General features: G+C 46.4%; 1 long non-coding RNA gene and 1 pseudogene across 1 annotated transcript; both read left to right on the top strand.

Annotated features, from left to right (window-relative positions):
* Positions 1 to 3,634: 3,634 nt before the first annotated feature.
* Positions 3,635 to 32,283, top strand: LOC148106680 (uncharacterized). Its single transcript, XR_015723624.1, has 3 exons — positions 3,635 to 3,999; positions 29,898 to 29,990; positions 31,866 to 32,283. It is a non-coding gene; the product is annotated as an uncharacterized LOC148106680 (long non-coding RNA).
* Positions 32,284 to 33,869: 1,586 nt separating this feature from the next.
* LOC148106679 (thyroid receptor-interacting protein 11 pseudogene) lies at positions 33,870 to 48,904 on the top strand (annotated as a pseudogene).
* Positions 48,905 to 60,348: the final 11,444 nt, after the last annotated feature.

Raw genomic sequence — 60,348 nt, 5'->3', positions numbered from 1 at the left:
GTTTGTGATGCCACCTGTTTTATTCACCTTCTCCTCAGTTCCCTGGTGAGAGAGAGCTTCCTGTTGCAAACCTGTGGGGATCACCTGACACCCGACAGCTGTGATTGACAGCAGTTCACTAGTCACATATGCTCACAGTGCAGGGGTAGGATCCCCCACACTGTGCAGGGCTGCACAGGGATTGCTCTTGGGAACACAGAGAATAAGCAGGGGCTTGGAAGGCAAGACTTTGTCCTAAAGGTGGAGGGGGGCTGCAAGTCCTGGTTCCGATGGGAGGGTATATGAGTGGCTTGCTTGAAGAACTTAGTGGGCTTCTAGGGAACTGAATGCTGCTCCTCAAAAATCAACAGGCACCATGTCTGGTCCCTGTGGTGAGAAGGGTTTTTGTTTAGGAGACCTTACTTTGCATTTGGCCATTTGAGCCCCTCCTTGATTTTCCCAGGCATCAAGACAGCCCTTAGTATGGAATCTTAATTTCAGGCTTATGCCACAAGAGGGTATGAAAAACGAATTCTTCTTAGAACTAATAACAGAGTTTCACGGTGAAACAGTACACAGAATAAACACATACAGTAAGTTGTACTGCTATATACTAGATATGAACATGTGGGCACCACAATCAAACACACTCACAATTAGTAATAAAACTATACTTGGGGATAAATCTAACAAGGCATGTCCAGGAGTCACATGCTGAAAGGTATTTAGCACTGATAAAGGAAATCAAAGATACAAATACATGGAGAGATACACAATACTCATGAATTGTAAGATTAAGCATAGTAAAGATGTTAACTCTCTCCAGATTTTTTTTTTAAGATTTTATTTATTTATTTGACAGAGATAGAGACAGCCGGCGAGAGAGGGAACACAAGCAGGGGGAGTTGGAGAGGAAGAAGCAGGCTCGTAGCGGAGGAGCCTGATGTGGGGCTCGATCCCAGAACGCCGGGATCACGCCCTGAGCCGAAGGCAGACGCTTAACCGCTGTGCCACCCAGGCGCCCCTCTCTCCAGATTTATAGAGAGATTTAATGCAATTGCTGTAAAATCCAGTAAGGTTTTCTTTTTTTTTCCTTTTTTGTCGTGATAGATAAGATTATTCAAAAATGTAATGTGGAAAGACAAAGGAATTAGAGTAGTTTCAAAAGCAATTTAATAAAAGAATCATAAAATGGGAACATACAGTGTACCAAGTTTCAAAACTTATTAGATACTTATAATTAGGAAGACAGTGTGTCATCTGCAGGGCACACACACAGATCAATAGAACAGAACAAAGAGCCCAGAAATCGTCCCCACAAATACATCCAACTGATTTTGAAAAAGGTGCTAAAGCAATTCAACTGAGGAAAGATAGCCTTTCAACGGACTGTAGGCATTTAAAGCTGTGATGAGCTCATAGGCCCCAGACTGAGAAAAGAGCACCAGCAGGGAAGGAAGATGGTAGTTTGAGGTCCTACCAGGTGCTGTTGGGAAAGGAGGGATCGTTTGTGCCCAGCTCAGGATGCAAGCTCCAAGCGCTGGGTGTCAGTTTCTTTCATCATTCTGAGTCGAGATCCTCCTGATCCATCAATTCCACAGGCTCCTGGGATTGTCCCATCAGCTCCCACACTGCAAACCGGGGTCACCCCTAACTGAGCATCCAGTGCTCCAGACTCCATTAGCCTTCCCATTAGCATCATTGTCAGCCTATATGAGGTGGCAAGATGGTTCTCAGTAACTCTGTAAGTACATCCTTCCAGTCCAGCAAAAAAGAGAGCTCTTCTAGCCTAGCTACTCCCTCCCGTTCGACCCTGGCATTCATTCTGATTGGACAAACCCACCACCACCCTCCCCAGCTCTAAAGTATGGTGAGGGTGTTTGTGTGTGTGACCGGCCAGGCCTTGGTAAGTTTCACCATGTTTCAGGCGAGGAGCCTCATCTAATCCACACGGATTGAAAGGAGGGTTTAGTTCTTCATCATTAACTCAGGCTGTTGTAGAAGAAAGAATGCTGGATAGACAGAACACCAAATGCCTACTTTAGCCTCTTGCGGAGAAGTTTCATGGTTAATGCCTGCTTTTTGCTCCAATATGAATGTCCACAGGGGTTTTACATTTCAGATTCTCTTTCCTTGACTTTGTCAGAGGATGCAGATGAGCTGGCAGTGAACGTTCTCTGACATTGTCTCATGACGTAGTTGAGGACTACCCCAGTATAGTCTCCTCTTTGGAGGCATCGCACAGCCTGAGTGAGACGCCTGAACTAGCCAGTAACAAACTCCACTCCCGTGTCATAAAGGTCTAGCTCCTTCATCAGCAACTTCTAAAGGAGTTGGGCCTGCCTGCAGGAAGCCTTTGGCGTGGCCCTCAGTGAAAAACGGACCAGTGTCCTCTGAATCAGATTTTTTTTCTGCAGAACAGAGGTGTCCTTTGCTTAGAAAACGACAAGAGGCACATCAATATATCTGCCTCCACCTTCTTCCAATTACTCTCAGCCTCACCATCCACACCTATGGGATTGACACTTTATACTACTTGCCCTTCACACTTACTACTTACTCACACCCATGGAATGTGTCCACTGCCAAGGTAGGAGACTGTGCTCATTCAGTGGTTTGCATTACCCTCTTGGCAGAGGACCACTCAACGAAAGTGGTGTATTTGATCTCACCACTCCCCCTGGCAAGCCTCCCTAAGCTCAGCCTTCTCCACTGTCATTTCTACTTTGGGTATCAATGAGTTCTTCTCCCTCCATTAAATACTAAGTAAGCTTTTGATATCTGATCTTGCCCTAAGATATGTACCCTGACATTTTATTGTTAGTGTGTGTGTGTGTGTGTGAGTTCTTAAAGTTTGAGTAGCTCCATTCAGTGCTCCTGACAGAGAAATGGAACATACAAATGCACTTCTTTATTTTTCTAGGAAATGTTTTCTAAGAAGTCCAGTACAAAATATATATATAAGGAACGTCTTAAATATGCATGAAACACATGTGAACCACCCGAACGTGAGAAATGATTGAAGGGCCTATATAATCCTTCTCCTCCAGTGTTCTACCCTCCCCATTCCCTAAATGTCACAGATGTGGTGATTGTTTCCCCTCCCCTCATTCCTTTCTTCTTCTGTATAGTATTTTATCATTTATGTGCATTTACTCTAAACATTCGTTTTGCTTGGTTTGAACTTTTAAAAAATGTTCTATTCCCTTCTTTCACTGAATATTGTTTCTTAACTTCAGCCATTGATGCTTGTAACTGGCAGCTCTAGTTCGCTTTCACTACGACATAGTTTCCTATTGTAGCAGTTTTCCGCACATTCCTTCCTCCACATTTGAAAGGCGATTATGTGCGCAAAGCCCTTACTTAGCACAACTCTTGGCGCAGAGTCAGCGCTCCATGAACATTTGTTCAGTGGTTGAGACTGAGCCCCGACTCAATGTAACACTAACACTTGTTTCCTCAGGCTGGATTCTCTGCGCCTCGCCCCAATGCTGAGGATCTTGCAGCTCTTCCCCCTCCTGTGAATGACAGAAAATGTTCTGGTGCTCTCCCCGTGCATCCATGACTACAATTCCCGGAATGCATTGCGGTGCCTCTTTACGTCCGTTTCCCTTTACGTCCCGCCCCCAGAGCGATTCTGCACTTAGTGGGCGGGGCTATATTTTTTTAATCCAATGAACCCTTCCTGAGGGGGCGGAGAAATTGTCCAATCAGCGTCTGGGCAGAGTCGCCAATGAGCGGGAAGGTTGTCAGGGCAGCCGACGTATGCGGCGTCCCTAAGCCGCCTCAGCTGAGCCCGGTGGAACCAACCCCTCCTACCTTCTCCGAGGCTGGCTGGTTCCCCTGGCGCCTGCGGAACGCTCTTCCGTGTTCCCGGTGGGCGCAGCATCCCGGAACCTCCACGGACATGGCCAGTAGCCTGAGGACGCCCTCTTTCACCTCCTGTTCTTCCTCCTCGACAGACACAAGACGACGACGACGGTGTGCGCGGCACTTGCAAAGATGCTTCTATGTGCAGAGGTGCCTGCGGGGCGCGGGGTCCCCGGGGGCGTCCCCGGGGGACTGGGGTTTGTGTGGGGGGAGGCGGGCCTGTGTCTCAGGAACTCGCTTGTGCACTAGAAGGTAGCCGTCAAGTCGTGCGCCCCGGGTTTCACACGTGTGAAGTGCCCAGAGCGGGGCTTCATTCGTGGAGGTGATAATTACCTCACCTGTGCTGTGCGCCGGGCCTGGGGATGGCGTGAGTGGGACTCCGGCGCTGAACCAGGTAGACGGGGGCTTGGCCTTCTTGGGGCTAAAGTCTGTCTGCAAGACCGAGGAGAAGCAAATAAGTGTGGTGTTGATGGGGGAGGAGGAGTTCAGGTTCTCCCTCTTGAATAGGTTACTTTCCATTGGGGGTTGTCAGGATCCCCACTGCACCTGAGGTCGGGCCAGTCAAGGGGTGTGTGTGTGTGCGTGTGTGTGTAGGGGGGACATGGTCTGCCTAGGAGCACGTAATATTGGTGTGCAGAGCCAGTACTTTTCAGAGCTCTTGCATGTTTGCCGCAAGAGTCTACATTCTTAGGGGTCTTGTGGGGCAGCGTTGTGAGCACAGATAAGTGTGACAAGTCGGAAAGCACGAGGCTGGAGTGTACTTCATTCATTGGTTCACTCAACAGAAATTGTTGAGAGTGTACTTTGTGGTTGACCCTTTCTTTTGGGTGGGTGGTGGGTATTCAGTGACTGGGAACACATGATAAATAGGACTGGCATGGTGCATGATGTAGTTACCACCTGGCTGGAAAAGACAGGAAGCAAATAATTACCCATGATATACATAATTACCGCTTTGCTTTGAGTGCTGAGAAATACAGTGTGCATTAGAGGTTGTAATTTAGGCAATATCATATAAGCTGAGAACAGAAGGCTAAGAATAAACAGGGATGTGGGGGGGGGAGTGTTCCCTTAGAATAGGAGAGGAGTGTGAACTGTTAAAGGAATTGAGAGAATGTCCTTGAAGCTGGGGCCATGTAGGGACTGTAGGTTGGGGAAAGCCAATGTTTGGGGTTAAGACTTGCACTTTTTGTAGGTTCTTGGACACTAAGCGTAGTGATTGAAACATGGAGTCCAGAGCCAAGCTGATCCTAGCTCTGCCACTTATGAGCTGTGTTACTAAACCACTCTGCATCTCAGTTTCCTGATTTGAGAAATGGGGATGATGATAATCCCTCTTCACACATGACTGTGAAGATTAAATGATAGTTAACATTAATAAAACACTTAGAGCCATGTCTGGCATGTAGTAGGTGTTAGTGGTGGTTGATTCAAGAAATAGATGAATACATCTCTAAGTATTGAAGACTTGGAGGCAGTGTGTGGTGAAATTTGTGAAGGCTAATGGCTTCCACCCAACTTCATTTCTTCTCCAGCATTCAGGTGCTGTTGACCACGTGTGTCACACTGTTGAATTAGAAATAATTTTTCTCATATTGACTGTTATTTGCTAAGAGAATCTGAAGTGCCATCGATGTGATCAGAGAGAGAGAATACTTTTCAGTACGATGTTACGATTAGGTTTATTTAAAATTTATTGGTACTATTGATTATTTAATATTTGTTGGTAACTGTTTTTGCAAAGTTGCTTACTTAAAAAAAAGTAAATTGACCGTAGAGTAATTCAGACACAGAATAAGGACAGAGAAGTAGTATAACTAGAGCTTGCCTTTTCTTGACTCTCCATGGGATAGTTTTGATAATTTCTCTGTTCTTCTCTTAGATTCCAGTGCCCCCCTGTGTCTGCAGACATGTCAACATTGTAAGGGAGGTTTGGGTTTGGAATTGCAGAGATTCTAGGCAGTTGTACCCAGCCCAGAGGGCAGATCAGCAGAGCCTGTGGGGCTTTTTAAAGAAAACACAAATGCTTAGGTCCTCCTCTAGACTCACTGAGTCAGAATCTTCTGGGATAGGTCTCAGGCTCTAAAGACCAGGCATGTGTGCCATCGGGATGCAATCCTTCAAGGTTTTTTTTTTTTTGCACTGGGCTTTCCTTCATCGGAACAACATGCAACATGATTGGGAGATTACATAAATTAATGTTTGAGGACATTTTCCAGGGCTCTGTCCTTCAAGTTTTGTGATCTGCATCTTCACTGTAGTGTGTTAAACCCTTAAGCCTTGTCAGAAAGTCATGTTATTAATAACGTAGGGATTCCTTGCATTACCTGGGGAAATCACTTTCTGCCTCAGTCCATTCTTTGGAATGGGGATTAGAATGGTAACCCACCTTTGGGATGTAAGGATGAAATGAGAAATAGGTCCAAGGCAGTTAGTACAGGATCCGGCACAGAGTGAAGCCTTCCTTAAATTATTATTACTACTTCTCATTTCCCTCCACTATTTATTTATTTTACAGATTTTATTCATTTATTTTAGAGAGAGAGCGTGCATGGGCGGGGGCAGAAGAGGATGGAAGGGGGGGGAAGATCTTGAGCAGAATCCCCACTGAGTGTGGAACCCAACTTGGGGCTCAATCTCAGGACTTTCATATGATGACCTGAGCCGAAATCAGAAGTTGGACACTGAACCGACTGGGCCACCTAGGCACCTCTTGATTTCCCTCTGTTCTGAATATTATTTGGTTGCAGTTATGGAGTCCTAGTTATGTCCTAGCTGTGGGTCAGGCTGGTGCCTGCCGCCCTAGGTTACAGTCATAAAACCCTTAAAAAATAACGTTAAGAAAGCCAGTTGGCCTCCCAGGACACCTAGGAGTCCCTCTAAAAAAGGGAACCATCCTTTCCTACTGTGACAGTGGTCAGCATCCTCCAGAAAAGCCACTGGAAGCACACCTGTCCTTAAACACAGTGGGTTCGTTACTCATCCTGAGGCAAAACCCACATCATGGGGAACTGTGGGGCTGGTGAATAAGAAAGAGGGTGTTAGAAAGAACTTACAGGATTTGGACTTTGGGTGGATGTTTTGGGGAGTGTTCAAAGAAGCAGGTGTGCTTCAAAGAAGCACACAAAGGTGTGCTCTAGACTGCGTGCCGACTGGAGGTGAGACAGTTCTGGGATTGGGTAGCTCCATCAGTCTTTTCTAGAAGGAGGTATGAGTAGTGTGACAACTGGTGTCGTTCAGAAGGAAGGCACTTGCTGGTATCAGCTGGGAGAGAGGAATGATTGGTATTTTCCACCTGGCACGACAACCTGGTTTTTGTCTGTTTGGACAAGAGGAAGTGGTCCTTTTTTGTCTCCCTTCATCACCTTGGCTATGTCACGTTGTGCTGCTATTCTGCGAGATGGTTTGTGTCCAACAGGAGAACCACATGGCCTCCCTGTGAGCCCCAGGCCCGCTTCTACCAGCAGTGCAGCCTGGCTCAAGGTGCCAGGCGACCTCCTCGATGTCACCGCTGCTTTTCCTTCCTTCACAGTAGAGGAGGGAAGTCTTCAAAAGGCAAATAGGTGTTTTCCAGGTAGAAGAAACTAGCCTGGACATTGAAGCACAGGGCTGTGTCAGGGGCACAAGACACTGGGTCGAGGAGTGAGTAGCAACAAGAATTCTGGAGAAGTTGTCAGATAACGAAATGCGGGAGGTAGAAGGGTTTCAAGTGGGGGAGCTGACATGCTCTGCGTTTGCTTTAGACGGATCCCCGGCAGCCTTGTGGGAGATGCATTGGTGACCAAGGGAAAGTCAAGGGAAAGTCTGTTCCCCTTTCCTTTTCTGGCTCAGGGCCCTTCTCCTACCTGCTCTGTTGCAACAAGTCCTTCACGTCCAGCTCCCTGTCCCATCCACGTGCTCCTGCTCTGGCCAGGGTGATTCTTTTGGAATCCCAGATCTTCTGTTACGTGTTCCTGGAAACCTTTTGATTCCCCATGAGCCGCAAGGTGAGAATCTGCACTGTGTGGCATGACTCACTTTGCTTTTCATGATCTTCTCACGGAACCCTGGGTCTCCCGCTGCCAACTGGAAATCTGCATTCCGATGTCTCATAATTATCTCAAACCCATTCTTTCCAAAAGTGTGCTTGAGATCCCCTTCCTGTATTTTCCTCATTGCCACTGCTACTCCCCAACTCCGTGAATGGGGCCACTGTGTCCTCCAGCTCCCATGTGCAAAAGGGAGGAGTCATCTTGGAACTCTGCTTTTACTTCCTCACCCCCTTATGCGATCATTCACCCAGACCTGTGACTTTATCTGCTAAAATATTTCTGGAATTTTGGGGCGCCTGGGTGGCGCAGTCGTTAAGCGTCTGCCTTCGGCTCAGGGTGTGATCCCAGAGTCCTGGGATCGAGCCCCACATCGGGCTCCCTGCTCTGCTGGGAGCCTTCTTCTTCCTCTCCCACTCCCCTGCTTGTGTTCCCTCTCTTCACTGGCTGTCTGTCTCTCTGTCAAATAAATAAAGTAAAATAAAATCTTTAAAAAAAATATTTCTGGAATCTACGTCCTTTTCTCCACCTCTGCTTTTTCCCTCTCAGTCCCAGTTACAGTCGTTTGTGGTCTGAGCCATGCTGCCAGTCTGCTCGCTGAGCTTCCAGGTGCTCCTGCCTCCCCCAAATCCCTGTCTCCCCCTGAAGCCAGAGGTTTGTGGAAGGCCCGTTCGATCATGTCACTGCCTAGTTTCCTGGCTTCTTGTTGCTGTTTGAGATAGACCCAGATGTTCCTTCTGTGTCTGCAAGGCTGCTCCGTCCTCCTTCTCCAGTCTTGCTTCCCCCTCGCCTTCCCTGCCCTACACGATCTGGTCAGTCCTTCCAGTGTGCCCGCCGGCCTTGGGGCGGCTTGGCTGCTCCCGCTGCCCAAGATGCTTTTACCCCCACCCCCCTTGCCTCATGAGCTCTCATCTTCCCTTAGATGAATGCAGTCACTCCACATTCTTTATTGAATGCCTACTCAGTTGCCGGAGGCTCGGTTCTCATGTGGTTCCAGATGTGACCCAGACAGACCATGGTGGAGCTGTTAGCGAGCCTTTCTTCCAGAGACAGAAGCGCCAGGGAACACAGAGGCAAGCAGTCCGGCGTGTCAGGGGTGCTGGATGCTGTAGGAGGGCTGGAAGGGTTTATCATCTGAGCTGGGATGGCCGGAGAAGCACCCTGAGGACAGCGTTGGGGAAAGCCTTGCAGGAGGTGAGGGAGTGAGCCCTGTGCATGTCTGTGGGAACAGTGTCCCAGGCAGAGAAGGGGGAGTAGGAAGGCCTCCGTGGAGAGAGCTGGCCTGACTTGTTCCAGGAATGACGAGGCCAGAGTGAGGGAGAAGGAGGAGATAGCAGATGGGGTCTTAGGGACCTGGGGTGGTGGCCACTGGGGGATTTTGAAGTGAAGAGTGAGGTGACCTGACTTGGGTTTTATGGGATCACTTCAGCTTCTCTGTTGAGAACAGTGAGGGTGGAAGCAGGGAGATCAATTAGTAGGCTACTGGAATATTCCAAGACATGATGCTGCCGGCTTGGATCAGGATGGTAGGGGTGGAAGTGATGAACACAGACCAGGTTCTGGGTACATGTTGAAGAAAAAGCTGATGGGATGTGCTGACAGATTGGATGTGGGTGAGGCCGATGAGTGAAAGAAGGTCCCCAGCCTTCTGGCTCATGTTGGATGCGGCTCCCTCCGGCGGCCCCTGACACCTGCAGACAAGGTCCAGCCCATTATCTGTTCTCTATGTATCTTCTTCGTGGCAGTCAGCCCCATCGCAATGGAGACATCTTGTTTAATGTTTGTCTCCCCCGTGAGAATCATGGTGCCAAGAGGGACCGTGTGTGTCTCAGGGCCACGTGCCTTGTAGACCCCTAGGAAGTATTCCTCAGCCAGCAGAGTGACGAGGAACTGAATGTAGATGCTCAAGGTTCTATTTCCTGATGAGGACTCAAAATTGCCATGTTCTGTTTCCCTGGTTTTGAGTGGTCTGTGTGTTTTAGAAACCAGGCCAGGGGCTGGAAGACTGAGATTCTATTGTGAGAATTCCAGAAGTTAACCTGATTTCAACTGCATCAAAAAAAGTCACTCTTGAGGTGCAAGTGGGTCAGAGGATCACCTCTTGGGAGAGGTAGCATTTTCTGGAAGGCTTAGCTAGGCCTTTCCAGCTCACTGATGGCATCTTCCTGGCTCTGCCCAGAGAGCAGGGCTGAACTTTTGATCTGAAATATTCTGATGGTGGGGATTGGTGCTTTCCCTCCCCAGAGAAGACATGTCAGTTTAGAATGAAAATATTCTGGTGAGGACAAATTGGCAGCCAAACGTGCTCATCAGGAAAGTCAAATAAATCATGGATTTTCTGGGTTTTTTGTCCCCTCACCCCATTTTTCCCATAAGGAACAGATTAAATTTTGGCAAATATTTGTGAAAAACAGTGGTCTGAGATCTAGAATACTAATTTTTTTTCTTTTAATGGTTAAGTTTTTTTTTAAGATTTAATGTTTTTGTTTTTGTTTTTTTTTTATTTAAAGATTTTATTTATTTATTTGGCAGAGATAGAGACAGCCAGCGAGAGAGGGAATACAGGCAGGGGGAGTGGGAGAGGAAGAAGCAGGCTCCCAGTAGAGGAGCCCGATGTGGGACTTGATCCCGGAACGCCGGGATCAGGCCCTGAGCCGAAGGCAGACGCTTCAACGACTGCGCCACCCAGGCGCCCCATAAGATTTAATGTTTAAGTAATCTCTACACACAGCATGGGGCTGGAAATCACAATTTTTTTTTAAAGATTTTATTTATTTATTTGACAGATAGCCAGCGAGAGAGGGAACACAAGCAGGGGGAGTGGGAGAGGAAGAAGCAGGCTTCCAGAGGAAGAGCCTGATGTGGGGCTCGATCCCACAAGGGAGGGATCAGGCCCTGAGCCGAAGGCAGACGCTTAAGGACTGAGCCACCCAGGCGCCCCTGGAAATCACAATCCTGTCAAGAGTCACATGCTCTCCTGACTGAGCAACCTGGCCTTCCTTAAGGATTAACTTTTTAAATGACAAAAGTAAATACATTTCTCCCACTCAGCCTAATTTGAATATACTGTGCATACAGTGTTTTTTGTGTTTTTTAATGGCTGAATTGTATTCCACAGTGCGGTTGTACTTTACGTGATGATTCTTCTGTTTGTCATTTGGGTGGCTATGATTTTGCTATTAAGATCGGGCTGTGATGAACATATTTTTGCATGTGTGTTTGAGTTTTCCAGTGAGATGGATTTCAGGGTAAGAGCTTCTGCAAAATGATCCTCAAGAGTGATTATGTCAGTTTCTGTTTTGACCTATGGTAAATAAGATGCTAATCACAGAGTATTTCTCAGTCTCTTAAATTTTTTGTCAACATGCGGGGGTGGGGGGGAAGATAATGCCTGTTTTAAATTTATCTATATATATATATATATATATATGTTTATGTTTTATATTTAAATCTAAATATATATTTATTATATATACATATTTATTTTGTATATGTGTTTAAATTTATATATATAAATATATATTTATACATATACAAATATATATTTTAAAGAGTTACTTGTTCACGAGTGAACACAGGGGAGGGCCAGAGGGAGAGGGAGAGAGACAATCTCAAGCAGATTCCACACTGAGCACAGAACCTGACTGGGGCTGGATCCCACAATCCCGAGATCATGACCTGAGTCAAAATCAAGAGTCAGATGCTTAACCGATTGAGCCACCCAAGTGCCCCTTAAATTTATATTTTTATAATCAGTAGTAAGACTGAGCATTTTTAGTTGGTCACTGTCAGTGATACTTTTTTCACATGAGCCTTCTCTCCTTATCATTTTCCTACTGAGTTGTTGTCTTTTTGTTTGGGTATTTATATTTTTATTATTGATTTGTAAGAACTTTTTATATGTAGGATAGTAGTCCTTTGCCTCTGTATTTGTTGCAGTATTTTCTCTCAAACTGTTGCCTTTCAGTTTAGCTTGTACCATACATTTCATGATACATTTCATTCTGAATCTTTATGGTGCCAAATCTCACAGTCTAACTTTATGGCTTGTGGCTTTGGATAATGCTTTAAAAGACCATTTTCAATCACTACATTTTCTTTTAGCACTTTTATGGTTTGGGCTCCTACTGCTTAGACCATTCATCTATTTTTATTATTCTGTATGTTATAAGGTAGCAGTTTTGGTCCCTACAACATCTAGTGATGGTCTATATCCCCCATGGATTTGAAACATCACTTAGATACTAAATTGTTATATATATTTTAACACAGCCATGTGTCTGTCTTCTTCACTTCCAGTTGGAATTTGTTTTTTTCATTTTGATGCATGAACATTTTGACTTGCAAAGTTACTTAGTTGTGAATTGATTGAGAGCTCCCACAGCTTGCTTCTCAGAATAAGAAGAGGTTTGTACTAGGGAATAACACCCTTTTCTTAGTTCATTTGAGCAGCTATACTGCAGGAAGGAAGAAAAGAAAGGGACACTGACCAAAGGTATGTGTGTAAGTCTGTGAAAGCAATAGCTTTTCAGGAAGCCTGTGGTGTAGACTTCAACATACATGTCATTGGCCAGAACTAAGCATGTGGCCCTACCTCTAGGTGCAGGAACATGTGAGAGGGGAGAATTTCTCACAGGGCAGATTGATACCTTGAACAAAATTGGGGTCCTCTTAGTAAGGAAGAAGGGGTAGGTGGATATTGAAAGGGGAATTTGGAGGGTCAGCTACATCTCTCTTGGCTCTTTTTTTTTTTTTTTTCCTTTATAATTTCCCTAGGTCGGGGTGCCTGGGTGGTTCAGTCGGATTGAATGGCTTAATCTCAGGGTTTGAGTTCAAGCCCCACGTTGGTCTCCATGCTGGGTGTGTAGCCTATTAAAAAAAAAGAGGGAAAAGAAAAAAAAAAATTACCTCAAGTATTCTTAAGAGACAGAGGTGAAAGGGAAGAAAGCAAATGGAGGTGGGAGGGCAGGGGAGAAAAGGAGATAATTTGTAAAATGAAATGCTCAGGTCTTATTATTCAGTTTGATGAGCATTTTAAGAAATGTATACAGTTGACTCTTGAACAACATGGGTTTGAATTGCATGGGTCCACTTATATGCAGATTTTTTGATAAATATAGTACAGTACTGTAAACATATTTTCTTTATGATTTTCACAATATTTTCTTTAATGTAGTTTGTTGAAGGAATACAATATATAATACATCTAACATACAAAATATATGTGAATGGACTGTTTATGTTATCAGTAAGGCTTCTGGTCAACAGTAGGCAATTAGTAGTGAAGTTTTTGGGGAGTTGAAAGTTAAATGAAAATTTTTGACTGCACAGGTGTCAGCACCCTTAACCCCTGTGTTGTTCAAGTGTCAACTGTATATCTGTGCCCCACCACCAAAACCAAATATGAACTGTATATGAAACTCCAGAAGTTTCCTTTGTATCTCTTTCTAGTTAGGCTCCTTACCTCCACTGGTCATTTTCTGATTTCAGAATCTGTGGTAGATTAGATTTGCCTTATCTTGTAGGTCGTGTAAATGGAATCGAATGGTATGTATTCTTTTGTCTTCTTCCACTCAGTGTGTTCTTTGAGATTTATCCATGTTGTGTTCACTTATCAAAGATAAAGCCAGATCCTAGTTTAAGTGGTGAGGACAGATTTTAATCAGCAATAACTCCTGCAATCAGGAAAAGAGTCCAGCATGAATTCAACTCAAACTCAGTTTGTACAGAGGGCATTTTAAAGAGAGAATGAGGGAGTAAGGCCAGGTATGAATAAAGTCAGAGAAGTAAAAGATTACAAAAAGTGAGAAAGGCGTTGTTCCATGTGAAACCACCTGCATTTACTCACTGGGAGACAGGAGCCAGACTTTTCAGTGTTGGCTGAGCAAACAGTAGATGCCTTGAGTTTTCTCAGTCATGGACTAAGGGGGACTGGCGTTGTCCTAGGGCTGGGGTCTTGAGCTGTTAGAAACTATGTTAGTGTTTGGCCCAGTCTGCATATGATAAGCCAAGGTTGAGGCCTTGTCGAGAAGGGGGTTCAGAGGAATCTGGCTAGAGTTTGGTCAAGGAGAGAGTCTTTGTCAGTGTAAAATAGTTTGTTCCTTTGTATGTAGTGTGCCTATACCACAATTTGTTCATCTGTTCAACTGATGATTAGACATTTTGTTGTTTCCAATAATTTGGTCATTATGAATAGGCTATAATAAACATTCTTATAGAAGTCTTAGATTTCTCTCAAAATTGCTTCCTGGGATTGCTTAGTCACAGGGTGGGGATATATTGAACTGCTAGACTAATTTCCAAAGTGGTTTATCAGTTTACACTTCCCACCAGCAATATAGTAACACCCCAGTTGCTCAGCATCCTCGTTGACATTCTGTGCTGTCAGTGAGGGTGAGATAGCATCTCATTATGGTTTCACATTACATTTCCCTGGTGACAAATGATCTTAGGCACCTTTTTGTGTGTTTATTGGGCATTCGTACATCTTTTGTGAACTGTCAGTTCAAGTCTTTTGCCCATTTTTGCTGTTCCTGTTGTTTTTGGTTTTGACTTATTGGAATTTATGATATATTCTGAATAGGAATTCTTTGTCACGTAGATGTATTGTAAATATACATGTATAAGAAAATGAAAATTTAAAATATTTACAGTAGCATCAAAAAATGTAAAGTGGGGGTGCCTGGGTGGCACAGCGGTTAAGCGTCTGCCTTCGGCTCGGGGCGTGATCCCGGCATCTGAGATCGAGCCCCACATCAGGCTCCTCCGCTATGAGCCTGCTTCTTCCTCTCCCACTCCCCCTGCTTGTGTTCCCTCTCTCGCTAGCTGTCTCTGTCTCTGTCGAATAAATAAATAAAATCTTTAAAAAAAAAAAGTAAAGTTTTTGGGGTGACTGGGTGGCTCAGTCGATGAATCATCTGACTTTTGATCTCAGCTCAGGTCTTGAACTCAGAGTTGTGAGTTCAAGGCCTGCATTGGTCTCCATGCTGGGTGTGGAACCTACGTAGAAAACAAAAACAACAGCAGAAAACCAAACTGGCTAGGAATAAGTCTCAAGAAAGACATGAAACACCTTTACACAGAAAAAATAAAACATTGTTGGGAAGAATTCAAGAAGACTGAAATAAATGGGAGATATGCTTTGTTTATGCATCGGAAGATTTGCTGTCATCAGGATTTCTGTTCTCCACCACTTGATTCATGCAAACAATGCAATCCCAGTCAGACTTGTAGCCATCTTTTTTAGAAGAAATGACCAGATTGATTCTAAAATGTATATGGAAAGGCAAAGGGTCTGGAATAGCCAAAATAGTCTTCAAAAGAACACAGTTGAAGAATGCTTATTCCTGCTGAATTTTAAGACTTATAGCAAAGCCACAGTAATCAAAGTCTTCGGCATAAAGATAGATCAATGAACAGAATAGAGAGTCCAAAAATAGACCAAACACAAGTACTGTTGATTGATTTTTGCCCAGAGTGTCAAGTCAGTTCAGTGAGGGAAAGGAAGTCTTTTTAATGAATTATTCTGTTTGAACTGGATATTCAGGTGGAAAGAAAATGGAGCTTGACCCGTACCTCGTTCTGACACACACACATTAATTTGGAATGGATCCTAAACCTAAATATAAAAGCTGAACCAGGGGGCGCCTGGGTGGCTCAGTCACTTGAGTCCAACTCTTGATTTTGGCTCAGGTCATGATCTCAGGGTCATGAGATCAAGCCCCGTGTCGAATCAAGCCCTGTGTCAGCCTCCACGCTCAGTGAGGAGTCTGCTTGAGATTCTTTACTTTTGGCCCTTCCCCTGTGCACACTCTCTCTATCAAATAAATCTTGAAAAAGAGAAAAGCTAGAACCATAAAACTTTTGTATGAAAACATGGGAGAGTATCTTGATGACCTTGGGGTAGGCAAATGTTTTGTATACAGAACATAAAAAGCACTAATTACAAAGGAAAAATAGATACACTAAGAACATGAGCAGGCAAGACAGGCTGGGAGAAAATATTCAGAATACATGTTCTTAAGTGTTTTATTTTTTCCAAAAGTATGTTAGCATTATTCAGGTCCATGGCATCCTATTATTCTATTCTGTATTAACTGGTTTTTTTTATTGTTTGTTTGTTTAAGTCAGGTATGAGACATTGTACCGCGGAACTTTCTGATTGACTTCTCCTTATTTCACCCTCTTGTGAATGTTGGTTCATTTTCCATTAACGTCTTGCCCACTATTCAGGGACTCCTTACAACAGAGAGAGTAGATTTTATATCCTGTTAATCCTTGTGAAGTAATTGGCTGTTAGATGAAGCCAGAAGGCAATCCCAGTAGCTTCCATTGGGAGGAAACGTTAGCCTATGAGTCTTAGTTAATTGAGGCACAGCGTTGTTTTTTCTTTTCAATATTTTATTTATTTATTTATTTGAGAGAGACACAGAGACAGAAAGACAGAGTGGGCGGGAAGGAGAGAGGGAGAGGGACAAGCAGAGTCTGCACTGAGCTTGGAGCCTGAACACTGAGATCATGACCTGAGCTGAAATCAAGAGTCGGACACTCAATTGACTGAGCCATCCAGGCGCCCGTTTTCGTTTTTTTCTTAATTTTTTTTATTATGTTATGTTAGTCACCATACAGTACATCCCTGGTTTCTGATGTAAAGTTCGATGATTCATTAGTTGCGTATAACACCCAGTGCACCATGCTATACGTGCCCTCCTTACTACCCATCACCAGTCTATCCCATTCCCCCACCCCTTCCCCTCTGAAGCCCTCAGTTTGTTTCTCATAGTCCATAGTCTCTCATGCTTCATTCCCCCTTCTGATTACCCCTCTTTTTTTATCCCTTTCTTCCCCTACCGATCTTCCTAGTTCTTCTATTCCATAGATGAGAGAAATCATGATAATTGTCTTTCTCTGCTTGACTTATTTCACTTAGCATTATCTCCTCCAGTGCCGTCCATGTTGCAGCAAATGTTGAGAACTCGTTCTTTCTGATAGCTGAGTAATATTCCATTGTATATATGGACCACAACTTCTTAATCCAGTCATCTGTTGAAGGACATCTCGTTTCCTTCCATGATTTAGCTCTTGTGGACACTGTTGCTGTGAACATTGGGGTGCATATGGCCCTTCTCTTCACTACTTCTGTATCTTTGTGGTAAATACCCAGTAGTGCAATGGCTGGGTCATAGGGTAGCTCAATTTTTAACTTTCTAAGGGACCTCCACACTGTTTTCCAGAGTGGCTGTACCAACTTGCATTCCCACCAACAATGTAGGAGGGATCCCCTTTCTCCACATCCTCTCCAGCAATTGTTGTTTCTTGCCTTGTCAATTTTTGCTATTCTAACTGGCATAAGGTGGTATCTTAGTGTGGTTTTGATTTGAATTTCCCTGATGGCTAATGATTTTGATCATTTTTTCATGTGTCTGTTGGCCATTTGTATGTCATCATTGGAAAAGTGTCTGTTCATATCTTCTGCCCATTTTGTGATTTGTTTATTTGTTTCTCGCGTATTGAGTTTGAGAAGTTCTTTGTAGATCTTGGATACCAGTCTTTTATCTGTAGCGTCATTTGCAAATATATTCTCCCATTCCGTGGGCTGCCTCTTAGTTTTTTGACTGTTTCCTTGGCTGTGCAGAAGCTTTTTATCTTGATGAAGCCCCACAAGTTCATTTTATCTTTTGTTTCTCTTGTCTTCCGAGGTGTGTCATGAAAAAGGTTGCTTTGGCCGATGTCGTAGAGGTTGCTGCCTATGTTCTCCTCTAGGATTTTGATGGATTCCTGTCTCACATCGAGGTCTTTCATCCATTTGGAGTTTATCTTTGTGTATGGTGTGAGAGAGTGGTCAAGTTTCATTCTTTTGCATGTAGCTGTCCAATTTTCCCAGCACCATTTGTTGAAGAGACTGTCTTTTTTCCACCGGATGTTTTAAACAGGCCAATTAATTATGAAGAGATTGAGTCAGTGATAAACTCTGACAAAACTCTTTGCTTTTGTTTTGTATTTTCCTTAGGTGATTAACACTTTAGGCCTTGCGGATCCGCTGAGGAAAGCAACGGCGCTCACAAGAAGGAAAACAGACTCAAAGTCTGTGTAGGTACAAAGTTTATTGCCCTTAAGACTTTGCTTCCTGCCTTCCATTTATAACCAAGAACGAAACCAACAAGAAATAGAAACCAAAAACTGAGACTAGTCCATGCAAAAGAACAACGATAAAAATGAGAGGTAGAGCAATATCTTACAGGCCAGTATGCAGCCTGCAGTTAACATTCCAAACTTGAAAACCGATGCTAAGAGTATCGGATTGATTTTTGCAATTGCATAAATATACATTGTAGGTACGTATATATGTACGTACCCTGCGTATAAATACACACACACATCCACACAGACACCGTTTGCGCAACTGAAGTGTTGGGGGAGGGATGGCAGTCCAAGTGGGTAAGTAGGTTTGAAAAGCAATAGAATGAAGTTTCCTGCAAGGTTGCACAGCTTGAGGAAACAGCCTTGACCTCTGTCTGTAAAGCGGTGCCTTCCACACAGGCTGCTTCCGAGGGTTGTACGTGTTCCTGTTTGTCCAGCATGCGGAGTAATGCCTGGCACTGGAGTCAGCACTCAGCACTGTTGATTAGAAGTGAAATGAAGCAGCCCCAGCCTCGACCCTCACTGGCTGGGAGAGCGGGGAGGGCGCCTTCCCATTCCCTCAGACGAAGAACTGCCCGCTGGCGGGCATGTCACACCTCTCCTGGCAAGTTCCCACTGTTGCAGGTGACACTCCTGCCAATAGGGCAAAGTCAGTCAGTGCTTTTTGAATGAACAGGTGGCTGGACCAGATCCACGTTTCCCACGGACGGAATGTGAGATGACTTTAGGTGGCACCCAGGTAGATGTGTTACATTTTCAAAGGTATTGATTACAGGGTGTGTTAGAAGAAAATATTAGGTAGCATGTCACACCTGGGTGCTAAAAAAAGTGAGTTGATCTAAAGGACTGTTGAGGGGCCCCTGTGTGGCACAGTGGGTTGAGCATCTGCCTTTGGCTTGGGTCATGATCTCGGGGTCCTGGGATTGAGCTGCATGTCGGGTTCCCCGCACGCTTCTCCCTTTTCCTCTCCCTCTGCCACTCCCCCTGCTTGTGCTGTCGTTCTTGCTTGTTCTCAGTCTCTCAAATAAATAAATAAAATATTTAAAAAATGTAAAATAAAGGAATATTAAATGGAGCAGGTGCATGGTGAGTGTCATGAAAATTTCAGGGCAATCGTGGATTGAATGAACACTGTTAAAAGGTCTTTCTAAATCTGAGATTTTTCATTCTTGGCATTTTATTTCAATATCTATTTATTTATTTAACTTTTTGAGAGAGAGAGAGAGAGAGAGAGAGAGAGAGAGAGAGAACACATGTGAGCAGTGGTGGGGAGGGCAGGGGAGAGAGAAAGATCCCAAGCAGGCTCCACGCCCATTGCAGAGCCAGATATGGGCCTCAATCTCAAGAGTCTGAGATCACAATTTGAGCCACAACCAGGGGTCGGCTGCCCAACAGACTGTGCCACCCAGGCGCCCCTGATTTCTTCCTGGTGTGTCCTGCAGTCACTGGAGCATCGTGTTAGAGTTGTCATTATGTGTGCACATGGACGTGCTCAGTCTTCCTGGTGGAGTGGTTGGACCGCTGCACTCACAGCCCCTGGCTGCTTCAGTCCACATACCATCTAGGGGCCATTTGAAGAAGGGGCACAAATTCTAATTGCTGTTCGAGAACCATCCATCGATACCTTCTGATCAGACCAAGAAAGACTCAGTAACACAGCCTACACCTGGAGGGTCAGGAGCTTGGAAAGAAATCTCAGAGCCGATGATGGCGATCTCTTCAGAAGCGCAGCCTCGCCAGTGTGCTTGGCTGCACGAAGGTCAATGCTGGGTGGAAACTCCCAGATATCCTGAAAGGGAAGACCTAACCAACCCATGTCACTCATCTTTTTCCTTTCATTCTGTTCAAATAAGTCTAAAAGGGCTTTTTCATAAACACAAAATTAGAATTCTAAGCAATAAGAAAAACACTGACTAACTGGCAGTGTTTCTTCTTTTTTCTGTCTTACAATTGATGGTGTCTTAGAATGAAATACGCATATGGTTAGTGTAGAAACATTTTAAAACAAAGAGAAGTTAAAACACACACATACACATACACACCCATGCACCCCAGAAATCTCTGATGTTTCTCCTGTTTCTCTGCTGTTCTTCAGCCTCCCTGCCTGCCTTCTGCTACTGGAACATTCCAAGGCGCTTCCTGCCCCAGAGCATTTCTATCTGTTGTGTGTCCTGTCTGGAATGCCTTTTGCACAGCTCTCTCCGAATTCTGTGGGGCTCCACGTGGCCTTCCCTTTTCAGGGAGGCCTCCCTTTTACCTTCTCTAGTGCAGGTCCTTCCATCCCCCATGCAGTTGTCCTACATCTGGCATAAGCTGTTATGTCTCTCTGTGTCTGCTCTTCCCGGGCTCCCCACGGTATCCCCAATGCCTGGCACTTAGCAGATACTCAACAGGTATTGCTTGAACTGGATCCATAGTGTTAAACTGAGGGCTAATGCAGCAGCTGCTCCTTGTCATCCAGGAGAGGGCAGTAGGAAGTACAGGGAGGAGCTCCTAGAGGAAGGCAGCTTGGTCAGCTTTTCAGCAGGTAGAGCTGCTGAGTGGTGGAGCGAGTGCCTTCTTTGTGGGGCGTGCTCAGGGAGTGGCTTGGTGTTGTTGAAGGGTTCTGGCACCGGATGTCAGGGTTGGCCAGTCATTTGGAATGTTCCTTCCAACCAGACATCCATGTTTGAGGACTGTTCTCATCACTGGTCTGTGGTTCTTGCTTCAACTGCAGATGTGGCTTTTACCACTAGATGGCACTAGATGATGCCTTTGAGGACAGTGCTCCTCAAACCACCAACAGAGAGCAATTGTCTCTGTTTTAATTATTGAAGTAATCGATCTATACAATGTTATATCAGTTTCAGGTGTGCAGCATAGTGATTTGACAAGTCTGTATACATTACTCAGCGCTCACCACGATTAAGTATAGTCACTATATGTCACACAGTAGGGCATTGTTACAATTTTATTTGACCATATTCCAGACATTGTACTTTTCATCTTTGTGAGTTATTTATATAAGTGGAATATTGTAACTCTTAATCCCCTTCACCAATTTCGCCCCCCCCTTTACTTCTGGCAACCATCAGTTTGCTTTCTTTCTTGAAGAGTTTGTTTTGTTTTGTTTGTTTGGAGAACAGATTTTTCATGACACTTATACCCAGAACACATACTTCGACCAAAGCTTCCTGAAACAGTCTTTAACTCTTACAGTATGTAGTCCATACTGATTTTTTCTAGTTTACTTATTTGACTGTATTTTCTAAGACGGTGATTTGCAAACTATTACATTGATTTTATGACATGGATGGGTCACAATTCATTGTTTGAAAAGCACCATTTTAGACAACTGAGCCTGTTCACCCTTGTAAAACTCTATAGGTCAGCTTTCCTTGACAATCTGGGCTTGCAGGTAATTGTGTCCCTTAGTGCGTACTTTGTGTGTTTCTGTGTTGAGTTGCTGCCTTGAGTAGCCGAAGGTATGTGCTTCCTTATGGGTGTCTGTGGATGTGGGAACATGGACGTGGGAGACTGGGGGGGACATGTTGGTACAGGATTTGCACCGACTGTAGTCAAGAGAGCAGTAAGCCTTGTCAGTGGATATAAAGAGAAAATAGAATATCTATCTGCTTCTGGGAGCTCAGAACCCAGCTGGGTGACATCATACACACACACACCCACACACACACCCTACCCCTTTCAGCTTACTCCTCAAGCAAGTGGAAATGAGCTGATGCGCTCAGGATATCATTTAGGATGTTTCAGGGTGTAAATAACAGAAAACCAACTCCATTTGGTTTATTTATTACTTTTTTTAAAATGTAAATTCAATTAGCCAACTTACAGTACATCCATAGATTCAGATGTAGTGTTCAGTAGTTTGTCAGTTTTGTGTAACACCCAGTGCTCATCATATCACGTGCCCTCCTTTATGCCCATCACCGAATTACGTCACCCCCACACCCACCTCCCCTCCAGCAACCCTCAGTTTCTTTGCTAGAGTTAAGAGTCTCCTATGGTTTTTCTCCATCTCTGATGTCTTCCCAGTCTGTTTTCCCTCCCTTCCCCTAGGTCCTCTGGCCTGTTTCTTATATTCCACATATGAGTGAAACCATATGATAATTGACTTTGTCTTACTGACTGGTTAGTGTACTTCGCTCAGCATAATACCCTCCAGTTCTATCCACGTGGATGTAAATGGTAAATTTTCATCCTTTCTGTTGGCTGGGTAATATTCCACATGGTATAGATGTGGTATAGATGGTAATACCACATCTTTTTCCATTCATCTATCGATGGCCATCTTGGCTCTTTCCACAGTTTGGCTGTTGTGGACATTGCTGATGTGAACATTGGGGTGCACGTGCCCCTTCGGGTCACTACATTTGTATCTTTGGGGTAAATACCTAGTAGTACAATTGCTGGGTTGTAGGGTAGCTCTTTTTTTTTTTTTAAGATTTTATTTGTTTGTCAGAGAGAGAGAGCACAAGCAGGGGGAATGGGAGGCAGAGGGAGAAGGTGGCTCCCCGCTGAGCAAGGAGCCCGACGCGGGACGTGATCCCAGGAGTCTGGGATCGTGACCCGAGCCAAAGGCAGATGCTCAACTGACTGAGCCACCCAGGCATCCCAAGGTAGCTCTATCTTTAACTTCTTGAGGAACCTCCATACTGTTTTCCAGAGTGGCTGCACCAGTTTGCCTTCCCACCAACAGTGTAAAAGTGTTCACCTTTATCCTCATCCTTGCCAACATTTGTTTCCTGTCTTGTGAATTTTAGCCATTCTTACTGGTATGAAGTTTTATCTCATTGTGGTTTTGATTTGTATTTCCCTGATGCCAAATGATATGGAGCAGGTTTTCATGTGTCTGTTGGTCATTTGTGTGTCTTCTTTGGAGAAATATCTGTACATGTCTTCTGCCCGTTTCTGGATTATTTTTTGAGTTTTGAGTTTGATAAGTTCTTTATAGATCTTGGATACTAGCCCTTTATCTGATAAGACATTTGCAAATATCTTTTCCCGTTCTGTGGGTTGCCTTTTAGTTTTGTTGACTGATTCCTTTGCTGTGTGGAAGCTTTTTATCTTGATGAAGTCCCAATAGTTCATTTTTGCTTTTGCTTGCCTTGCCTTTGGAGATGTGTCTAGCAAGAAGTTGCTGCGGCTGAGGTGGAAGAGCTTGCTGCCTATGTTCTCTAGGATTTTGTGGGATTCCTGTCTCACATTAAGGTCTTTCATCCATTTTGAGTTTATCTTTGTGTATGGTGTGAGAGAGTGGTCAAGTTTCATTCTTTTTCATGTAGCTGTCCAATTTTCCCAGCACCATTTATTGAAGAGGCTCTCCTTTTTCCATTGGATTTCTTTCCTGCTTTGTCGAGGATCAGTTGACCATAGAGTTGAGGGTCCATGTCTGGGTTCTCTGTTCTGTTCCATTGATCCATGTGTCTGTTTTTGTGCCAGTACCATGCTGTCTTGATGATTACAGCTTTGTAATGGAGCTTGAAGTCTGACATTGTGATGCCCCCAGCTTTGGTTTTCTTTTTCAACATTCCTTTGGCTCTTTGGGGTCTTTTCTGGTTCCATACAAATCTTAGGATTATTTGTTACAGCTTTGTGAAAAAGTTGATGGTTTTTTCATAGGGATTGCATTGAATGTATAGATTACTCTGTGTAGCATAGACATTTTAACAATATTCTTCCAATCCATGAGCATAGAACATTTTTCCGTTTCTTTGTGTCTTCCTCAATTTCTTTCATAAGTGTTCTGTAGATTTTGGAGTACAGATCCTTGACCTCTCTGGTTAGGTATATTCTTAGGTATCTTATGGGTTTTGGTGCAATTGTAAATGGGATCGATTCCTTCATTTCTCTTTCTTCTGTCTCATTGTCAGTGTATAGAAATGCAACTGATTTCTGTGCGGTGATTTTATATCCTGCCGTGTTGCTGAATTCTTGTATGAGTCCTAGCTATTTTGGGGTGGAGTCGTTTGGGTTTTCCACATAAAGTATTGTGTCATCTGCAAAGAGTGATTGTTTGACTTCTTTGCCCATTTGGAGGCCTTTTATTTCTTTTTGTTGTCTGATTGCTGAGGCTAGGACTTCTATTTGAACAACTGTGGTGAGAGTGGGCATCCCTGTCGTGTTCCTGACCTTAGGGGAAAAGCTCTCAGTTTTTCCCCATGGAGAGTGATACTCGCTGTGGGCTTTTCGTAGATGTCTTTTATGTTACTGAGGTATGTTCCCTCTACCCCAACACTGTGGAGAATTTTAATCAAGAAAGGATGATGCATTTCGTCCAATGCTTTTTCTGCATCAATTGAGAGGACTGTATGCATCTTGTCCTTTCTTTTATTAATGTGATGTATCATGTTGATTTGATTTGCGAATGTTGAGCCACCCTTGCAGCACAGGAATAAATCCCACTTGGTCATGGTGAATCCTTCTTTTAACGTACTGTTGTATCCTACGGGATAGTATGTTGGTGAGAATTTTTAAACCCATGGGGTCTTTGTCTGGTTTTGGGATCAAGGTAATGCTGGCCTTGTAGAACAAGTTTGGAAGTTTCCCTTCCATTTCTATTTTTTGAAACAGCCTCAGAAGAATAGGTATGAGTTTTTCTTTAAATGTTTGGTAGAATTCCCTTGGGAAACCATCTGGCCCTGGACTCTTGTGTGTTGGGAGATTTCGATCACTGCTTCTATTGCCTTGCTGGTTATGGGTCTGTTCAGATTTTCTGTTTCTTCCTGATTTAGTTTTGGTAGTTTGTAAGTTTCCAGGAACGCATCCGTTTCTTCCAGATTGCCTCATTTGTTGTCATATAGCTGCTCATAATATGTTCTTAAGATTGTTTGTATTTCCTTGGTGTTGGTTGTGATCTGTCCTCTTTCATTCATGATATTATTATTTTGGGTCCTTTCCCCTTTCTTTTGGATAAGTCTGGCTAGAGGTTCATCAGTCTTATTAATAATTTCAAAGAACCAGCTCTAGGTTCATTGATCTGTTCTACTGTTCTTCTGGTTTCGATTTCATTGATTTCTGCTCTGCTTTTTATAATTTCCATTCTCCTGCTTGGTCTAGGCTTTATTTGCTGTCCTTTCTCTAGCTTCTTTAGGTGTAAGGTTAGCTTGTGTATTTGATACTTTTCTAATTTTTTTTTTTGAGAAAGGCTTGTATTGCTATGTACTTTCCTCTTAGGACTGCTTTTGCTGTATCTCAAAGGTTTTGAGTAGCTGCGTTTTCATTTGCATTCGGTAAGAATTTTTTTAATTCTTTTTTTTTTTTTAAGATTTTATTTATTTATTTGACAGAGAGAGAGACAGCCAGCGAGAGAGGGAACACACGCAGGGGGAGTGGGAGAGGAAGAAGCAGGCTCTCAGAGAAGCAGGGAGCCCAATGTGGGGCTTGATCCCAGGACCCTGGAATCATGCCCTGAGCCGAAGGCAGACAGTTAACGACTGAGTCACCCAGTTGCCTGGAATTTTTTAAAATTCTTCTTTAATTTCCTGGTTGACCCATTCATTCTTTAGTAGGATGCTCTTTAGCTTCTGAGTGTTGGTGTTCCTTCTAAATTTCCTCTTGTGCTTGAGTTCCAGTTTCAAAGCATTGTGGTCTGAAAATATGCAGGGAATAATCCCAGTCTTTTGGTATTGGTTGGGACCTGATTTGTGACCCAGTGTGATCTGTTTTCGAGAATGTTCCATGTGCACTGGAGAAGAATGTGTGTTCTTTTGCTTTAGGATGGAATGCTCTGTATATATCCATGAAGTCCATCTGGTACAGCGTGTCATTCAGAGCCCTTGTTTCCTTGTTGATCATCTGCTTAGATGATCTGTCCATTGCTGTGAGTGGGGTGTTGAAGTCCCCTATGATTATTGTATTATCATCAATGTGTTTCTTTAATTTGGTTTTCAATTGACTTATATAATTGGCTGCTCCCATGTTAGGAGCATAAATATTTATAATTGTTAGATCTTCTTATTGGGTGGACCCTGTAAGTATGATATAACATCCCTCTTCCTGCCTTACTATAGTCTTTGGTTTAAAATCTAATTTGTCTGATGTGAGGATTGCTACCCCAGCTTTCTTTTGAAGTCCATTAGCATCATAAATGGATCTGTACCCTCCTCACTTTCAATCTGGAGGTGTCGGAGTCTCTTGTAGATAGCATATGAATGGGTCTTGCTTTTTTATCCAATCTGATACCCTGTGTCTTTTGATTGGAGCATTTAGCCCATTTACATTCAGAGTAACTATTGAGAGATATGAATTTAGTGCCTTTGTAGTACCTGTAGAGTCCCAGTTTCTGTAGATCGTTTCTGTTTCTTTCTGGTTTACATTACTTTTGGGCTCAGTCTTCGCTTAGAGGATCCCTTTTAATATTTCTTGCAAGGCTGGTTTAGTGGTCATGTGTTCTTTCAGTTTCTGTTTGTCCAGGAAGCCCTTTATTCCTCCTTCCATTCTGAATGACAGCCTTGCTGGATAAAGTATTCTTGGCTGTATGTTTTTCTCATTTAGTACCCTGAATATATCATGCCAGCCCTTTCTGGCTTCCCAGGGCTCTGTGGATAGGTCTGCTGCCAGCCTACTGTTGCTACCCCTTTAGGTTAGGAACCTCTTGTCTCGAGATGCTTTCAGGATTTTCTCTTTATGTCTGAAATCCGCAAGCTTCGCTCTTGTATGTTGGAGTGTTGATCTCTTTTTATTGATTTTGAGGGGGGTCCTCTCTATATCTTGGACTTGTATGCCTGTATCCATCCTGGGATAGGGAAATGCTCAGCTATGATTTGCTCAAATATACCTTCTGTCTCCCCTCTCTCTCTTTCTTTGTTCTCGGGGACCCCAGTAATTCTATTGTTTTGCATTATGGTATTGCTGATTTCTTGAAGCCCCCCTTCATGGTCCATTAATTGTTTTTCTCTCTTTCCCTCGGCTTCCTTCCTTTCCATCAACTTGTCTTCTATGTCACTTACTCTCTCTTCTGCCTCACTTACCCTAGGTGTTAGAGCATCCCATTTAGACTGCATCTCAGTTAAAGCATTTTAAATTTCAGCCCGATTAGATTTTATTTCTGCACGAATATTCTCTACTCTCTTTTATGCTTTTTTCAAGCCCAGCTAATAACTTTATAATAGTTATCCGGAATTCCAGCTCTGATATTTTACTTATATCCATATCAATTAGATCTGTGGCCGAGAGTATTGCCTCTGGTTCTTTCTTTTGTTGTGAATTCCTCCTTCTAGTTATTTTGCTCACAGAAGAATGGATGAACAGGAGAGCAAAATCAAAAATATTAACCACGACCCAAGCAAAATCCACACTAGACAAATCTAAAGAGGTCAGAAACCAAAAAAGAAAAAAAAAGAGGGTAGGGGAGAAGAGAGAATATAATCTCCCAGGTGTTCAAAACAGGTGATCCACTTGGTTTCGGGTATATTTTAGTCTGTTTGTTAAAAGACACTAAATCCCAATAATGTAAAATCACCAATGTGTGTGTGTATGTATATATACATATACAGAAACATAAAATTGAATAAAGTGAAAAGAAGCCAAAAAGGAAGAATATATCTAATGTAAATGTAAAAAAAATGAAAGTTAAAAAAAGACTTAAAAGCAAAGAGTTGATAATATAAGAAACTAGTTGAAAAGGAAAAAAGAAAAGGAAAATTTTAAACTGAAAGATAAACAAATCACGAGAAAACCTTTGAATTTTATTTACTGTTTTCCCCTAGTGCTTGCTTCTAAACTTGGTGTTCACCTGTTTTTCCACATGGTTTTCTGGGGGAGGGGCCCGCTGTGCTGATTCTCAGGTGTCTTTGCCTGGGGGGAGTTGTACCCTCCATTTCCAGGGGGCCAGGCTCAGGGTAAACTGCCTCTAGTTGGTCTGTATGGCTTTTGTTCCCTGAAGGCTTTCTGGGCCTCTTTAGAGGATGAAAACGAAAGTGGTCATGCCCTGATCTCCAGTCCCTGTGCTGAAAGATCATGGTTCCCTCTCTTCAGTAAACCCTCAGGGATAAGGGGTCTTCACTTTTGTGTATACCAAACTCTGCAGTCTCCTGCAGTGCATGCCTGCACTGATCCTCCCAGGAGAAGGCGGAGGGTCGCGGCTTTTCTGTCCTTTGCAGGGCCCCCACATGATAGCTTTTGCCTGACCAAGCCGCGGTTTGAGGTTTATGGCAATCCCCCTCCTCTGCTCCCTGACCCTAACAGATTTCCCGGCTCCAGTGCCTGGGAACTCTGCTGGCTCAGGTACCCCTGTTTTTCCTGTGACCCTAGGGATCCTGAGACCACACTGCCCCACCTGGGATTCTGCCCCACCTCGCCACCTGAGCACCTTTCAGGCAGGGACGTCTCTCACTTGGAGCAGATTTCTAAAGGTCTGATTTTGCACTCTGGGGTTATGTCACTTTCCTGTGGACAGCTCACACAGGCTCCCTCTCCCTGCAGATGATCTTCCCATATATCCCCACAGATTCATTTCTCCGCACCTTCTACTTTGCAAAAAGTGGTCACATTTCTCTTTGTAGAATTCCAGCAATTCTTTCTGTACATCTCAGATTGAATTCATACGTGTCCGGAAAGACGTAATAGTTATCTAGCTAAATTACAGGAACCACATGAATTGAGGTCCCCTGCTGTTCCATCATCTTGCCTCCCTCCCTCTATGTATTACTTTTTAAAAAATATTTATTTATTTTAGAGAGTGAGCAGGGGGATGGGCAAAGGGAGGGAGAATCCTGAAGCAGACTCCCTGCTGAGCACAGAGTCCAACACGGGGCTCAATCCCAGGACCCTGAGATCATGATGTGAGCCTAAACCCAAGGTAGCCACTGAATTGACGGAGCCACCCAGGTACACCTCCATTTGGTTGAAATGTTAAACACAGGGGTGCATGGGTGGCTCAGTCAGTTAAGCGGCTACCTTGGGCTCAGGTCATGATCTCAGGGTCCTGAGATCGAGCCCCCCATCAGGGTCCCTGCTCAGTGGGAAGTCTGCTTCTCCCTCTCCCTCTGCTACTTCCCCTGTTTGTGTTCTCTCAGTTATTCTCTCTCTCTCTCTCAAATAAATAAATAAAACCTTAAAAAATAAATAAATGGTAAACATATATATTAATTCACAAGATAACTGATGAGGGGCAGAGCAGACTCCAGGCCCACAGTGACTTGGCATGGCCTTAGCGTTCCAGGCTCCTTCCCCTACGTCTTGTTGTCCTAAGGCTAGTTCCACTCAGGTTTGACAGAAGACCTTCAGGGATATTTGGACTTCAGCTCCCCGGCTTAGAACACCAAAACTTTGCTTCCTTGTAGCGTAGACCAGGGAGAGTTTAGGCTACCATAGCATTTTCCGGTTGTATAGACCAGAGAGTACAGGCTACTCTAGCATTTTCTAGGTTGTAGCAGTTGTGTTTATTTGTTCCTGGTTTTCCCACTATGACCTGCTTAAGGGATGTGGAAGGACTGGTACCTAATACAGAGCCGGGGGAAATACTTAGGTAGTCATTCGCAAGTTTCACAAAACAATCCTGGATCTCCTTTCCTATGGACACAGAACTTCTGGTTGAGCAGAGTTGTCTGATTGGCTCTGGCCAGTGAGTTTGCTGAGGGAATAGGTGGTGGCAGGTCTTCTAGGTGAGGTATGAGGTGAGGTTATGTGCTTTCTAGGGTCCTGGAAAAAGAGTTAGCCGCATGAGTAAAGAGAGGAAAGAAATGGCCACTGTGGGAGGTTGAGGGGCCGTGTATGTGAGCACCAAGAGCGATGGCCGAGTCTGTTGACATTGGTAAGGGAGCACCAAACGTGCCTCTGTTGGCCTTTTGAGGTAGATGATTTTCCTCCTCGACCTGGGTCCTGAGAACTGGGCCAGAACCTAATGACCTCTATTCACCTGCCTCCTTTCCTCTGTTCCAGGTTTGCAGTAAGCCTTGGCTACTGGCATGACCCTTACATCCAGCATTTTGATACGACTGTCTAAGGAGAGGAGGTCCTCTGAAATTAACAGAGGCAAGTGACCCCCTCCCTCCCAACGTCCCCTCATCAGCCCAGAGGCCTGAGGTTTTAGGAATTCATTCTTAAAAAGAGAGAGTTCCAGTGTTCACTCTCTCCAGGCATATGAATGTGCTCCTATCCCAACATCCTCATGAACACAGTGTATTATGAACCTTTTCATTGTGGTTAATCTGATATGGGAAAATGTTATCTTACAGTAATTTTGTTTTATAATCCTCTGATTTTGGGGGTGAAGTTGAAAATCATTTTTGTATGTTTAAGAGCCATTTATATGATCTTTTACTGTGAATTGTCTGTTCAAGGAAGGAATTACTTTTTTGGCTTTATTAAAGCGGTAATAACACTGTTAGGCTCTGCAAGTCCTTTCTATCAAGGCAGAGAAAGGATTTGAGGTGGGAGGGTGACTCAGTCTCAGCCAGACTGAGAAATTAACCAGGTGACCACAGTCCTTGTGTGTGCCAGGAATCCTGGCCCTAAAGATGGAGCCTATGGGTAGATTCTATAAGAAATGCAAAGAACGTTAAACGTGGTGGTCCCTGAGAAAAAGGACGTGGATCTTACTTGGAGCTCAGGATGAACCCAGGCATTAGGAAGATGGGGCCAGTGCTGGCTCAGAGGCCTGAAGCCTCCCTCCTGGGCTTCTGAGGAAGCTTTCTGTACCACTTCTGCAGAGGCAGGGACCCACCTCGGGGCCTTGGGAGCTGGGTGCCCGAGGCAGCATGTCAGCCAGCCTGCCTCTTCCTCTGCCTGGGCTGGCATCTCCAGACTGGGGCCCACTAGGAGAGTGCTTCCCAAACAGCGTGTGGTGAGCATTTTTAAAGTTTTTTCCCAATAATCAGCCTGTTGTGGATGATACTCTATAACATACAATAAAAATGATTTCCTTGAAAAATAAGAAGCCAGAGACACGTAAAATACAAGCTCAAATTGTGTAGTAGCAGAATCAATAGGACTGCAGTAAGTTTCTAAATGCTACTCCAATTTTGTTCTTAAAATAGTTAAGCGCAAGGCTTTAGAACACAGATTTTATCTTCCTTTCCCCCTCTTTTATTTCCCATCCCCTTTGCTCCAGCTCCCCACTCCGGAGCTAAACAAGTCCGTTTATTGGGCAACGTTTACTCCTGGCTTCCCCTCCCACCGATGCTCTGTGAGGCCTTTTTATAAACATAGAGGCTCTTACCCACACAGAATGGAGATGAAGGGAACACGGTAAGAAATACTTTTTTTGTTTGTTTTGACATTTATCTGCCCCATTCCCTGACCCCAAAATATTATTTTTGTCATGATCTCGCAATTCTGAGTTTGAGCCGAGTCCTGAGTAGCTTTCACCTAGCTATGAAAAAGCGCATTTCCAAAAGGAACATTTAGATCTGACATTTTGATGTAAAACACTTGTCTTTCCCATGTAAAATAATGGGACATTTTATTTTAATTTTTAAAGATTTTATTTCTTTATTGGAAAGAGAGACCATGAGCAGGAGGGGCAGAGGCAGAGGGAGAAGCAGGCTCCCAGCTGAGCGGGGAGCCCGATGCAGGGCTTGATCCCAGGACCCTGAGATCCTGACCTGAGCCAAAGGCAGACGCTTAACCAACAGCCACCCGGGTGCCCCAAGGGGCAATTTATTTGTAAGATCGTTAATTCCATTAAATCATTAAATAGATTGTACTTACTTTGCTGGTAGCAGCTTTAAATTAAATTTAAAAAAGGAAGAGAATGTGAAAGTCACTCTTTCTCCCATGAAGTCCACAAAAACCCGCTGACCCGGAGGAAGAGCAGAAGTGTCCTGATTTGCTTTTCTCCTGGCGTGTGCTCTGCAGGGATGATATCCCACCTCACTGAGCAATAGCTTGTCTCTGTCTCTCTCTCAGGATATTTCGCTCACGTCCATGGCGTCAGTCCGCTTATAAAGGCATTTCTACGGAAGACAGAATGTCATTGTCAAATTCTAAATCTTGGGACTGGGGTGGATACCACCTCTGGAGATTAAAGGTAAATGAAAATTCTGCCTCTTCTTTCCCAAATTGTTTCACCTGTGAAGGTGCCCGCCTGGTTCAGAAATGTTAAAATATATTCAGAGGGAATGCAGTGACGGTCTGTCTCGCGCCCCCATCCCCAGATGCTTGCACCTGCTGCCCCCGTCAGCCACATATTTAGTGTCCCCAGAGCCCTGGTGAAGGATGGGTGCCTTTCATCTCATCCTTTGCTGTTACAAACAGGGCTTAGGATAAAAATCCTAGTAGACATTTCCTCTGCATGGGTGGAAGAACCCTGCCCATGGAATTATGAGAGCCAGAGCCCCTGCATCTGCCATATTGGCAATAACGAAGATTTTATTGTCATCCTGCTAGTGTCTTTGATACAGGCTGGAGGTGCACACGGCTGGGTGATTGTGCGATGACACAAAGGCCTTTTGCAGCTATTCCCTGATTTGGTCCCTCACCTGCTCTGTTAGGGAGCAAGAACAGGTGTAACTATGCTCACTCACAGGAAAGGAGACGAGTCTGGTTAGTGGCAGAACTGGGACCAAATGGGCTGCAGCTCCTCCAAATCCAGGTTCCTTCCCTGTTCTCTACACAGAGCCTGTGCTTGTTCAGGGGGGTCTCTGCGGTCTGTTGGGCTGTGGTGCGTCTGTACCTCAGTGACCATGGTGTGGTGGAAGGAACGGGAGCAGAAGGCAGTGGCAGAACGTGTGCAGTGTGAGTGGAAGGCATTGGAGAAATGCCTCCTCTCAGCCCGACACCGTTTCGACTTGGTCCCGACATTTGGATTCTCTCCGCTGTCATGTAGGTGGGTTAATAATGAACAAATCTGACATTTTTATTCCTGGGAACAAGGTACATTGAGACTTAGGTACCCCTTCCAAGAAAAAGGTTCTCTCTCAGGAGTGAGGAAGGCGAAGAGCACAGGGTCAGTAAGATATTGTGGAGGTGTCTTGTTTTGTTTGATAATTATATTGGTCCAAAGGGTTTTTTTAAATATATATGTTTCTTAAATAATAAAAAATAAACAATGCTTCTTTGCTTCTTGGAGCCTGGGCCTGTCGGGCCAAATTTAGCCCACTCAGCTATCGTCGTAAATAAAGTTTTATTGCAACACAGCCACTCCCATTTAGCTGCATCTTCTCTATGGCTGCTTTACCAGCATGACAGCGGAGTTGAGTAGTTCCAAGAGAGGCTGTCTGGCCTGCAAAGACTGAAATACTTTCTGGCCATTTACAGCAAGTTTGCTAATCCCTGTATTGAGAGGTATGTGCTTGTAGAACGGGGCAGGGAAAATCTTGGCTGCCAGTCTCGTTGTCTCATGCACCTTCCCCCGGGATGTTCCCCCAGCTGCACCAGCAGAGGCAGCGGGTCACAGGCTTTTTGCTGCCGCCATCGTGGGAGCTCGTTCTGTATGACCTCCGGGGCCCAAGACTTTGGGCAGTTGAAGGCTCCCCACTTCGGGCAGCGGGCACCAGGAGGGCCCAGGAAAGCCAGTACCATCACAGAAACAGAATAAAGGGGCAGTGAACCCCTTTAAGGGACCTCAGCTGATCGGTGTCTCCCGACTTCTGTTTTCACACAACCCAAGGATCAAGGACGCAGAGGGTGGGTCTCACCTCGGGCAGCCCGTGCTGCGGTTGGCCCTGCGGGATCCCTTCCAGTCCAAGGGCTGTGCTTCCTCACGGCGGTCCCCAGCTGCCATCCAGGAGCCGGTCCTGTCTTCGGTGTCTTTCTTGCCTCCTGTGACTCGCCAGCTTTCAGTGAGTGGCGTGTCAGACGGGCTCAGGGAATCCCAGAGTCGAAAGTGGAAACATGTGCTGCAGCCATTTTGCTCCTTTTCGAAAGCCCAGAAAGAAGCTGTCTGTTCCTTAGAGGCTCGAGGTCTGCCTTTTGGTAGCTTTCCCTCCCCAGTGACCCCTTAGTCAGTTCTTCTGAGGGTCAAGTAGCTGATGCATGGGGAGCGCTTTTTTTTTTTTTTTTAAAGATTTGACTTTTATTGGGGGGGGAGGGGCAGAGGCAGAGGAAGAATCTTAAGCAGACTCCCCTCTAAGCACAGAGCCCAATGCTGCGCTGGATCCCAGGACCCTGAGATCGTGGCCTGAACCGAAATCATCGTCGGCCGCTCACCCGACTGAGCCAGCCAGGCGCCCCAAGGGGAAGCTCTTTATACTAAAGTAAGAAGTCCTACAGAAGATGTGGGAGTGTATGCTGTCCTTCATCTGCTTTTAATTGTTCTCATTGTCTTTGGGAATTTTAGACTCTCCTTACCCTTTCCTGTCGTGGGAGTAATGTTCTGGAAGGGTGCTGTGGAGTTTCCTAGCAGAAGTTAGTTCTCGTCTGCCCTAAGCCTTTCCTCCCAGTAGCCTCAGCTAGCTCGTCCATCGCCGCGCTCTGCAGACGGGCAGGCATGTGTGGCAGCTCTGAGAGTGAACGGTTGAGATGGGTGAGCCTGTCTTTTCTGATACATCACGAAGCGGTCCTTTACTCTCTCCTCCTGTGTCCCTCTGTCACCCTCCCTCTCCCCCAAACCAGACCCTCTGATTTTTCCACTAGGTTGGGGGTAGCTGGACCTATAGTTCTGACACTTAACCCATAGGGATCACCTCCTACTAGAAAATGCTTGCTTGTGATTTCTGACCCCATCATGCCAACCCCTAAGACAGCGACCCTCCCCCATCCCTGCTTCCCATCGCTCCTGACTGTCTACATAGGTGAGTTAATATCATACTACATACTACCGTCTACATACACGGTGCTCTTCCCTGCACAGTTGTTCACATCAGAAACAGGGGTATCATCCTGACCCCCGCTTTTCCTTTGGCCCAGCCTGCACCGGCGACACCACCACCGGATTCTGGACACCGGCATCTGTGTTTCTCTTTGTCTTTCCCCTTTGACCAACTGGTTCTGTATTTCTGGAATAGAAGTAAGGTGGACACGAGGGTGTTAAAAGCATGCATGGCGGGGGGGATGCCGAACAGTCAGCAGGTTGTGGAGCGCCTTGTTTCTTGCCAGGCCTCAGGGGTGTGAGGAGCTGTTGCAGGAGACATGCAGTGTGTGGTTGAAACAGGCCAGAAAGGGGTGTCCTTGCAGTTGGTGAGCTGAGGAGAGAATGCGTTCGAGAATCCTCCTCAGGGCTGAGTGAGTGAGTGGACACGACAGAGATGGGGGGAATGTGCTAGGAGCCCAGGGGGTGACCAGGCTGGGGAGGCAGGTGGTGGAGCAGGGCCGTTAGTGTGTGTCTCTATGTGTGTGTGTGTGTGTGTGTGTCGGTCTCTGTGAGTCTCTGCGTGTGTGTGTCTGTGTCTCTGTGTTTGTGTCTTTGTGTCTCTGCCTCTCTGTGTGTCTGTGTGTAGGGGTCTGTGTGTCTACATGTCTGTATTTTGTACCTCTGTTTCTCTGTGTCTGTCTCTTCTGTCTGTGTGCCGCTGTGTGTGGGTCTTTGCGTCTCTGTGCGTATGACTGTCTTTGTCTAACTCAGTGTGTATGTTTGTGTGTGTGTGTCTCTGTGTGTGGCTTTCACACTTTCTCTACTGCAGCCCACAGTAAAAATACATGTACAGCCCAGGCCAGGCCCCACATCTGTGTACCTGTGTCAGTAAATCAAAGGCACACCCTTGGCGCTTACTAGCGCAGGTCCTGCTGTGCGTGTGGCTTGTATATTTATTTCCTCATGAGTCCTCACAACCCCGTGAGGTGCAGTCAATTTCTCTACTGTGCACACGAGGAAAGCTTGGCCCAGGGAGTTTAGTGACTTGCAGCGCCTCACAGCAGACACGTGGTGGATGGGATCTGACCCCCATTCCCTGGCTGCAGACGCCTGCCCTTTCCCACCCACCGTACGCGCCTCTCACAGAAAAACGTAAATGTACCACAAGACAGTGCTCGCCCTCACTGACGGGGATGCTTTGTGATGTTTGCTGTTGTATCCTATTTGATCCCGCACATGCTGGCCCCGACCCCTCCCCCCCAAACACACAATTGTTTCCTGACCCTCTCTAATCTGTCTCAGTCTGCTTTTTGGAAAATCTGTTAGCTCCTACTTCCCCAGCGCCTCTCAGTGCCTCCCCACCTCCATGCCAGTGGCTGCTCCCCCAGTTCAGGCTCCCTGTGACTTCTTCCCTGGACCTTCTTCCTGGACGGCTCTGAGAATCTCCTCACATTTGTCCTCTATCCATTCTCCACACAGAGACCAAAGTCACCTGAAAAGTACCTTTCTGACCATATCGTTCCTGATTTAAATCCCTGAAATAGCCCGTTGCTGTTTGGGGCTTAGTACTCGGTACATGACGATGGTCAGTAAATGTATGCGGGAATACAGAATTAGCAAACTTGCTGTGTATTTTTCCTCAGGATGAAGATCTCCCATGAAAATATTTTTGAGGTCGACTTTGCAGTGATTGTCACGAGAAAGCTGCCCAGCATCCAGTAAGTGTGGCTTGGACCAGAGGACAGAGCCGGGCAGAGTCAGAGGCAGCGGTCAGGAGGGGGCCGGATGCATGCTGGAGACCTCATTTTAGGGGGCCCTCCCCTTGGACCCCCTCCCCGCTTTCTTGCTGGCCCCGGGACCTCATTCCAACCTGTCGAGCAGTCTTCCACATGCAATACACTCTCCCTTGTGACTGTTCTGTCCATGAACGTCATTTCTCTGAACCTTGAAATGACCTACACTAGTTTCATGATCTGAATTGTTCTGTGTATTTGGTCTACTTCGTTATCTCCAGGGCATAGAGAGGTGCCCAGCCCAGAGCAGATGCGTCGTCAATATTGTTTGAGCGAATGAATGGGAGGCTGAACTTAGTCATTTACGGTCTGTGAGATATTCCGGGGGCCACGCTGACCAGGTTTTAAGGAGTTTGCAGAGTTGTAGAGGGCGAGTTTGTGAATCTCTGCTGGGAGCTTTTGTAGCACCGTGTGCAATGCTTCCCTTGCATCCCCTCACTCAGTGCTCAGAGCAGCCTCGTGAATTCTGGTGGGGAAACCGAGGCTCAAAGCAGTGAAGCGAATTTCCATCACGGCACCTGTGAAGGAAGGGGCGGAGCTGAGATTTAAGCCCTGGCCTCAAGCCCGAGGGTTTGGAAGGGAACTCCCTTCCTTCTTTTTAAATGAGTGATTTCAATAAAATGCCAAGAATTGCCTTTAAAAAAAATTTTGGTGAGCATAAAAGTTTCAGCTTGTCCTTCAAGGATTTCTAATTCTCATCATCTGGAAATAGTTTTCAAGTATGAGGTTGATCTAGTTTACCCTATGAAAACAAGGTTTTCACCCTTTCCAAATACAGGATTCCGTTACAGAAAATACGCTGTTCGGTTGCCATCTGGCATCTGAGGCTGTGCCTCTGCAGACGATGTCCTAGCCTGTTGGGACCCTGAGTGAACTAAGAGGAAGCGGGCTCTCACTCAAGCCCAGAGGTGCTTCTGGGCTGAAAGACGCATTGGCCTTTGTGTATGGTTGTTGTGATGGAGGATTCGGCTCTCTGAGGTCTGATTTTTTGCATATCCTGTAGGAGGGAGTCATCGCATCAACATTACTGACTTCAAGTCTGAATAGGAGTCCTTTTTTCAGTGAACTGTGAGCGGTGAGCAGTGTGTTAAAGATTTTGTTTGAGAAGAGGCAGAAAACTGGAGACGACTTGGAAAACCTGGAACATCGGGAAAATCCTTGTTGACGTATCCTGAGCGATTTCTGAGTGTTCAGTATTTCATGATGAGATTGTGAGTGGGCATCCGATTCGGAGTGTCCTGCTTAGTGACCTCGCCAGAGCCCCGATCCACTGAAGTGTGAGTGCGTGTGCCGAGGGCCAGACGTCAGGAAGCAGACGGCCCTGTGGAGTGAGTGGCCCTTGCTTTGAACAGGAGCAGGATGTATTTGCCGTTCCTGGAGTGGGTGTTTGCGGTTCTGCTGAAACTGAGCTCCTTGACTCATTTCTCTCTTTCCCATCTTCCCACAGAGTCAAGCCTTTCTTATCACAACCCATTACAGAACTACATTCGGAGGACCCACTTCAAATCGGCAAGTACCCTTAACCTACGTGGTACGATGTGCACTACAGAACGCTCTTTGCTTTTTTCCCCTTTTCCTTTTAAAAGGGGTGTGTGTTTGTGTGTGTGTGTGTGTGTCTGTCTGTCTGTCTGTCTGCACCTGCGGGTGAGCACTTGCGATGTCACGCAGAGTGTACTTCTGCTGATACGTTTACACTGCATCGCATTTACCGTGAAGGAATTTAAAACAGATGTCCATAGGACCCCGTTCTTCAATCTTTACAAAATGGGTTTCAGTGATTTACAACCAGTGCAAAATAGATTTTTTCCTGAAAATCTCTGTTTCCAGCTTTCCTTGGGAACATCCAATCTGGCAGCATCAGACCCTAAGTCCTAGGTGGCTGCTTCATGGAGGGGGGCTGTCATCCTCCAGTCCCCCCGCACTGCTCCCCGCTGTCTTGTACCTGACCTGCTCCACCTGTTAAATCACCTCCTCGGCCCCTGTGCTCCGGGTTTCCCCTCACGTTTTAAGTATGAGTGTTTCCAGCAACTCCCTGCTCACCTCTAAGCCTTTCAGTCCAAGGTAAACCTCTTCCAGAATGTTCCATCGTTTTCAGTCTGTGTCTGGCAGAGTATTCAGGGGGCTTACTAATAATTCAGGTCAGAGGACATGCCCAGAGAGGATGGCCTTCTGGGATGGTGGACACAGATAACACAGGAAACATGAGACAGCGAGACAGGCCTCTGTGCAACCACAGTGCCACAGTCATGCTCCTGGTGAAGAGACTCCCAGAAAGAACATCTCCCCCATCCTTCGTTTCCCTCCTACAGATTATAAGTAGAACCTGTGCAGGCTGTGCCATGTGCTGGCCTGGCTGTTTTCTCCACACTGTCGCTATCATAACTTTCTGTATATGTGGTGAATACTTGTGTCGGAATGATTACCTATAATGAAGGAGCTAACGCTTTGCATTATCTTTGATCCATCGATGCAGAAATGTATGAAGTAGAAAGTAAAGACCCGGCATAATCTCTCCCCCCACCAAGATAACCAGTGTACAGAGTGTTTTCTCCTATGGATGAACAGTACACCTAGAGACGGATAAATATCACACATGAAAACACAAATACAGTCCAGTGCCTGGCACCTAGAACGGTCAGTAAGTTTTTGCTGAAAGACTGTACATATACACTGAATAAATACATAGGTTGTAGTTCAATATATATCTGTTGAATGAGTGAATCTACATTTCTCAAAATAAATAGATTTATGTATAATTTTAATAAAGCGAATAATTGACACATCCTGTTTTGTAACTATTCTGGATCCTAGTAACTCATGGCTGTGCTTCTATTGTCATTTATAGCTCTGCCTCATTATTTCTGATGGCTTTCTAGTTCTCCTTTGCATGGAAATTCCTTTTTACTTAATGTATTCAGTACTGATGGTCCTTTAGATAGCTGCATTTTATATGCTTTTCTATTAAACAGTGTTGTAGAAAGCACAGGTACACGTGCGTATGTGCAGGAATTGCTGGCTCAAGGAATTGCCCCTTATGAATTCTAATAGCCACTGCCAAACTGTTCTTCAAGATCCTCTTTACTAATTTGTATTTTCACAAGAGTAGATGACGGTTCTCTTTCCCTACAAAAGACATGATGTAATACTTAGTGTATTCTGACCAGCACTCCTTCTCCCCTGCTGGTAACAGCACCCAGTGTTCTCTGGGGGACCAGTACTCCCCCATTGCCATTCCCTGTGGTTTGGGTGGGGCTGACTCCATTTGCATTTCCAGGGCATGGCATGGAACCCAGCCAGACATCTTCAGAGTCTGTCCTGGGGCTCTAGCCACAGTGAAAAGTAGTCTATGTCCCTCTGGGACTTGAACTGAGGAGGGAGGAAACCTGGGTGGGGCAGGGGTGTCTCCTTGTGGACACAGCCTGTCTAGAGAGTGGATCCCCTGGATCCAGCCCTGGCTGCAGCCATAGTCCTTTTGGACTCTGGGTCACATATGAGCCAGTAAAGTTCCCATCTTGGCTTAGGGCAATTCGAGTTGGGTTCTCTTACAAGGAAAAGAGACCTAATCAATAGGAGAGAACATTGAAAGTCGTGCTTACAGATGGGAGGAAAGGCTCTGCTCCAATTTCCTTCTGGTCTGTTTGTTTGGTTTTGGTACCTCTGTCCATTCACTCAGAGTGGAGTGTTGCTCACTGTATTAGCTGTCCCTCTCTAAACACTTGTCTCATGGTCTATAATTATTTCTTGCTTGTCTGTCTCTTCCACAGATCTATTGAGCCCCTTCAGGGCAGAAACTGGGTTGTGTTCACTTGTGATTCTTTAATACCTTGAACAGTACACAGTGTGGCCTCCATAAGTGCCCCTTGATGAATCAGCCATCCTAATTCTCTTCTTTGGGACCCCCCTGTCATGAGACCACCACATAGCCTCACGTCTGTGATACACAAACCATCTTCTGAAACACGCTCATCCTCCCATTGTAAACACATCACATCATGAGAACTCCCTCCTTGCAGCCATTCCTAATGCTCCCCCATGTTCGTCCCATGGAACCTCACTGTGCGGTTGCTGACAAGGTCCTTGTTCTTGGGAAGACAACATGGCCTTTTATGAATGGATAACACACACGATGGGCATGCCATTCACACACACGACTTCACTCATGGGCGAAGGGGACCTACGCTTTCTAGCCTTCCTCTTGAGTGCAGTGCACCCAGAATCCCACTTCTGATGTCTGTCAGTAACACGATAACACAGAATCACAATTCTAGGCTCTCTCCTGCCTCCGTGTTTCCTCCCTCTGCCTTGACAATGACCGGAGTGGAAGGAATACAGATATGTCGAGGAAATCGACAGCGGTGAAGCAAAAGCTTCCCCAGAAAAACAGTTTTGACTTTGGGAGCATAACTGCCACACCCTTCATAGCTCTGTAATAGCCTCGGCTTCCACTGGCATCGAGCAATAAAGATTTTCAAACAGAGTCAAAGGTCAGGGCCAGAATTACAGTCCCAGTAGGAATCACCACTGACTCTATCCAGTTTTCATTTTCCCATACTTGGGCTCACACCGCCAGGGCGATCTGGTAGGAACTAGATTTACACTGGATTTGATAGTCTTTGTGGAGTTTCTACCCTGTGCTAGGCACCACAGCAGACCCTGGGAGATGAAAGAGAAAGACAGCAAGGGCTCTCAAGGCATTTTGTTTACTGGAGAACAATAACAAGTAAAGAGGCCACTGCATCATAGAAAACCAGGTGCTGTGTGGACTTAGGAACGTTCCCCGGGATGGGGCCATCCATTCCCTGTCGGAGCATCAGGGAAGGCCTTTTAGAGGCAGACACCTTGGCCTGGAGAGCTGAAGAATGAGTAGGAGGCAGCTACAGGGCTGGTGTGGTGAAAGGAACTCCGGAGAATCTCAGGTAGAGGCTAAGAGGTAAGAATGCTCGGCCTGCTCCATAAACTAGAAGTGGGGCACGTATGGCCAGAATCCAGGTGTGAAGAGAGAAGCTGCTACAGAGGAAGCTGGGGCCAAAGAGGGGCCGACTGGCTTGGTAGCTTGAAAAGGCCCAGAACTGGGGCCTCTGGGTGGCTGAGTTGGTGAAGGCTCTGCCTTTGGCTCAGGTCATGATCCCAGGGTCCTGGGATAGGGCCCCAGGTCAGGCTGCGTTCTCAGTGGGGAGCCTGCTTCCTCCTCTCCCCCTGCAGCTCCCCCTGCTTGTGCTCTCTCTCTGTTAAATAAAATAAATAAATAAATAAATAAATAAATAAATAAATACCTCAGAACTTTGCACAAAAAAAGCAAACACCCCTTTCCTGATACAGTATATAAAGAGGCCAGAATGACAACATGACAAATCAGTCTTGACAGTCATTGAATATTGATTTTACAAGGCATGTTACTAAGAATGCAAAGGGAGGCAGGGGTAAGAAAGCTCACAAGGAATTATCTTAGGATTCATTTACAGATTCTCTGTTGAATCATTGGCCCCCACTCCTGCAGAGGGCGCAGAAGGACAAAGCACAGGCTGATACCCTGTGACATTCCTCCAGGAAACTTCCAACTATCTTAATGTTAATACCTTGCTAAAAGGGAAAACAACCTTAACCTGACAATGGCAAGGTCTCCAGTATCCTCTTTAGCATAGGAAAGTTCTTTTGAAGCCCTCCCTTTTCTTTCCCTCTCCCAACTCCCAAGTATGTAATCAGTTGCCCCCACAACCCTATTACAGCAGCTCTTTCTGCCCAGGGATCCTGTCCCAGTGCTTTAAGAAAACCAGCATTTTGCCCTAAAGACGTCTCAAGAATTCTTTCTCGGGCGTTGGCTCGAGATCTCAGCCCACCAAACCTCACCTGCCTTCCAAAACTACATCACTACTATCCTGTCTACCTCCCGCTGGGCATTATTTCTATCATTTCCTACAAATGACAGAAAAGTAGGCAGCGCTAGGCTTAGGGCACAGGCATCAACTCTGGCAACAGGATAAATGCACACTAAGGTAATAGGGTGGGGTAGCAACAAAGTTAAACAACAAAACTAAGCCACTTAGCAAAAAGTTATGGTGGTGGGGGGGGGGACCCAAACCTTAAACAAGGAAACTGAAGAAATGGGAGGGGAAGTCAAAGTATTTTGGTACAGACACACACACGGAACTATCCGCACGTGTTCTGGCCAAGTCAAACTCCCCCTTTGACCCAACTTTTGGAAAAAAAGAAGCAAGAGCTGTGGAAGACTCACACCTTCATGTCTCTGCCCAGCAAAAACAGTCACTAGGTCCAGTACAGCTAACTGCCCTAAAAGACCTTGAAAGATGTGTCCCAGATACCTGGGCACATGACAGTCACCTCCAGGACCTCTCAAAACCACCAGTGGTTCCTGTTCCAACAGCCTGGTGGTCTGCAAACCCTGGTGTCTTCTGTCATTTCATAATGGAGAATGTTTCCTGTCAAGCATGAAAACAGTCCCCAAGAAACCTGGAGAAGGATCTGCTTCCAAATCCAAAGGGAGAAAGGCTTTTTAAAAAGCTATTAAAGAGCTAAACTAAAAGTCGGCCCAAGGCGTTTCCACAATTCTTTCCACCCAGTTCCCAATTTGTCAATATCAAAAACTTGGGCAGTTGGGTCCATAGGGGCCCGGGTTTGGGAACAGCAACACCTGTACAGCCCCTGCATGGACCACCGAAACTCCCTGGGCGCATCCGATGGTCTCTGATCATCCCTTCCTTATTTACTGCCATCAGGCACTTGGACGTGGAGGGTCCGCAGCAGCAGGGCGAACCTGAAAGGCTGAGGACGCCACCCCCAGAGCACAGCGTCCGCCTGGCCTCAGGCACAAGGGTTACCTGAGTTTTCACCCGGGGCAAACCCCGGGGGAGGTCAGGGGAAGGCCGGGGGAGGTCAGGGGAAGGCTCGGGTCCACTCCCTCCTGGGCGATGCTCTGCGGGCCTGGACAATGGGCGGCGGGATGACGACCCACCCCGCTGCTCCCCGGGGGCTCTGGCGCTGGCCCAGAACTGGGCTCCAGTTCTCGACGTGGCGCAGCCCGGTTCCAGATCCCGCGTGCTGCAAGGGATCGAGCGCGCGGCCCAGAAAACAGCCGGCCCTGCCGAGCCGGCCAGGCCAGCGTCCCCAATCGGCTCATCCCGTGCCAACCCAGATCGGCGCACTCGCCTACCCGCGGTGTAGCTGGCCCCTGCGTCATGCAGTTGGATTGCTTCTTCCTGGTGGAGGCGGCTGACCAAGGGGCTGGGCAGGGCAGCTTGGGAACCGCTCCGAGGGATGCATCACCTCAGGGCCCAGGTGGCTGTAGAGCTGTTCCTGGACGGGAGCCCCGCCCTCTCTGCCTCTCATCCAGTGGCACCGCCCACCGGGGGCCTTGTGGGACCAGGCAAAGGGTGTGGTTCCCAGCCCCTCCTCCACCCAAGGCCTGAACCCCAGGCCTCTCTGTGAGATGCCAGGAGCCCCCTATCCAGCACGGTCTTCGCCACCGCCCGCGACCCCCTCCCCGGTCTAGGCCGCACACCTGCGGGAGGCAGTTGATGGGTCACAGCGCTCCCGGCCGCCAGTGAACCAGCAAACCCAGGAGTGGGACTCACTGTCCCCGCAGGCTAACGAGGCAGGGAGGGACAGGTCACTCTGGAGCCTCTGGAGGTTGGAAATGCCCAAAGTCTCTTGAGGGCCATGCCTTACACGTGTGTAGACATTTGTCAAATGCACCTAGGACCTTCACTCCTAGGTGGATGGGTGCGTGGGACTGTGTACCTTTCACCTCCATTAAAAAGATTCTGTTGCGTGGAAAGCACACGCCAAAGGAGTTTGTGTACTGTGATACCACTTAGGGGGAAAGTCGAGGGCCAAGTGAATTTTGTGTGGGCAGGCACCTGGGGGCGGTGAGGCAGGAGCATGCACTCGGGGCCCGCCCAGGACCGCCATGAAAGCGGGGGAAGAAGCGGAAGGGGCCCAGCCCTGGCGTGAGAAGTCGTGGGGATGAGCGGCTGGTACCGGGACCAGTGGCCAAAGACGGCCTTGGGAAAGACCAAGGCCTTGGCCTTTCCTAAGGACCTGGCCTGCAGAGGGGAGGGGGGCCGGGCCCACGCAAGCGTTGCCTAGAAACGCTTATTGTCTTTGGATTCTTAGGCTCGCGCAGGCAGGGGTTCTGGGACACTTGGCGGGGTAGTCCGACTGCACTGGACGCTTTTTCACAGCGGACCAGGACAGTTTTATGACCCGCAGAGATGTTGCCTTGGGTTGGTGGCCTGGGCTCTGGCCTAGACCATTCCCCAGGGGAAGTGGATGGCAGAGAGCCTTGCTTCACCAGCCACATTGATTTCACCGGGCACGTGGGAAAGGGAACTTCCACTGGCGAGGAGATGGACTTCGCCGACCTCATCACATCACAGGCACAAATCAACAGACTCCTGAAGGACATCGAAACACTGGAGGCTGAGGTTAGTCACTGGAGGCATTTGTCTCAGTCAAAGATACTAGACTCCAGTGAAATTTGGAAACTGAAGACCACCATCAGGGACCTAGAACAACAACGGATGAAGGAGCTAGACGAACACCAACTTGAAGTATCGGTATTACAGAGTCTCCACAAGAAGCAACTGGCCGACGTCATTGAGAGGCACCGCCAACAACTACGTGAGTATGAGCAAAGGGAAAGTGAGCTTGGACGGGTGGAGCAACAACTTGCAGAGATGGAGCGGCTGAACGACAATCTGAAGAACGTTGCTTCTGATGTCAGAGCAGAAAACCAGAAGTTGGTTTTGGCACTCCAAGATGTAAGACACCAGCTGGAAGAATCGATTCTCCGTAACAACGAGGAGTGTCTGGAAAACAACATTGCTGTGAGGGCTTTAAAGATCGAAAAAGGGCGGTTAGTAGCGAAATTGTGTCGGACTGAGAAGAAGGCGTTGGAAGAGAAGAGGAAGTACAAGCAAACCATCAAGAAATTGTTACCTTTAGAGCATGCACGTTTGATCCAACTCATGCAAGAGAAAGACCTGGAACTATTCCACCTCCAAAAGAAGATCGAGCAGATGGACGCCGACCACAGAGAAACCAAGGACATGCTGTCCTCTGCTTTGGAGGAGCAGAAGCAATTGACACAGGTCATTAAAGAAAAAGCCTCAAGAAGCAATGACCTTTTAGAGCAAACCGTGGAGGACAAAGACATGCGTCTCACCTCCGTGACCGCCGAAAATCATCATCTGAAAGAAGAACTGGAGCGCCTGAGACAACAGAGTCGCCCTGTACCTGTGGTTGACCCTAAAATCCTCGAACTGGAGTGTGAAGTCTTCCAACTGAACGAGTTAAAAGATGACCTCGAGGAGGAAGTAAAGGAACAACAGAAGATCATTCACAACCAGCAGCAGGGGAAGATAAGACTGCTTCAGTCTCTACAGGAGCAGAAGCAGAAAGTAGACCATCTTCAATCCCAGCAGGAGCAGCTGCATATTGAACGCGCTCAGCTCCTTGCAGCGAAAGACCAGGAGATTCAGAATTTGCAAGACACATTAGACCAAATGAAAGCCCAGCTGCCTGACAAAAGCCAGCACATTGCAGCAGAGCACTGTGACGACGTTCAAGTCACAAGCAGTCAGCCTCTTCCTAGAGAGAACGGAAGTGAGAAGCTTGATCCATCTAAAGGCGAAACTCAAAGATCAGTCCAAGGAATAAAAGAGCAAGAAGTGGAGATGAAGCTTCTAACTGAACAGAACATCCGATTGACCGAACAGATCGATCGGCTGTCCAAAGAGGAGATTGGTAAACTAACTCAGATTATCCAGCAGAAGGATTTGGAGATCGAGGGTCTTTCCAGCAGAATCTCTGCAGCTTCTCAGCGCCAGCACGTGGACGTGGAGCAACTTCAGCAGCAATTGCAAGAGTGTGCTTCGAAAAGCGACCAAGTGTTGGCTGTCTTAAATGAGAAAACGAGGGAGAATAGCCATCTGACAAGGGAGTATCAGAAAATGACAGAGAGACTTGCTGCCAAAGAAGCAGAGCTCCAGAGGATGCAAGAGGAAAATCGGAAACTGTCCCCGAGAATTGAATGTAGTGGTCAGGAGATGTTTAGAGAAACGATTCAGAATTTATCACACATTATTCGAGAAAAAGACCTCGAAGTGGATGCCTTAAGTCAGAAATGTCAGACTTTATTGACCATCCTGCAGACCTCCAGCACTGGTGATGAGGTTCGCGGCGTTCACATCGATCAGTTCAAGGAGCTTCTGCGGGAACGGGACACGTTCAAACAGCGAGTGAAGATCATGGAAGAGTGGAAAGAGCAGGTGATGACCACGGTCGAAAACATGAAGCGGGGGGCATCCCAGCTTCAGAGCGATCTTCGCCAGCTCCAGGCACGGGCTTGCACTGGCAGCGAGGAGGATTCCAAACTGCAGGCGACCTCTATGGACCTGATCCAGACTTACAGAGGCAAGGAAATAACCTTAGAACACTTAGAGAAGGACCTGGCACGAATTCAGCTCAGCATCGGGGAGAATTGCCACGCCAAGGATCTCCTCTTAGGGAAACTGGACGCGATTTTCCTGCAGCCCTCCCCCAACTCCTCAGAGCCAGCCGACTCTCTGAAGGCCGTGACATCTGACGTAGTGAGCCAGTCTTCTCAGTTGCGCCAAGAGGAGGTAGAAGAGCTAAAAAAATCAATGCAAGAAAAAGATACAATGATTCGAACCCTCCAGGAAGAGAAGCAGAGATGGATGGATTCCGTGTCGGCCGCGTCCCCAGGAGAAGGCAAACAACAGGAACACGGGGATTCCGACATGGAGCCGCTGAAGGAGAAACAGGCCGTTCTGCAAAACTTCATTCCGGATCAAGAGCTCCGACTACAAGCGAAAAGTGAGGAATTGCTTTCTTTGCAGGAGAAGTTCAGTAGCCAAGTGAGTGAAAATGACCTTTTGAGGCAGGCAGTCACCGATTTGAAGGAGAGACTAGCAGATTTTGAAACGGATGTGTGTCAACTGAAAGAGGAAAATGCAAAGCTCGTGGAAACGTGTAGAGAAAAGGAAATGGAAAATCAGGCCTTGCAAGAGACCAACAGGCGGCTTTCCATGCTGCCGAGAGAGGAGGAATCCCAGTCCGCTGCGGTGGAAGAGAAGGCGCTTGCTTTGGAGCAAGTATTGCGAGGGAAAGAAGAGGGTGAGACCGGGGAAGCGAAGCGGCTCGTCGATGCAGCTGCATCCGTGCAGGACCAGACAGTTGTGTGTCCACAGGAGAGAGAGGAAGTCCTGCTGGCACTGACACAGAAACAAATGGAAACCTGTGCCCTCCAGAAGGAGGTGCACCATTTACGGGAGAGAGAATCACGCCTCACCCAGGAGCTGGAGAGACGGCGTCACGTCGCTTCAGAAGCCGAAGATTCTCGTCGCCGCGAAGCTTTGGTCTCAGAAGGCAAAGTGGCTCAACTCAGAGAGGAAGTGACGGTCTTGCAGGGAAAGCTCGTTTTGTCTTCCACGGCCTTGGAAAACGCGAGCCATCGAGCCAGTGTGCAGGTGCAGTCGCTGCGGGAGCAATTGCACATGGTCACCCAGCAGAAAGAGGAAACCGCCTTCCAGCTTGCAGCCTCCCAGGAGGAAGGGAGGCAGTACGGTCACGTTCTAGCCGCCCTCAAGCTGGAACTTGCCGAGTGGATGGAAAAGGCAGACAGCCTAGAAGGGAAACTGAAGTCATTGCAGGGACACTTCCAGAAAGCAAAGTCTGACTTGGGTCTGAAGGAAGACCAGCTCCAAGAAGTCAAGAAACAGAACGAGGTCCAGCAGGAAGTCCTGGAGGACACCCAGAAGAAACTGATGGACTTAGTAAGTAAGTCCGAAGGCATGGTGGACAAAACCCTCCTGAGGAGACTCTTCGTGGGCTCTTTGCAAGCACCTGATGCCGACCGGCAGGAAGCCTTAAGGTTGATGGCAGGCACGCTGGGGATCCAAGAAGACCAGATGCGCCAGCTGTTCAGTGAAAGGCCAGGTGGGGTTACCAGCTGGGTGACTGGGGGGCCTGGATCCAGAAGCGCCCCCAACACACCCGGGAAACCAAGTCACCGAGCTATGGCCAACAATTCTTTTTCAGGACTTTTCGTCCAGTTTCTAGAAGCGGAATCACATTCAGCTTCTCCACCACCTAAACCCTCTGCTTATGCCGTGAAGCCCCCAGATTCAGGAGGAAGGGGAAAAGTGGCTAAGAAACAAGGCCCACAACATCTGAACACTGCCCTAGGATCCACAGCCCGAAAAAAAGATGTGAAGCCCCGCACCACAGCTGTGTCTCTCATTACCCCCCCAGGACCAGAAACGGATGGATCGGAGCACCTTCTTCTAAATGCTGTCACTGATGCTTTCCCCACATACACGCCCCAAATACTGTCACCTGCCACGAAGGTTGGAATGGCGGCCACAGGCCCCTCAAAGAAATAGACGATTCTCAAGCCGGAGAGGAGACGGCTCTTTGAAGAGCGCAAGTCACTCTGTGTTTCTACCTTAGCCCAAAATGGCCTTTTGCAAAACGTAATATATTTGCAGTTTTGCTTTCAGCTTAATAAAAATATTCTTTTATGACTTAACAAGAACAGAGGTCTTTTAATGACTGCAGAGGTATTCCCCAAACTGAAAACAGTGGTGACTTCTTATGAGAGTAGACATTGGTGGTGTTGGAGGCTGTGGTCCAAGGATACTTCCAATATTGTTTGTAATGCTGTAATGTTTTCACAAGGAGCAGGTATCTACATATACCCTGGGTAAGGAACACATCAACTGGTTTTAATGTTCCGAACTTACCAAATACACGAACACACACACCTTGTACGAGAAACAAGGTGAACAGCATGAAAGTACAAGATACGTACAATTTTAGAAAAATGTAAATTTGCTTTACCCAGCTAAGTCCCATTTCTCTCTCTCTCTTTTTTTTCATTTTTAATTGTTGTTCCATTTGTTTTTCTGTTGCCTAGGAAATCACTCTATGGGTAACGGGATTTCTCTCCGGCCTTTTAGAAATATATGTGTATTTGCCTATTTGGGAGTATAGTATTTTCTGATTTTTTTTTTAAATCACTCTGCCTTAGAGGTCTTTCCAAATGTGAATGAATTCCAATTTATTCTTTAAAAGAAAACCCAGCATTTTATGGATATACCCTAAATTATTTAACTAGCTCCTATCATCAGGATTTAAGCGATTTTTATTCCAAATGTCCATGATGGACTGCCTAGTCCATTTTCTCAAAAGCCACTCCAAATCTCCATTTGCAGTTCAAGGCTAATTGTTCCATTGTATGCAGGAATCCATCCATTCAGACTTCTTTGCATTTTTACTTTAAGGTTTTACTTGTTTATTTGCCACAGAAAGTAGGGGAAGAACACAGGCTGCGGGAGCTGCAGAGGGAGAGGGAGAAATAGGCCCACAGCTGAGCAGGGAGCCCTATGTGGGGCTCAATCCTGGGACCCTAGGATCGTGACCCGAGCCAAAGGCAAACACGCAACCAACTGAGCCACCCAGGTGCCCCAATACTGAGTCTTAATCTGAGGTTTTCCGTCACAGTGGATTCTACTGTCTCCATGTGAATTTCAACCTGCACTGAGACTTTTAAGGTGTAGGACAGGTGCTTCCCTAGGAAGTGAAGTTGGCACCTGAGGAAGAGTGAGAGGCGGTCGTCAAAACCAAATGTATCAATTCCATTGATGTTCACTCAGTTGATCCCATGGGAATCTCTAGGTGTCCAAGGGTAGAAGGAAGGGCTGACGTCCTCCAGCACCATGGAGTCTGGCAATGGACTGTGGACAGAAGCAGCCACCCCCAGCCTCAGGTAGGATAAGCAGACTTTGGCTTCAGCCTGTAGCAAGAAGGCCTTGCTAACTATATTGAGCTGGTGGGGGGTACCATGACCCACGGAATAACAGACAGCTGGATATGAAGGCTCAGAATCCGTGAGAGTCTCTATTTCCAGGAGAGCCCAGTGCATGGCCAGCAATTGTTGCTTTCATGGTCTATAACCAGGGCCAAGGGGGGCCGTTTCTTGGATTGGGAGTCCATGGACAATTTACAGATACCATGGGTGGTCCAGGGACTCCAGAAAGTGGGAGAGGAGGTTGCTAAAGCCTTTTCACTAGGGCACTAACAGGGGATTTTTTAAAAAGTTTATTTATGTGTTTGAGAGAGAACTTGAGCTGGCAGAGGAGTCCAAAGAAGAGGGAGAAACAGGCTCCCCACTTAGTAGGGAGCCGAATGTGGGGTTCTATCTCAGGACCCCGAGAACATGACCTGAGCCAAAGGCAGAGGCTTCACCAACTGAGCCACCCAGTCGCCCCCTAACAGGTGGTTTAAATTGGACGGATTCTAGAGCCTATTGTTTAGGGGAGCCCACCCAACGTGGGCTCATTTACAAGTAACAGCATAAATGGGTTTCAGTAAAATTTATAAACAAGAAATAAGTTGTGTCCAGAACCCAAAAAATACTGAGCGATGTTGGACTCGTGTGTCCTTTTTTCTTTTTAAAGATTTTACTTAGTTACCAGAGAGAAAGCGCAGAAGAGTGAGTGCACAAAGGGTGGGTGGGGCAGAGGGAGAGGGAGAAGCTGGCTTCCCAGTGAGCAGGGAGCCCTATGTGGGGCTTGTTCCCAGGATCCTGGGATCACGACCTGAACCAAGGCAGACACTTAACCCACAGAGCCACCCCAGCGCCCCTGCACTTGTATGTCCTTAACAAGTGTGTCAAACAAATGTCCTCACAGTAGGATGTCACAAAAGTGATGTCATACCTATGTTCCTGGAGAAAGATGGGTGCAGTAAGTTCCTGCCCTCAAGGATTGTGTGTGATAACAGTGTGGTTTGGGTGCCCTGTGCATAACAAGGTAAAACATGTCGCCTTCAAATTCAAGATGTTGAAATAGGCACTGAACAGAACATATTGGCCAAATATATAATAGCAAAATATTTACCACTTTTAAATTTGTTGGTCTCCCTTGTGAGTTTCATTTTTAAAAGATCTTATTTATTTTAGAGATTGAGAGAGAGAGAGAGAGTAAAACAGGGGGGAGGTGAGGGGCAGCGGGAGAGAGAATCCCAGGTTGATTCCACCCTGAGCACAGAGTCCAGCAAGAGGCTCAATCCTATGACTCTGATATCATGACCTGTGCCGAAAGTTTAACTGACTGTTCCACCCAGCTGCCCCTAGGCGGTCTCAGAGTTTTAATGGGACCAGGGTATATTCTAATCAGGTATGGTAAGAAAGGAAGATATAGAAATAACTGTCACAATGGAAGAAGCTCTTTAGAAACACAGATCCCAAGAAAGGAGGTCATGAGAGCCATGAAGGGCCATCCAGGGAAGCACCAGGGTCAGTCAGGAGAAAGAGGGAGTGAAGGGAAAATGTGGGCAAGAGCCTTCACTGTGGTTTCCACGGGAAGGGACAGGTGAGGCAGGGTGAGCACGTTTAAGACTGGTTAGTTGGAATAATTTCAGTGGGTCTGGGCCACAGTGGTGTCTGGAGTAGTCTGTCCCTACCCTGGGGTGATCGGGCAGGGGATGGTGGCCCAGAGTGTAAGAGCTTCTTAGAGGGAGTGGTTGGGGGCAAAGGCCCTGAATTGGTTGGTTTACATGTGAAAGGTGTGCTCAGAGGCAAGCTGTGGACCATCTCCAAAAATTAACTATGCCTGTCAGGGACAGTCCCTCCAAAGTCACCAAGGCCTGAGATGTCAAAGCATTAAATACAGAAGCTAGAGAATGCAGTTATTTTACTAGTATAACCATCGTTTGAACCCTCGTATTAAGTCCATGAAGGTTAGCCAAACCGCATGTCTTAGCAGACATTAAGTTAATTCAGATTGCATGGTGCACTGGGTGTTATATGCAAGTAATGAATCATGGAACTTTACATCAAAAACTGGGGATGTACTGTATGGTGACTAACATAATAAAAATATTATTATTAAAAAATAAAGTTAATTCAGAATTATGTTGTAGGGACAAAAGCCAATTGGCCTCCTTTTATCTTTTGCCATACAAATAATTTTAGTAAATTTGGATTTTTTTTTTAAGATTTTATTTATTCATTTGAGAGAGAGCAAGAAGTGTGACAGAGCAGGAGCTAGGGGGCGTGGCAGGGAGAGGCAGAGGGAGAAGCAGACTGACTCCCTGTCCAGCAGGGAGCCTGACATGGGGCTCAATCCCAGAATCCGGGGATCAGGACCCTAGGAGAAGGCGGGCACCTAATCGTCTGAGCCACCCAGACGTCCGTGTAAATTTTGGATTTCCAATTGGGTCAAATTGTGACACTATGTTGAATTAATTTGGGGTGGGAGGGAGGGTTCCATTCCTCCTTATTGTCAGTTTATTTATTCCTGGATTTACGTGGGGGGCGGGGGAGTGTCTTTTTACGCTGCTCATCTTTCTCTGTTTTTTCTTCCGGAGAGTCTCCAATCAGCATCATCAGGGTTGGAGCCTCTGTCATGGCAATAGCTGTATGGTTTCAAGTCTGTTGACTTAAGTCAGGGTGTGAATTGATACCTTCACTGTGCCACAGGGGTGCCGTGGATCTTTCCCCCATAACCCTGAGGATCCGGATCTTGTGCTAAACAGGTTTGGGCAGCGAGTGGTCAGTGAAAGAGCACAGGACCCACAGCCCAGACGCTGATGAAGCAAAACCATCTTCTGCTACAGCCTTTCTCTCCCGTGGACTGCTTCCCCTCCCCACTGTTCCTGCTCTGCAGATTGCCTCAGGATAGTTTTTCATTTCTAGCCACATAAAGTCATGAGTTTTGGGTTCTGTCTCCAATCACACATGGTGCACATGTTCTGGGTGTTTATGGGGAAAGGGAGCTGGGGGGTAGCGCCATGGCTGACTGTCCTCTTCCTGTGGGAATGCCAGTCCATCTCCCCAGTGTTGGAGTCCACAGCCAGGAAGACCATTTTGTCTGTGGCCGGAGTGGGAGCCTTAAGCCTCTCGATCACATCTAGAGTCCTTCGACAGGCTGGGAAGTAACAACACTAAGAGAAATGCAAGTGTGTGGCTGAGAGGGTTGCACTGGGAGAGAAGTGGAACACCAAACACCCCCCCCCCCCACTTTTGTGTTTCTCATCAGCTCCTGGGCCCTGGGCTGCCATGGATGTGCACCTCAAAATTCTGAGGGCTCAGGAGGACACAGGGTAACAGGGAAAGGAGTGGTAGCTTGGGAGACAGGCAAGGCCACTCCCTTTGCCTGAACCACAGTGCTCATGAGGCAGCCACGGAGCCATTCTTATGTCTCCCTGGGGTCGTGGTCTCCTTCCTTCCACCAACACCAGAGAGGGTCATCCCCAGGACTGTGCTTGGGGTGCGCTTTCCCCAACAGGATCTGCATGTCTGCCCCAGCACTGGCCCAGCTCCCAGTCGGTGGAACTCAAGCACACCAGTCAGCATGTGTGGTTGCGGACTTCAGCAGGGAGTCTTGGAGACCCATACAGGCCAGATGCAGGTCACATTCATGGCACCTCACGCCTAGATACAGTCAGTTCACATTGGTTCTCACCTTGTTGGCAAAGATGGGACATTAGTTTGGAAACGGATGGTGACTTCCATTTGAAAAACAGAACAGGAGCTAACACACACGCTGGCCAGCGATGGCCAGTTCCCTCCCAGATAGTGCTTGTCACCTCTGAGGCTAGTTAGCTAACAAAGGAACAGTTCACGCTGTCCCCATGTCCTCAGTTAAGGTGGGCCACCCTGTTTGTGATGCCACTTGTTTTATTCACCTTCTCCTCAGTTCCCTGGTGAGAGAGAGCTTCCTGTTGCAAACCTGTGGGGATCACCTGACACCCGACAGCTGTGATTGACAGCAGTTCACTAGTCACATATGCTCACAGTGCAGGGGTAGGATCCCCCACACTGTGCAGGGCTGCACAGGGATTGCTCTTGGGAACACAGAGAATAAGCAGGGGCTTGGAAGGCAAGACTGTGTCCTAAAGGTGGAGGGGGGCTGCAAGTCCTGGTTCCGATGGGAGGGTATATGAGTGGCTTGCTTGAAGAACTTAGTGGGCTTCTAGGGAACTGAATGCTGCTCCTCAAAAATCAACAGGCACCATGTCTGGTCCCTGTGGTGAGAAGGGTTTTTGTTTAGGAGACCTTACTTTGCATTTGGCCATTTGAGCCCCTCCTTGATTTTCCCAGGCATCAAGACAGCCCTTAGTATGGAATCTTAATTTCAGGCTTATGCCACAAGAGGGTATGAAAATCTAATTCTTCTTAGAACTAATAACGGAGTTTCACGGTGAAACAGTACACAGAATAAACACATACAGTAAGTTGTACTGCTATATACTAGATATGAACATGTGGGCACCACAATCAAACACACTCACAATTAGTAATAAAACTATACTTGGGGATAAATCTCACAAGGCATGTCCAGGAGTCACATGCTGAAAGGTATTTAGCACTGATAAAGGAAATCAAAGATACAAATACATGGAGAGATACACAATACTCGTGAATTGTAAGATTAAGCGTAGTAAAGATGTTAACTCTCTCCAGATTTTTTTTTTAAGATTTTATTTATTTATTTGACAGAGATAGAGACAGCCGGCGAGAGAGGGAACACAAGCAGGAGGAGTTGGAGAGGAAGAAGCAGGCTCGTAGCGGAGGAGCCTGATGTGGGGCTCGATCCCAGAACGCCGGGATCACGCCCTGAGCCGAAGGCAGACGCTTAACCGCTGTGCCACCCAGGCGCCCCTCTCTCCAGATTTATAGAGAGATTTAATGCAATTGCTGTAAAATCCAGTAAGGTTTTCTTTTTTTTCCCTTTTTTGTCGTGATAGATAAGATTATTCAAAAACGTAATGTGGAAAGACAAAGGAATTAGAGTAGTTTCAAAAACAATTTAATAAAAGAATCATAAAATGGGAACATACAGTGTACCAAGTTTCAAAACTTATTAGATACTTATAATTGGATAGACAGTGTGTCATCTGCAGGGCACACACACAGATCAATAGAACAGAACAAAGAGCCCAGAAATCGTCCCCACAAATACATCCAACTGATTTTGAAAAAGGTGCTAAAGCAACTCAACTGAGGAAAGATAGCCTTTCAACGGACTGTAGGCATTTAAAGCTGTGATGAGCTCATAGGCCCCAGACTCAGAAAAGAGCACCAGCAGGGAAGGAAGATGGTAGTTTGAGGTCCTACCAGGTGCTGTTGGGAAAGGAGGGATCGTTTGTGCCCAGCTCAGGATGCAAGCTCCAAGTGCTGGGTGTCAGTTTCTTTCATCATTCTGAGTCGAGATCCTCCTGATCCATCAATTCCACAGGCTCCTGGGATTGTCCCGTCAGCTCCCATACTGCAAACCGGGGTCACCCCTAACTGAGCATCCAGTGCTCCAGACTCCATTAGCCTTCCCATTAGCATCATTGTCAGCCTATATGAGGTGGCAAGATCGTTCTCAGTAACTCTGTAAGTACATCCTTCCAGTCCAGCAAAAAAGAGAGCTCTTCTAGCCTAGCCACTCCCTCCCGTTCGACCCTGGCATTCATTCTGATTGGACAAACCCACCACCACCCTCCCCAGCTCTAAAGTATGGTGAGGGTGTTTGTGTGTGTGACCGGCCAGGCCTTGGTAAGTTTCACCATGTTTCAGGCGAGGAGCCTCATCTAATCCACACGGATTGAAAGGAGGGTTTAGTTCTTCATCATTAACTCAGGCTGTTGTAGAAGAAAGAATGCTGGATAGACAGAACACCAAATGCCTACTTTAGCCTCTTGCGGAGAAGTTTCATGGTTAATGCCTGCTTTTTGCTCCAATATGAATGTCCACAGGGGTTTTACATTTCAGATTCTCTTTCCTTGACTTTGTCAGAGGATGCAGATGAGCTGGCAGTGAACGTTCTCTGACATTGTCTCATGACGTAGTTGAGGACTACCCCAGTATAGTCTCCTCTTTGGAGGCATCGCACAGCCTGAGTGAGACGCCTGAACTAGCCAGTAACAAACTCCACTCCCGTGTCATAGAGGTCTAGCTCCTTCATCAGCAACTTCTAAAGGAGTTGGGCCTGCCTGCAGGAAGCCTTTGGCGTGGCCCTCAGTGAAAAACGGACCAGTGTCCTCTGAATCAGATTTTTTTTCTGCAGAACAGAGGTGTCCTTTCCTTAGAAAACGACAAGAGGCACATCAATATATCTGCCTCCACCTTCTTCCAATTACTCTCAGCCTCACCATCCACACCTATGGGATTGACACTTTATACTACTTGCCCTTCACACTTACTACTTACTCACACCCATGGAATGTGTCCACTGCCAAGGTAGGAGACTGTGCTCATTCAGTGGTTTGCATTACCCTCTTGGCAGAGGACCACTCAACGAAAGTGGTGTATTTGATCTCACCACTCCCCCTGGCAAGCCTCCCTAAGCTCAGCCTTCTCCACTGTCATTTCTACTTTGGGTATCAATGAGTTCTTGTCCCTCCATTAAATACTAAGTAAGCTTTTGATATCTGATCTTGCCCTAAGATATGTACCCTGACATTTTATTGTTAGTGTGTGTGTGTGTGTGTGTGTGAGTTCTTAAAGTTTGAGTAGCTCCATTCAGTGCTCCTGACAGAGAAATGGAACATACAAATGCACTTCTTTATTTTTCTAGGAAATGTTTTCTAAGAAGTCCAGTACAAAATATATATATAAGGAACGTCTTAAATATGCATGAAACACATGTGAACCACCCGAACGTGAGAAATGATTGAAGGGCCTATATAATCCTTCTCCTCCAGTGTTCTACCCTCCCCATTCCCTAAATGTCACAGATGTGGTGATTGTTTCCCCTCCCCTCATTCCTTTCTTCTTCTGTATAGTATTTTATCATTTATGTGCATTTACTCTAAACATTCGTTTTGCTTGGTTTGAACTTTTAAAAAATGTTCTATTCCCTTCTTTCACTGAATATTGTTTCTTAACTTCAGCCATTGATGCTTGTAACTGGCAGCTCTAGTTCGCTTTCACTACGACATAGTTTCCTATTGTAGCAGTTTTCCGCACATTCCTTCCTCCACATTTGAAAGGCGATTATGTGCGCAAAGCCCTTACTTAGCACAACTCTTGGCGCAGAGTCAGCGCTCCATGAACATTTGTTCAGTGGTTGAGACTGAGCCCCGACTCAATGTAACACTAACACTTGCTTCCTCAGGCTGGATTCTCTGCGCCTCGCCCCAATGCTGAGGATCTTGCAGCTCTTCCCCCTCCTGTGAATGACAGAAAATGTTCTGGTGCTCTCCCCGTGCATCCATGACTACAATTCCCGGAATGCATTGCGGTGCCTCTTTACGTCCGTTTCCCTTTACGTCCCGCCCCCAGAGCGATTCTGCATTTAGTGGGCGGGGCTATATTTTTTTAATCCAATGAACCCTTCCTGAGGGGGCGGAGAAATTGTCCAATCAGCGTCTGGGCAGAGTCGCCAATGAGCGGGAAGGTTGTCAGGGCAGCCGACGTATGCGGCGTCCCTAAGCCGCCTCAGCTGAGCCCGGTGGAACCAACCCCTCCTACCTTCTCCGAGGCTGGCTGGTTCCCCTGGCGCCTGCGGAACGCTCTTCCGTGTTCCCGGTGGGCGCAGCATCCCGGAACCTCCACGGACATGGCCAGTAGCCTGAGGACGCCCTCTTTCACCTCCTGTTCTTCCTCCTCGACAGACACAAGACGACGACGACGGTGTGCGCGGCACTTGCAAAGATGCTTCTATGTGCAGAGGTGCCTGCGGGGCGCGGGGTCCCCGGGGGCGTCCCCGGGGGACTGGGGTTTGTGTGGGGGGAGGCGGGCCTGTGTCTCAGGAACTCGCTTGTGCACTAGAAGGTAGCCGTCAAGTCGTGCGCCCCGGGTTTCACACGTGTGAAGTGCCCAGAGCGGGGCTTCATTCGTGGAGGTGATAATTACCTCACCTGTGCTGTGCGCCGGGCCTGGGGATGGCGTGAGTGGGACTCCGGCGCTGAACCAGGTAGACGGGGGCTTGGCCTTCTTGGGGCTAAAGTCTGTCTGCAAGACCGAGGAGAAGCAAATAAGTGTGGTGTTGATGGGGGAGGAGGAGTTCAGGTTCTCCCTCTTGAATAGGTTACTTTCCATTGGGGGTTGTCAGGATCCCCACTGCACCTGAGGTCGGGCCAGTCAAGGGGTGTGTGTGTGTGCGTGTGTGTGTAGGGGGGGCATGGTCTGCCTAGGAGCACGTAATATTGGTGTGCAGAGCCAGTACTTTTCAGAGCTCTTGCATGTTTGCCGCAAGAGTCTACATTCTTAGGGGTCTTGTGGGGCAGCGTTGTGAGCACAGATAAGTGTGACAAGTCGGAAAGCACGAGGCTGGAGTGTACTTCATTCATTGGTTCACTCAACAGAAATTGTTGAGAGTGTACTTTGTGGTTGACCCTTTCTTTTGGGTGGGTGGTGGGTATTCAGTGACTGGGAACACATGATAAATAGGACTGGCATGGTGCATGATGTAGTTACCACCTGGCTGGAAAAGACAGGAAGCAAATAATTACCCATGATATACATAATTACCGCTTTGCTTTGAGTGCTGAGAAATACAGTGTGCATTAGAGGTTGTAATTTAGGCAATATCATATAAGCTGAGAACAGAAGGCTAAGAATAAACAGGGATGTGGGGGGGGGAGTGTTCCCTTAGAATAGGAGAGGAGTGTGAACTGTTAAAGGAATTGAGAGAATGTCCTTGAAGCTGGGGCCATGTAGGGACTGTAGGTTGGGGAAAGCCAATGTTTGGGGTTAAGACTTGCACTTTTTGTAGGTTCTTGGACACTAAGCGTAGTGATTGAAACATGGAGTCCAGAGCCAAGCTGATCCTAGCTCTGCCACTTATGAGCTGTGTTACTAAACCACTCTGCATCTCAGTTTCCTGATTTGAGAAATGGGGATGATGATAATCCCTCTTCACACATGACTGTGAAGATTAAATGATAGTTAACATTAATAAAACACTTAGAGCCATGTCTGGCATGTAGTAGGTGTTAGTGGTGGTTGATTCAAGAAATAGATGAATACATCTCTAAGTATTGAAGACTTGGAGGCAGTGTGTGGTGAAATTTGTGAAGGCTAATGGCTTCCACCCAACTTCATTTCTTCTCCAGCATTCAGGTGCTGTTGACCACGTGTGTCACACTGTTGAATTAGAAATAATTTTTCTCATATTGACTGTTATTTGCTAAGAGAATCTGAAGTGCCATCGATGTGATCAGAGAGAGAGAATACTTTTCAGTACGATGTTACGATTAGGTTTATTTAAAATTTATTGGTACTATTGATTATTTAATATTTGTTGGTAACTGTTTTTGCAAAGTTGCTTACTTAAAAAAAAGTAAATTGACCGTAGAGTAATTCAGACACAGAATAAGGACAGAGAAGTAGTATAACTAGAGCTTGCCTTTTCTTGACTCTCCATGGGATAGTTTTGATAATTTCTCTGTTCTTCTCTTAGATTCCAGTGCCCCCCTGTGTCTGCAGACATGTCAACATTGTAAGGGAGGTTTGGGTTTGGAATTGCAGAGATTCTAGGCAGTTGTACCCAGCCCAGAGGGCAGATCAGCAGAGCCTGTGGGGCTTTTTAAAGAAAACACAAATGCTTAGGTCCTCCTCTAGACTCACTGAGTCAGAATCTTCTGGGATAGGTCTCAGGCTCTAAAGACCAGGCATGTGTGCCATCGGGATGCAATCCTTCAAGGTTTTTTTTTTTTTGCACTGGGCTTTCCTTCATCGGAACAACATGCAACATGATTGGGAGATTACATAAATTAATGTTTGAGGACATTTTCCAGGGCTCTGTCCTTCAAGTTTTGTGATCTGCATCTTCACTGTAGTGTGTTAAACCCTTAAGCCTTGTCAGAAAGTCATGTTATTAATAACGTA

The sequence above is a fragment of the Ursus americanus genome, unplaced genomic scaffold (genome assembly GCF_024610735.1).
Source record: "Ursus americanus isolate L20-20 unplaced genomic scaffold, mUrsAme1.1.p SCAF_159, whole genome shotgun sequence".
NCBI lineage: Eukaryota > Metazoa > Chordata > Mammalia > Carnivora > Ursidae > Ursus > Ursus americanus.
Note: the sequence above shows the minus strand (reverse complement) of the source record. Positions and strands in the feature narration are given on the sequence as shown.